Genomic DNA, 60,948 nt, shown 5'->3' with positions numbered 1-60,948 from the left:
ACACACCCCGACCCAACAGAGCATTTTGAAGGATGTAAATCACGGTGATTCAATACTGCATTTATTAATCATTGATGGAAACTAGAATTTGCTATTATGCCAATCAATAAGTTGTAATGAAGACCAAGCAAATTATGTGCTGATGAGTTGAACCATGGCCTACAAACTTAACTATACTACTACAAAGTACATAAACTAAATTGAATGAATTATGGAATATTATCAAAGGCATCCCATATGGGTTTGGTGGCAACCAATTCAAGAACTACAAAAAAGCACAAAAATATACAAAAGATATATGGTCCCCATTATTATTGGTGCCATACATATGATCCCAAAGATTGTTCTAAACCACTGCAACAGATTGATTACCCTCCCTTTTGTCCTCTTTGGCACAAAGCAATACATATAAGTTGAAGGGAATAAAGCAGCAAATGAAAGAGATAAAGCCTAAAGAACAACCAACCAAAGAAAGAAAAAATAATTAAAGAGGGGAAAAGTGAAAAGAAAAGAAAATTAAAGGGGGTTGGTTGATAATGCTATGCTCCTCATAAGAGACAACCAATAAGTGGAATTCTCAGTCCTCTGCCAAACCCTTACCTTACCCACATAATTCTGTCTACCTCCTACTTCACTCCCTCATCTTTTTTTTTTTTTTTTTTTTTTTCCTTTCAAATATGGCATTTAATTTACACCAAAAAAAAAAAAAACCTAAAAAAATAAAATATTAAAAAGAATAAAAGGGTAAAGGGCAGCAAAGTACTAGTGAGAGAAAAACCAGTCTTTTCCATTCTTCTCACTATTACAATTTTGTTATGACGTGTTTGGCGTCGACTTTGTGAGATAACGTGAGGCGCACGTGAGCGTGGGGGTGGAAGTATTAAGTATATGCTTTTGTTGACGACAACGTGCGTTGGTTTGCCTTTGTTCCCAATGATGTAATGGAATCTCCGTGACGGTCACGCGCCACGCTGCGCGTGGGGATCGTAGTGGGTTCATAACACCTCCGCCGCTGTCGGATGTATGTCTTTAAGCAAGCCCAACACTTGTTGCATCGTGGGCCTTTTGTCGGCCGCCTCCGCCGTACACAAATACCCGACTCGGAGGCACTCCACCATCTCACCCACTGAGTCGTCCGCGAGTTGCAGCCTCGAGTCGATGGCGTCGCCGCCGTGGCCCTCCTTGACGAGCCGCCTGACCCACTTCACAGTCTCCGCCGTCCCGGGTTGACCTGTCAACAACTCCACCAACACAACACCGAAGTTATACACGTCCGACTCGGCGGACGACCCGTCAACTCGACTGGCACTCAGTCCGAAATCCGCAATACGCGGCTCGAAGTCCTCCGCCAAGAGAATGTTGGAAGGCACCAAGTGGCCGTGCACCGCCGGCTTGGACTGGCCGTGGTGGAGGTAGGCGAGGCCGCGAGCTATCCCCACCGCGATGCGGTGGCGCGTGTGCCACTCTATCTTCTCCGGCGACGTAATAATGGACCCACCGCCAGTCTGCAGCTCCCACGTGTCGGTGCTCCAATCCTCCACGTTCCGGGGACCGGCCGGCAGCTCATGCAGCCACCGGTGCAGGTCGCCGTTGGCCATGAATTCGTACAACACCAGCTTCTCCTTACCTGCATGAAATGCAACGACGCAATTATTGACAAAAGGCTTTCCATATCAAATCCCTCATTGAATTTCATGTCTCTTATGTCGTCACTTTCACCCCAATTTTCACAAATTCAATGCTTCATTAAATTCGAAACTTAACTCAACTGTGCTCCTACGTGGTCCATCCATGATTCAAAAACATTAACATCATCTATTAATTCACGCCACGTTATGATTCCATGACAGATAACCAGACAAATTACCATAGAAATCAAAACATAAAACATATTCGTTTGGAATGACTTTATTGCGGGCACTAAAGACCTAGGTGCCAGTTAAAACACATCTTACAATTTACCTTTTTCATCCGGTCTAGACAAAAACTTAAGATTGAAATGCAACCCACTCGCCCTAAACAACATTAAAAAACACTCATTTTAGGAAATTGTGCCTAAACACATTATAGACGATCTGATTATTAAAACTTTCCTAACAATTTAAAATATGAAAAAGTTATTAAGTGACCCTATAAAGAAGTTCGTAATCAATATATGAGGGTGTACGCTATATAAACACTGCTTCTTCTCTGACCCTAGTTAACAAAGTAGTACTATAAGTTTTGGTTATTACTAGCCTCGCTATTGTTTGAAATTACTTTTTTGAGAAATTTAAGGCCAAATATTTGAAAAAAATGGGAGTTTGAATCTAGTATTTGTACTAGTGTAGCAGAGTACTAGCAGGCTAGGGAGGTAATTGAGAACATATTAATTGCTAGATGTGTTGGATTTGTTGTCTTCATTGATGTTTCAGAGTGTCACTATATCTAACACGTGAACCCATTCATTACGCCCAGGTCAACAATTCAAACACAAACATAGAAACAACAGTAAAAACAAAACATGATTCAGAGTCACACTTGCGTGTTTTCTTATATGGGACGAACGTAATTAATTGCAGTACAAAAAAATCTTTAAATCTTTTCATGTTAAGACTTTCCTCAAATTAACAACAAGATTCCAAGTTCAATTTCGTAGTGAAACCAATCTATTGAACTAATAATCTGATTTATTTAGTCTGATTGCAGATACTCGGCCCCATCTCAACTAAAAGTCTAAAACTAATAGTTAGATTGCACATTAATGGCTATATATGCTGATACTAAATTGAAGCATGTGTTCCATCTCAACTAAAAGCCTAAATTGATAGTTGGATTACACATTAATGGCTATATGCTAATATGCTCTAAGGCTCAGTGGACTGAGCAAAATACCATATTTGCCCACTTTAGGCATATTTCCAATTGTCGAATTTCGAATCTTGATTTCTTTTCTTAAATATTGTCTACTGAATTAGTTAGTTAAGTCACGGATACAGTACACACTCTTTAATAATGATTGCGGTTTTGGGATAGTGAAAAGCATACCTGCAATGCAGAAGCCAGAAATGGGCAAGAGGTTAGGGTGTTTGAATCTCGACAAGTCTTCAAACATGGCTATGGCGCCTTCATGGGTGAGGTGTCTGGCATTCTCGAGGACCTTGATTGCCACGTGGAGCTCACCTGGCAGTACGGCTCTGTAAACGGGCCCACATCTCCCTTCCGCCAGGAGGGATTCCTTCCCGAAGTGTGACGTGGCGGCTATGAGGTCTTTGAAGCTCAGGTTCAGCAATGGCTTCTCGAACATCACGACCGGCGCCGAGGTTGGTTCCTTGATGTCGGCCACCCATGACGCCCCGGACTCTGTCTCGAACGCGAACGGCCCAGATTTTTCCAGCTTAAAGGGTACCTGAATCGGCATCGAAATCAGCCATTTGTTCTTCTTCCTGCTCTGTTTTCTCCTCCGGTACACGCAAATCGAGGCCGCCATTACAGCCATGATGACCAGAAACGCTGATAAGGCTCCCGCTGTGGCTATGATCGCAACCTTGTGTTTGGATTTGGGCGCCTCTTTCTTGATTGGATGATTTTTTGGGAAAGGAATTGATTTCAATGATTTGTGGGAGTTGAAATGGCCGGCGTGAATGAACGCAGAGTGGCTAAACTTGTGCAGATTTTCCTTATCTAAATGCCCCGTGAAGTTATTGAACGAGATGTTCAAGAACTTTAGGCCGGAAAGAGGGGGAAAATCGGCGGGGAAATCGCCGTTCAAACGGTTACCAGAAACGTCCAAAGACCTCAAAGACTTGATTTTGGAAATGGGTTTCAGATTCCCAGAAATATTGCAGCCGGAAATGCTCAAAGACTCGAGCTTGGTCAGGTTGGCGAACCAAAACGGAAGAGTATTAATCTTGAGATCATTGTGGGAAAGATCAAGGCTGGTGAGATTCTGGAGATTAGAGAGAATCCCCAGATTCTTAAACCTGTTGAAAGAAACATTAATCCTCCGAACAGCCGCCGGCGTTTGGTGAACTGCAAACACTGGTTTTAGTTTTAGGACTCCAATGGCGCCGCCGAGCTTATTCCGGGAGAGATTAATTTCAAGCAGGGTGGAATTAGACCAAACCCACGCCGGAACATAGCCCTTCAAGGAATTGTTGGAGAGATCTAAGGTGCGAAGACGAGTCAAATTCCTCAAAAACTTCCACGAAATAGCGCCGGTGAGATTTCTCGAAGACATCCTAATCTCAGAAACCGAGCAGTTTGGGTTTGGCTCCGAGGCTATAAACTCAGAGAGATTAAACCCCACGACGGAGCTGAAGGCCTTGGCGACAAGAACATGGTCGGAGGAGTTGCCGCAGGCGGATTCTGCCGGCGAAAAAACGGAGATTACAAGCACGAAAATGGAGAGAAATTTCATTATCATTGTTTTGAGTTGATGATTTTGTTCAACTCTTGGAGATTGAAGCTCTTCTTCTTCTCATAAGGGTGGAAAGAGAGAGAGAGAGAGAGAGAGAGAGAGAGAGAGAGAGAGAGGGAAATCTTGGGGGTTAAGGAACCATGGGCGAGTTATAAGGTGCTGGGAAATGGCGGAGGAGAAACCAGAGAAGGCTATATAGCCGCCAGAGAGAGCGGGGAACAAGAAAACCTTTGGGAGTTTGGATTGCAATTTTCGTTAATTAATAAATCATTGAGAATTAATGCTCTATTTACTATTTAGGACTTTAGGTACAACTAATAAAGAAAAATTAGAAACTCACAAAATGTGTATGAAATAATGACGCGTTTATCTCAATTTATTAACCTTCGCATGTAGCTCAATTAGTGGCCGCGCAGATTTAACTCATTAGTTCAGTAGACAGTATTTGAGAAAAAAGATTAATGTTTGAATCTCGGCAGCAGTAATGTAGTGGGAAGATTCCTTGTGCGCACCAACATTTAACCATGTCTGTTAAGTCATTGAATCATCGTGATTTACGTCCTCCTAAATGCTCTGTTAGGTTAGGGTTGGGGATTCAACCTTTTGGGAGAAAAAGGTATTGTCCCCAAATGTGCAGTATCAAATCTTGGCAGCTGTAGTATGAGGGTTCATCCCCTTGTGGGGTGACTCTTTGTAGACATTAAACACTAATCATCCCATCTAAGAAGGCGTTGAGTCACCATAATTGAATTCCTTAATAATCTTTATAAGGCTAAGGTGTGAGTAGTGGGAGTAAGGAATTTCGCTGATTGTACTCAAAGTTAAGAAGAAATTCCGAATCTTAGTGGACTGATGGAAGAATTATGTGATTAGACAAGTAAATAAAAATTAATATAAATTTAAACACCTAAATTTATTTTATTTTATATGAATTTAGACATGTGTTATTGTTTTTCTTATTTATCAACTATAGGAATTGGTCAATTTATATGAGTTCATAAGTTGTTTTGTAGATACCAATTTTAAGAATAGGTGGATATATCCTTTTCTTCCTTTTCCCTTTGGAAAGCAAATAGCTTTTGAACTTTTTTAATTTTTATTATAATGGCCGTTCTCAAAAGGTTGAGTCCTCAATTTCAAGGATCTTTTACGTTTCCGTCTGACAAAGCATCTGGTTTGTACAAATTTTATAAAATATAATTTTATTTTTGATTGTTATATAGATTTTTATCAATTACGAGTAAATAATGAAAATAACAATGTTTTTATTATCGTGAGAGGGTGAAATTAGAGAAATCTTTTAGTAGATATAAATAATTAGAAAAAAAAAAAACAAAAACAAAATTAAGTAGCTAGGCAACATATTGGGGCAAAATTAAAGTGTAAGTAAGTCTTTTTTGTTTTTAAAAGATGGATGAGGTATACAATTTGATGTTACACAATATTATGTTTACATAATAAAAGATATGTGATATTCAAATTTAAACTTATTATTCACAAAAGCGAAATGGCTATAACTTAGGACGGAGTAATAATATACCAAATTTTATTATAAAAAATTAAGTACAAATAACATTAATACAGAGTAATGTTTATAAATTAGAATACTTTATATAATTATTGATTAGAGAAGCTAATAAATGTATTGATTGTATGGTAATACATGGAGGACTTATATTTGGAACTACCTATTATGAACAATCTTTATAGTTTTCACCCTTTGTTATCAGTAGGCGTTATTGGTGTCGTGAATCTTTGATTTATGTGATTTTTTTTACTACTATTGATTCTATTAAAAGTTTTTTTTTTTTTTTTTTTTTTTTTGGTATATGTTCTTTGATTTATGTGATTATTATTATTATTATTATTATTATTATTATTATTATTATTATTACTACTACTACTACTACTACTATTATTATTATTATTATTATTATTATTATTATTATGGTTCTTTGTGAACAACAACAACAACAATAATAATAATAATAAAAGATAAAGCAATACGTTCTCGATTGAGCCCGTCATTCATAGTTTTTTTAGTGCAGTTCACATTTCCCGTGTGATTTGCATGATATTATAAAAGAGTAAGATTTATTTAGTACACACTCTCAAATAATGGTAGTTGGTTTTGCTCTTAATTTTTTTTATTTGATTTTAAAAGTATTTTATTTGGAAAAGACCTCTGCATTCTGCAATATGAAAGAGTAAGAGTTAAAGCCGTGTGTTTGGATCAACGAAGGGTAGTTTGACTAGTTTGTGGCCCATCTTAACCCCCTTGCTATGGCCCACCCAACAGTGAATTTGCTTCTAACAGAATCTCTTCAACTTTATATTTTTAAAATAATAATAATAATAATAATAATTTTTTATTACAAGGGAAATAGTTTATTAATCTCAATCATATGTTGTTACATTATTGCAATATTGAAGAGAAGATCATATAAGAGTTTATTGGAATAAGAGTTAAATAGGTCATATAATTGCACAACATAATGTAATTAGGCCACTGAATCTAAAAAAACAATAGTTAGGTTCCTAAACTAACCAAATTCATGCAATTCCTCTAATTTATAGGTTTCCAATAGGTCACTTCAAATTAAATTATTTTTAAAAAATAAGTTTTTAAAAATAATTATTTAAAATTAAAATAAAATAAAATAAAAATCAAACTTCCAGCCGGAGACGAAGAAATCGTGTCCGGCCGGTTTCTTCGTCTCCGGCCATGGAGACGTCTCCGTTCAGACGAAGCTTCGTCTCCATGGACGGAGATGGAGACAAAGAAACTGCAAATTGGAGGAATTGCATGAATTTGGTTAGTTTAGGGACCTCATTGTTGATTTTTTAGGTTCAGTGACCTAATTGCATTATCGTGTGCAGTTGAATGACCTATTTGACCCTTATTACGAGTTTATTTATAGCTATCATTATGCCCCGTAGAAACAATATTCTATCATTTTAACATTTTAGAATGCGTTTGAAAAAGTAATGAAATCAATGCAAAAATAGTGAGATTGAAGACAATGAGATAAAGAAATTAAATGACAATTTAGGTTATCTATGGCTTCCGTCTGATAGCGTAATCGGATTTAAGTTTATAAATACTCTAATGCGATATGCAAAATATATGGTAAGTAGAGTGTTTTTAGTAGGGAAGTATGCAGTGTATTTTACTGAGAAATCAATAAGTAGAAATACAAGCAACACAGTTTACAACTTTGTGATCGTTTGATTGAGAGTTTGAGAGGCTCTAACCTAGTTAGTGATAATACTAGAAAAATGGAAATTGAAATCCCTAAAAAGATGGTTAAAGCCTCTATTTATACGAGTGAAGCAGTGAACAACATGTCAGAAATTTGTTAACTGGCCTCCAATATTATTATAAAATGATGGAGTATTTAAATCGTGGCTCGCCAATGATCTTGTGGTCTAATGACATGAAATAACTCTTTTAAATGGAAAATTATTGATTTGAGTCCTAGTGGGGTTATTGTAACATAGTCAATAGTACTAAAAAAAATAGCGGTTCACCAGGGCCGGTCCTGGCCATGTCTGACCGCTAGGGCGGCTGCACAGGGCCCCAATTTAAAAAAAAAAAAACATTTTAGATATAATATATTATTTTTTATAAATAAAAAAAAATCTATTATTTTTTATATTTGATATAATTATTATTTTTTAAATTCATAGATTTGGTCTTAATTGTATTGAAAATACAAGCAACACAATTTACAACTTTGTGATCGTTAGATTGAGAGTTTGAGAGGCTCTAACCTAGTTAGTGATAATACAAGAAAAATGGAAATTGAAATCCCTAAACAGGGCGTTTGGTTGGAGGGATTTTAAATTTTCTTCCCACTTAATTTCCACCTAATTCCAAAGGTCATTAAATTCCGTAGTTTGGTTGGAGGGAATTGCAATTCCCCCATTTTCATGGAATTAAAATCCCATGTCCCCTGATATTTTAATTCCTGGGAAAAAAAGATAGTGATGAGTTAAAATTATCCCTTCCTTTTTTAACCTAAAATTAATGTCTAACAACAATAATGGACATTTTTGACTTTATACTACTTATTCCCTTTCAATTCCCATGTATACCAAACATTGGAATTGAAATTCCCAGTAATTTTATTCCTGTCAACCAAACACTGGAATTTAAATTACCACTTTATTCCCAGTAATTCAACTCCCATGGAATTACAATTCCTTTTCCACATAATTCCTCCCTCCAACCAAACGCCCGGTAAAAAGATGGTTTAAGCCTCTATTTATACTAGTGAAGCAGTGAACAACATGTCAGAAATTTGTTAACAGGCCTCCAATATTATTATAAAATGATGGAATATTTAAATAGTGGCTCGTCAATGATCTTGTGGTCTAGTGGCATGAAATAGCTCTCACAAATGAGAAATCACTGGTTTGAATCCTAGCGGGGCGATTGTAACATAGTCAATAGTACTAAAAAAAAAATAGCGGCTCACCAGGGCCGGTCTTGGCCATGTCTGACCAGAGCGGCTGCACAGGGCCCTAATTTTTTTTAAAAAAATATTTTAGTTATAATATATTATTTTTTATAAATAAAAAAATATTATTTTTTATATTTGATAATTATTATTTTTTGAATTCATAGAATATTGGTCCTAATTGTATTATTGAAAATAAAATTTTATAAGTAATTAACATTGAAATTTAAATATTTAAATATTCTCACTCTCCTTATGTTCTTGTCTGTCTATTATTATTTTTGTCTTTTACAGCTTACTCTATTATATTTAGTTTGTATTTCGGAACAAAAACAATAAAGGTCCATATTAAACTATGTGATGAAGAAAATCTAGTTGCGAATACATCCACTAATTAATATATGAAACATATAACATTATGATCTGATTTGATCTTTCCAGCCTCGGCAATGTTCCATACAATAGCAAATGTCAAAATCAACAACATATGTTGTCCAAGAGTGGTTAGTATGTACTTGTGTTATCACAACACTGCCCATCTGATCTGTTACTTACTAGAAGACCATAAGAAATGTCAAAGAAACATGGCAATATATATAGGATTCCGACACTGTGTTTAATTTGAATTGTCCGATGATATGATATTGCCGTATATATATGTACACCATTATTGCAAAAAATTAAATGAGAATGAACAAAACATTTATTTGCACTGTAATTTTGGTAATTTTATTCTCTAGAGCGATATAAATCAATGAAAATTAAGTGTTTTTTCAACTAATATAATTAAGTGAAGTGTACTTCATTCTCTTATTATTCGTACTTGTTTGTACATTTACATGACTTGTAAGCTCCAAAGCAATACAATTCGTGTGGATAGGTTCGAGATAGATGAGAGTGAATGGTTATAAGAGTGTGGATGGTAGGTATCTTATTCGTTAGTTTATGACTCTTTCCTAATTATATTCTTTTTTCTACTGATTGACCGACCGAGTGACTAAGCATTCCTCTGTACCTATTCATCAACCCTACCAAGCATTCTTGATTGACCGGACATAAGAAGTAGTATTATCTCCATCAAATTTCAACAATTCAAATTAAACTATATAAATTATTAATTAATTAATTAATTAATTAATTATTTATTTATTTCATGAACGATAAATAAAATCTAAATGTAACTGATCAGAAACCCATAGATTAAAGGTTCAAATCCTAATTAATTTATGTTTTTGACACTCGATATATATCATAATTAAAACTTGAATAGTATTCAAATCAATAATATAATGGATGGGATGGATGAGAGAAGAATACATTTGGATCTGATCTTCTGCAGACTTTGAAGGTGTATATATTGATTGACTAGTATAGTAAGTGAATTGAAGGCTCATTTCATGGAAGAAGAGATGAGAGTGAATAATATGGACAAGAAAAAATACTAAAAGAAAAGAGTCAAGCAAAACATGACAAAAATTCCCTCAATAATCTTTGAGAAGACCTTGACTATACTGATGACTGAAGTCTTCCAAGTCACTCCCCTCCCACGGGTCTTATATTCTGCGTGTTTCAAGATAATAAGATTTATCTTCTTTTTTTTTTTTTTTTTTTTATAAAAAAATATTAGATCATGAATAAAAAATATTGAGGCCATAATGCCCATAAAAGAGAAATTAAGGGGAAAAAAAGAGGGAATTGATCGGACATCTAAATCTAGTTATCTAGTATATATACGATATTGTTTCCGATTCTCTGATATATATAATATTGTGTTTTTGAAAGAAAACAAATACTATACTTGATTTAATTAAAAATATTTAACCGATGAGCTAGTTAATAATTTACATATATGTTTATTGTAATGTTTTTATTTTATTTTATTACATGTATACAAATTTTCTTGGCGTACATATAATGATATAAAGAAAAAGAAAATATTGTATTTGAGAAAGGTCATGGATCTTTGTTCATGTACTGTTTGACCCATAAAAAATAGGGCATAAAAAAGAATCAATGGGGGCAAAAAGGGCATGAGGAACACGCACGTAGAAAAATAAGTGTGGAGGAGAAATAGCCAAGCTCATTCCCTTTGCATCTTCGGTTAAAAGCAATATTTCCTAGCCAAATCAAGGATTTGGGTAGGGGTAAGTTGAAGCCTCCGAGCCAACACTAAATCGCCCCGTAGTGAGGCGGCTTTGGCCCGCACAGGTTGGCGAGCTACGCGGGTTAGCATCGCGGGCTTCTCAAAAAAAAAAAAGTATATATATATATATATATATATATATATATATATATATATATATATATATAGTGTAAGGTCCCTATGCGGTTGAATGCTTCCCGTGCGGTTGATTAATGTGCGTGAGGTTTGTACTCAATGTACGTGAGTATTGTGCTTAATATGTCTGAGATTTATACTTAATGTGCGTGGGTGTGTAATGTTAATGTGCATGAGTTTTGTACTCAAGGTGTGTGAGTCTTGTGCCTAAGATGCGTAAGTTGTGTGCTTAATGTGCGTGAGTGTGTTCTTCATCCACTGTTGTGAAAATTATGCGCATCCACTGCTGCATTTTCTTCTTGTTTTTTGTGTTCGAAGTGGTGGAGGAATGGATTTTCACTACAAGAAAAATCGCGATTCGCGACGGAAAAATTCCGTCGCAAAAACGTGAAATTCCGTTGCAAATCGCATTTTGCGACAGAATTTTACATTTTTGCGACATAATTCATTTCGTAGCCTCTAGGCTTGTCGTATTTCATTTCGCGACGGAAATAATCCGTCGCGAGCGGTGGCGACGGAAAATGGCAACGGAATTTTCTGTTGCGAAGTAGGCAAAGGAAATCATTCTGTCGCGAGTCCGTTGCGGTTTTGGCAACGGAAATGTTTCTTTCCGTCGCCATTGCCTGAAAAAATATTCCGTCGCAGAACTCATATTATGTCGCATATTTCCATTGTGAAATATAACGACAGAAATAATTGTCGTCGTGATTCCGTCGCTAACTTTTTTTCAAATTTCATCTTCCGTCACAAATTCTGTCGTGTTCTGGGTGACAGAAATCTTTCTGTCACCAATTTCATCAAAATAATAATAATAATAATAATAATAATAATAATAATAATAATAATAATAATAATAATAAAATAATAATAACAACAACAAATATTTCACCAGAAAAAATCACATTTTGTCGCGATTTTGCTAAATAATTATTTTTAAAATGTTTTGGTAATTATTTTTATTTTGTTAAAATTGTAATGTTAGTATTTAAAGTGTTAATATGAAATTGAAATGTTTATATAAAATATATTTATTTCATTTAACAAACAGCTAACAGCTTGAAAAACAAGAAAGTGTGTGTTTTATACTTTTATATACATCTACTTTACAAGGCTTTGGCATCCTTCGAGTGAAATCTGATGTCTTGGTATTTCTATCTTCGTAGAAGCCTTGCGAAGAGGAAAACTTGGCCGGCCATATTGCAATATCAACGACAGATGAATCAATAAAGAATGATGCTGCTACGTGCTTAGTTTACAACAGTGAGGCAGACAGCATAGCAACAACTGATAAGAGCACTGGAACAATTTGATATAGAGGTGCTCGAGTATAAAACTGAGCCTTATATTCTGGGAGCATCTCTCTTCGATCAGATAGTAGCACAACTATCATTAGATCCTATGCCTTCCCCATAAGTTTCTGCCAACTTTTCCATGCCATTATCCTTCCTGGTTTGATAATTGGTAATTAACATTCTTGAAATTAAACATATTTTTGGTTCCAAATTACAATCAGAGTGGAATAGCAGTCCTGCAAAAATGAAAAAATCAGGGGAGATTGCAGAATCACAGGGGTTAGAGGCAGGGTCTTCTTTGTTGTAGATTCTAAAGTCATTCCATTTCATTATACTTTATCATAATATTCATGGAAAATAGACGTCAACACACATCTCATAAGAAAAAACCTCTTTTTGTATTGTAAAATAAAAATATCGCAATTACAATTTACAAATAGGGAAAGGAGAAATACCATCCTAATGTTATCAGCAAAAGGCTTGTTTTGGTTATATGCAACAGAGATGAGATGGCGGTGCATGTTCTGAAATCATCACTGAAACCAGCCCTACCCATTTGGATCTAGAGTTCACAAATAATTACTGAATATTAAAAAAATAAATAAATAATTATTACACTTGTATCAAGTTTGATGCAAAATTTGAATAACACCATAAGTAATGCTTTGCATAAACTCTTAACCATTTATGCACACAAACACCAAGCAAAAGTAAAGAAATTAATTACTATTATATCCAGCAATGAAACACTTGTCTGAGATCTAATAATCCTATTTCAACAAGACCCCAAAGCACATAAGTTTTCACCAAAAAATGACCTAATTTCAGCCAATTGAGGTCTATCATGAGAAAATTTTCCAACAAGCATGATATTTTCAATTTTATTCAATTGTTGAACCTCATTATCTTCAAAAGTAATACATGCCTCACCCCTATGAGTTTCAACAATTTTTTCAGAAATTGATAGGACTAGCAATTGACACATTATGACAACCCGGGTGGGTTAGAAGCCGTAAATAACTGAGCAAATGAACGAACCTGAGTGGTAGTAGTTTGGTTATTTTGAATTGGAACTTGATGCCTAGTCTTTGGATTTGCAGAAGCAGTGGTGTGCCCTGTGTGGTTGCTGTTTGGAATATTTCAAGGAGGAATGCCGGCAGAAGACACCGCGCCACCTCCCTACTGTGCGTTGGAGACCACCATAGGACCACGACCATGTTGATTAATCCGTGTTTTTGAAGCTGTATGAAGTCCAGTCGCGCCTCAAGTTGGATTCATCGGCGCAACTAGCCCACTGAAGCCATTAACGCCACACGAACCTCCACCCACCACGACTGGGGTTCCATCCTTGGCAGTAGAAGAAGGACCAGCCGCCGACGGCATTGCCGGAGCCGTCCCAACCACATTCGCGCCGGAGAGGGCCGATTTTGATCGTGACCAGCGAGTGTTGCCCTTTCCAAAGGGAGATCGAAGGGACCATCCCCGCCCAAAAAGCTCTGCCGGAGAGGGCCGCGAACGGAAGGAATAGCCAAATCGACAAAGTCTAGGGTTCCAGATAGACGACAGAGGGATTTGGGTTTAAGTTTGGAGGGAAATTATAAAATATTCTAACTGTATGCCTAGAATTGGAGAGTTTTGAATTTAAATTTGGAGGGAATTTTTTATTTTTTAATGATTGACGTTATAAGATTAGTTCTAATAATAAAATTATGGAGTTAATACCTCCAATGGTCCTCTGAGTATTAGCGATTTACCAACTGTGGTCATTCGAATTTTAAATGACCTTCAATGGTCCTTCATGTTTTAAAAAATAACCATCCATGGTCCTAATTCTTAAAAAAACGCGAGTTTAAAATGACCACGAGACGTCCTAAAAGGACCACGGGTGATTATTTTTTAAAACATGGAAGACCATTGAAGGTCATTCAAAACTCGGATGACCACAGCTGGTAAATCGCTAATACTTGGGGAACCATTAGAAGTATTACCTCTAAAATTATGTTATTCAATATATAAGATTTCAGTTTTTTTTTTTTTTTTTTGAATCGACGTAATATACCATATAAAATTTTAAACTAAAATACGATATATATATATATATATATATATATATATATATATATATATATATATATATATAATATATATATATATAACGTCGTTTCTTTCTAAAGACTAACGTTATATATTTTATTAAAATTTAAAAAAACTACATATATAAATAATTTTTTAATATTTTTCTAAAAAACTTATATCTACCTTATAATAATCTTTTTTTTTAAAAAAAAAAAACACATATGTATAAAAAAAAAATCTATTTTATCTGAACCCTACAACGTCGATTTCCTTTCATTATTTTATTTTTAAAAAAAAAATTAAACTTAAGACATCGGTTCATTGTGGAACTGATGTCGTAGGTTTATTTTAAATTTTTAATAATAATAATAATAATAATAATAATAATACATCGTGCTACAAAACTCGACGTATTATACGCGTGTGTGTGTGTGTGTGTGTGTGTATATATATATATATATATATATATATATATATATATATATATTTATTTATTTAAAAATCTACGATGTCGGTTCTCTTTCTGTGATTATATACATAGTTATAATGAGTACATTGCGCCTTTAAATTAATGTCCCACACGCAAGTTAAAATAGGTAAATGTTTAGTATAATTTTTAATTATTAAATAATTAATATAAAATAAAAGTGATTATTTTTTATATAATCAAAATGAGTATTTTATACTTACAGTAAAAATAGTAATAAAGATCAATATTATTTTACGTAGTTATGATCGATATAAAAATGATGTCTTAGCAATTTTTTATATAAAATATATTAAATCTTCTTAATGCAATACTGATTACACAGTAAAACTTTACTTAATTTTTGTTAAAAGTGAAATTATTATAATAAGTTTATTGATAATTGTGAAAAACTCCATATGTCCCTAATTCCTTGTCACATTTGCATTTAGTATGCAACAAAACAAATGTGTCTAACATTATAGTTTTTCCCCTCAAAAGTAGGATTTATTTGTACAAAGTAAAATTGTATATGTCACATTAAGCATAAAGGAAAAGTGGGGAAATGTGAAATGAGGTGATTACATATTTTAGGTGTAAATTAAAATAGAATTTATGTTTTTAAATTACTATATATATATATATATATATATATATATATATATATATATATATATATATAAAATAAAAATTATGTCGTTTTGGATTAATAAATATGTTTTGAATTAATGAATACAATAAATATACTTCTTAAATAATTAAGAAAATTAATTATTTAATTATTTTTTATATTTGTGTATGATCAAAATCTTCTTATATTAAATATTCACATAAATTTTAATAATTATCTTTAGAAGTCTGTATAATTCTGTGAAAATTTGTTAAGTAAATGAACCAAAAACTCAGTTAATAAATTTTTAAAATAAATATTTCAGTTCGGTCAATGGTTAAGGATTTTACATATGCAATTTCAATTTTGCATTAAATTTTGAATATTTCTCACTTGTAATACCAAACCTAATGCAAAATTTGACTATTAAAAAGTTATAAATTTTACTTGAAAAATTAAAAACTCTCACGACGGAAAGAACAATCATCGCAAGTTCCATCGCCAAACTCGAATGTGAAAAATCTATCTTTGTGCTAAACATCACAACACAATTAATTTGCGTTGTCGATTCCATTGCTATAGCGCGCCAGACAAATAAGGTGTCGCATTTTTGTCGTCAATGTGTCAACATATTGACAATGGAATTGATTATGTCGTCGCATTCTGTAGCGAAAATAAACTTTACTTAAAAAATTAAATAATTTAGCGACAGAAACAACGATTGTCGAAAGTTCCGTCGCCAAACTCAAATGTGAAATCTATTTTTGCGCCAAACATCGCAACAGAATTTATTTCTGTTGCCGATTCCATCGCCATAGCGCGACAAACATATACGGTGCCGCATTTTCTGTTGCCAACGTGTCAGCATATTGGCAATGGAATTGATCTCGTAGTCCCATTTTGTAGCAAAAATAAACTTTACTTCAAAATTGATATATTTTCGCGACGGAAAAAATTCTCGTCGCAAATTCCATCGTCAGCCGCCGTCGTCAATCCCTTAGTGCAAAGATTGTGTGGGAATACTTTCCACTTTGCGCCAAATATCACAACAGAATTTATTATCGTCGCTGATTCTGTAGCAAAATCGCGACGGAACCATCGATCGTTGCCATTTCCGTCGCTATTATGGTGACAGAACTTAATTCTGTCGCAAAATCTGTCACCAAAATGTGGGCGCCAAGTTTTCCCGGGTTTTTTTCTAACTTTACGCCAAAAATCGCTACGGAATTGCATTTTGTCACCATTTCCGACGCAAAATCACGACGGAACACGTTTCGTCACAAAAACCGTCACGAATCGACAACGGATTACGTTTCGTCGCGATGTTTCCGTCGCGATTGGTGATTTTTCTTGTAGTGTTTGTCTTGTTTTTAACATAAAATCAGAACAGCCATATGTGCGTTTACATATATCCATCCATTCACACACAATCAGAAAAGCTTCACCCACCTTCTCTTTCTGTTCTGCTTTCTTCTGAGCTCGTAATTCTAAACTCAAGTCACGCACATTAAGCACAATACTCAGGCACATTAAGTACAAAAGTCACGCACATTAACATTACACACTCACGCACATTAAGTACAAATCTCAGGCACATTAAGCACGCAACTCATGCACATTAAGTATATAACTCACGCACATTAATCTACTGAACAACCGCACGGGAAGCCACAAATGCACTTGATCCCTTCCCTATATATATATATATATATATATATATATATATATATGAATTAGGTTCAAATGCGGTTGGTGCACCCAGGTGCGCGGTTGTGCGGTTAAATCTAAGTCATTGATCTTGATTAAATCACGTTCATGATTACCAAAATTAAAAAAAAAAAATACGATGGCAATTTGGTAATTTGTGCATCTATTTCAAATTTAAGGTGCGTGGTTTTCCAGCTTAAGGTGCGTGGGTTGTGTGCTTAATGTGAGTATTTGTTGAAACTTAAGGTGCGTGATTTTCTTTCTTAAGGTGCATGGGTTTTGTGCTTAATGTGAGTAGTTGTTGTAACTTAAGGTGCGTGATTTGTATGCTTAAGGTGCGTCAGTTGTGTGAAACTTAAGGTGAGCCATTTGTGTTCTTAAGGTGCGGATTATACCCACACCTGAGCCCTTCCCATATATATTGACTCTGTTACAATGCCAATTGTTATATCATGGACCGCGGTGCATAATCGATAATGCACCGCGCATCAAAACGGCGCGTTGTTAGTGTTAACGGAGTGATACTACAATGTATCTAAACCGACACTGCCTCACATATTATTTTTATATTATCAAATGAAACTGTAGTTATATCAAAATGATACTGTAGTTGTTGTGAAATGAAACTTCCGTATATATAAAATGAAACTGAATAACATTTCACATATTTGACTGTATATTGTACAATGAAGCTGTAATTATATCGAAATGATCATGTAGTTGTGTTTTAATGAAACTATAGTGTATATAAAATAAAATTAAATAACATTTTCACATATTTGAGTGTATAAATATTGAATGAAATTGTAGTTATATCGAAATGAAACTGTAGTTGTGTTGAACTAAAACTGCAGTGTATACAAAATGAAACTGAAGAATAGAGTTATTTTCTTTTTATTAAATAAAACAACGTCGTTATATAATTTGCCTTCCAATGCAGTATCTGTTCATAACTATTTTCTTGAACCCACAACTTTTCATATGGGAGTGCAATACAACCTCCCATATGGCCCAGTACAACCTCCCATATGGGAGTGCAACTTAAAAACATAAACAATTAAACTATTTTAATTTATAAACACTGGAGAATCTAATATTATTTAGGTTAAATTATTAGAATCTAAACTATAATAAAGTTATATGGTTTGGGAAGTAATTAATGTTACTTCCCAAACCATATGGTTAAGATTAAATATAAAATAGCCACAACATCTTTTACTATATAAAAAAAAAAAAGCACAACATTTGAAAAATAAAATAGCTCTTTTTTTCTTGCCCATAACAAATGATTACATTTATTGAATTAATGGAGTTAACGATGCAATATTAATTAAATCTCTAGATTTACAATGAAAGTCTATTTGATATGCTTTTGTTATTTATGGTGCTTCTTAGAATTACAATATTAATTAAATTTTCGATGAAAGCCTATTCGATATCTGAAACAATGCAATTAATGCAAGCCTCTACATATAATTTTTCTCCCTCTCAAATGCTTCAAAGAAATGGCAGAAGCGAGAAGGGATGAAGAAAGCAAATGTTGCGGGCCGTGGGTCAATTATTAGACTTCTGAATAATAAAAAAATCATTTCAGCCATAAATAAAAATTTAAATATATATAAATGTATATATCGTATGGGACTTTAATGTTTTTCTGGATTTCTAAACTTAGGACTTTTAAAAGAAAAAAAAATGCATTTGAATTATCCCCACAAAAAGTGGTCTTGGGCTTATAGAATGACATTTGGGTTTATGGAATGACATGTGCATAAAGAATATATTATATAATCATATAAAAAATGTGTTCAATTAGAGTTTAAATTTACTCATACAAAATTTGAAATTTGCTTTCTAAATGTAATTATCTTAGTTATTATTCGTATTGTGAAAATTATAATATAGATGAAATACAATTAAGAATAAATCAATGTAATTATGTAAATTCTCTCTATATGTTTATTTGAATATCTACATAATTAGAAATTATATTAACCATACAAAATTTTAAGTTTAATTTTAATTGTAATTTTGTATTCTATAAAAATAATAAATACTTGACCAAGGGAAGCTCAAAAATATTATTATATTAAATAATTTAAAATATTTTTATTTTTTCTATTTTTTATTTATTATTTATAATAACATAATTTTTTCCCCATACATCGCGCGGGTGAATTACTAATTATGAATAATATATTATGATTAATATTATGACTTGTCTCGAACATTTTAAAGATGTATAGTTGGTAATAAGTAGACGGCTAATACAATTATAAAGTCAAAATTTTAGACTAGACTTTCTTTTGAATAAGATTAGAGTTAAACTCTAAATTAATCTTAACGTGGTGAGAATATGAAAAGATGTAAGTAAAAATAAATTAACCATATATTTCATTATATTATAAATAACTCTATCAATTTTAAATGTGTGCTAGCTTGACATGTCCTTTCAATCTAATTTCAATTGGATAAAATCATTTTTAGGGAAGAAAGACAATGGAATTGAAGTAATTTAATGTGTATAGTTGCTTCATTTAAATTGAAAGTAGTCTAATTTGATACTTAGATTCTCTTTATATATGCAACTTGATTACTTTTTGAATTGAAGGACTCATTGTTCCTAGACGGTTGAATTCCAACTCCAAAGGCCTTCACGTCCCGGCCCGATAGAGCATCTGATAACTGAGCTGAACACAGAGACTGGACCTTTATTTACTGCGCACAATGAGTCTTCCTCACTTTGAGAGGTTACTCCCACACTGTCGATGGTGAGACTCAATCCTTGGTCATTGTTCCTAAACTTCACCCCTGTGACCAACTGAACTGCCCATGAGAGTTGAATTGAAGGACTCATATTCTCACATTTGCAAGCTAATTATTCTTTGATGAGCTCCAAACAATATGTAGATCGTAGTCTTTTTCTTTTTCATTTTATTTTTATCATGTGATGCAGAGATTTGAATATGCATAGAATTAGCTCTAATAATAAATTGAAGGATGTATTACGTCATAATTAAAAATCTATACTAACATTATACCATACATTAATGTTTATATATGACATGCTCATCATATAGGAATTACAAATTAAATGTAAAACTTTGGAAAGTGGGGTTTAGAATTTGGGTGCAAGAAAGCAACTTTATTAGCTCAATTAATTATATTAAAACACAGAGCAGGTAATTAACATCATTCTCTTATATTTGTATATTATGAACGTAAACTAATCAACTTTATCTAAATATATAAAATAATATTTTTGTGTCGTAAATATATAAATAATACAATAAAATTTAGAAGAATAAGTTAATGATGGCAAATGACTCCACCTAACCACGTGTGAAGACAAACCACAAAATTCCAAAAAGGAATGACAAGTAAGACTAGAATTGCCACCAATATTTGTAATAATAATATAATATAAAAAGGTATGATGCAGTATAAAAATGTTGAATTGGCTACCTTAAAGTAGATTCCACAGTTATTAGTGTACAAAACAAAACTGTTTTATATATGGGATAGTGCCTAGACATGTTGCAATATTAGAATTTGAGTGGCTGCATGCTATCTTCTTGTCTTTTCCAATATAATTATTCTACCATGCACCAGAGTTGATATTACATTGTGAGCCTTGATACAAAAATTTTGTACCTTTAGTTAACATATTCTGTACTTATAGTTAACAATTTTTGTACATGTAAACAAATATTGCATTGTGAATCATGATACAAAAATTATGTACCTTCAGTTAACACATTTTGTACCTACAATTAACATCATTGCTGGAAATTATGGAATTTCCGACCACCTGAAAGTGATTTTAAATCAAGTCGAAAGCAAAAAGTGGCCGGAAATAGCAACAAAGGTTTTTCCGAATACCAAAAGTGGTCGGAATAAGGCTTTCGACTTGATTTAAGATCACTTTCAGGTGGTCGGAAATTCCATATTTTCCAGCAGTGACAGTTCCTGTACATATAAAAAATAATTTGATAATTGTTGAAACATAATATGATAGCTACAGGTACAAAAACTATCAACTGCGAGTACAGAATGTGTCAACAATAGATACAAAATCTGAATATTATTTTTGGATTAGGGTATACAATACAAGATAGACCATGGTCCATGGTATAATTTGCCTGTCTTTGCTCAGTCTACCTTAGCTTGGATCTAGCTACAACATCATATATGCATGTTCATTCTATTCCATCTACATTATGTTTTAAATAAAATGGTTATTATTGGTTAGACTAAAACCCTAATAATTTAATGATGAATTTATGATTTTAGCAAGAGGTTACAAGTTTATCTTCATTTCAGTATATTTTTTGACATGTATTATTTCTTTATTCATATAAAAAAAATTGGGTACAAGTAGTATTAATTTTTGTTTTTTTAAAGAAAAATAAGAGGTAATAAAGAGTCTAAGGATTTAATTTGGTTCACATTAGAATTGAAGTTTGCTTGTTTGGTAATAAATAAGAATTGAAATCTAATTAATTAATTAAAATAAATAAATACAGAGTATATTAAAATATATAATACTCACACACATATCTGTGCAGTGTGTGAGAAAGAGAACATGATCCAAGTTAAAAGTGAGGATTAATCTGATCTATCCATCTAGGTAGATCAACAATTGATGGTTACTATAAAATAAGAGAAACAATGTATGTTTTAAAAAAAAAAAAAAATTAAAACTTAAAAGTTTGTAATAATTTAAAAGTAATCCCGTGCTTTTTATTACTAAAGTCATGCATCGATCAACTATTGATGAATCCTAATAAACAAATTCATCTTCACTTTTTACCGGAGGGTTATACTTTCATTTGATCATGTCCCTATATGTTTGTATTTATAAATACTTATTCTTTAAATTAAATAGGCATAAATATTAATTTTTTTACTGTTTTCATTTTTTTAAAAAAAATATTTTTAAAAAAAAAATAGGAAAACAACTTTGAAATGTTTTATGAAGTTTTTGTAAATTTGTGGAAAATATTTTCGTAACTAACAAAAGTTTAGCCTAAAGAGGCAACTCATTGAAAGAAATAAAACAAGTAGGAGATTCTAAAATAAAAGCATAACTAGTTAAAGAGTAACAAAATTTTATTGGGCAAACAAGAGAAAGATGTATTCGAAGTTAATAGACCATAGGCTAAAAAAAAAGTTGTTGTAAATAACAAGTTAATTATATTTGTTGATTCATAACTTGCATTTTTTTTTTGTCAAAACATTGGTATATATAATAATGTTGGTCGGCAGCTTGAAAAGTCGAGTTCAACATTCTATCATGAAATGTGGCAATGATTGTTATATATGCAATTAAAAGAAAATAAAGTTGCGTTTTCACTTTTAGTTATAATTTTTGGATATAGTGGTGTGTGTTTCTATAAATTCATTGTTGTCATCAAGCTTTACAAGTTCATCATTAAAGACTGGTCGAACTCAAACTGTCAAACATGTCAACCTTAGATTAATAACACACTAGTGTTGATTACACTATTGGTAAAATGTAATTAAGGAACCACATTATTATATTTTCGAGTAAAAATTTGTCTAAGGCTCTGTTTGGTAACATAATTAGCTTATCAGTTAATTTTGACTTATTTGATCACTATTATTAGTTGTTTGACTTGGTTAAACAATCAATATGAATGTTTAATTAATTAGTTTTTTGTAACAATTTATTGTTCTAAAATACTAAAATTCAAAAAGCTGCTCAAAGTAGCTTTTTCGATCAGCTTTTTGAGCATGTAATCAGCTACCAGCAAACAATTAATTTACCCAACACTTTTCTACAATCGGCTAATGTTGCCAACTAGTCAGACCTACTAAGTACTAACACAATTAGCTAATAGCTATTTACCAAACATTCCCTAACACTACTGGAAATTATGGAACTTTCGACCACCTGAAAGTGATCTTAAATCAAATCTAAAGTAAAAAGTGGTCGGAAATAACTATAAAGGTTTTTCCGGACATCAAAAGTGGTCGGAAAAAGGCTTTTGACTTGATTTAACATCATTTTCAGGTGGTCGGAAATTTTATAATTTTCAGCAGTGTAAATGTAGAAAGGTGTATGAAGGAGAGCCAAATATGAACATAAATTATGCTTTCCACATTTTCAAGTCTATAGGCAGACATCTATTCTACTCCATTTTCTGATTATAAATCTTTTGCATTTTATATGTTTGTGGACTTTTGGATGGTATATATGAGATTTGACTTCACACAATAATGTAGTTGTTGGATTGTTTGACCTGGGGACTGGGGAGGCAGTTGAACTACGTTTGTGTCTTAGGTTTTTGCCATTTTAGGTTGGGATCGGAGAGGATATATATGATGCATCTATCTGTTCCACGCATTTTTGGAACCAACCACCCACTTAAAATGAATGATGAACAGACACACTACATAAACATTGTGCTCCCTTATCCCCATGAGCAAATACACATTATAACACGTAAATGTTCCGTATATTAATTTAACGAAGAGTATACAAAGTTAATAAATTTATTAGCATGTAATAGGTGTTGAAAAAACGTAGATTGATTATTTAAAAAGTGTTATGAATAAAGTTTGAATAACATTAATGGATGTTGGGTTTCACATGGCTTTTTGAACTATATTGCCAATGCAATTTACCCTCAACAATGAACACACAAATTTAGTCAATGATGCCTTTTTTTTTCTTTTATTTTTTATGTTCACTAGAATCACTAAATAGTTGACATTTTAAAGTTGTAGTGACATTATTTATTTGATCTAAACTTAAAACTTAAAACTTAAAAGTTAATGGCTTAGTTGGAGGGGTAACAATGTTACTGCTAGGAATCAAATCCTGGTATGTTAGCAAAGGGAGGAGACTCAGGCTAATGGACCGGGTTTGGTGCGTGAGCCAAGGGATGCCTTTTAAAGGGAGGAAATTGTGCCTATTTATATTGTTGAAAGACTCAGGGATGGTTAACAAATGGACAGCATTGGGCAACCTTCATTCTTGGCCACACACGTGTCCCTCCACTACTTTGCTTCTAGTGCACTCCCATGCATAAGTGTATCTTCCTTCACTTTAATTTATTAGTATACAAGATCTTAAGTGGTTTGGTGGTTTAGAACTTGTATTGTTATGCTTGAGGTTATGGGTTTGATACCCCTAGTAATACTTCTTATAATATTTTGCTCCGAACTTCCTACTTTCCTTAGCCCAATAGATTTTATTATTCTTATTGGGCCAACACCTCACTATAAAGATGGACACTCCACTTGGGCAATTGGACCGAACTTTTTTTTTTTTTTTAAAGGAGCCAAGGTGGCATTTATTCAAAATATGGTGAAATCATAGACGGGTGGGATTGAATCCCAATACATAGCAGTAGGATGACTAATAGCTGATGTAGCTAGAGTATGAGCTAAATAGTTCTTGGATTTAGGAATAAATTTAACTAAGCAAGAATGAAAAGTAGATATATAATTCCTGCAACTGTCTATTGCGTAGCCAATATACGTGCGATCAGGGCGAGCCGTAGTAGTTAGATATTGTTGAACCGTTAAACAATCCGTGTGTAGCTCTATAGAGTGTTCTCCACGATCCTTTAGCCATGACAAAACTTCTTTACATACAACCGCCTCTGCCATAAGAGAAGAGAAACAATTCGGGAGAGAGGAAGCGTAGGCAGAGATGTAACCTCCACTTCCATCCAACAAAACTGCTCCAACCGTGGCCGTGCTTGTCGAGTGATGGTAGCTGGCGTCTACATAGCAGCGGCGAGGAGACAACCCCGACAGTGCTGTACCAAGGTAGCCGGCAGCGGCGTGTGGTGATTAGGCCAATGCAGAGGTGGCATGCTGTTCGGCCGAGTGGTGTACGGTGCGCCACGCTTGCAATGCGGAAACGGCCGTCATCAAAACTTTCTTCGGCCTTGGCAGGTAGGCATCCCAAACTGCATTGTTCTTTGCCCTACAAATGTGGTAGAGGATTGCAGCTGCATACATCAGACCATCAGTGTCTAGAATATCCAAGATCGCATTAAACCACTCATGAAAAATATTTGTTTGAATAATAGGGATTGGGAGGTTGCAGATTGTCCCTGTTGGAAATCCGTTGGTAGAAAACAAATAATAATAAAAAAATAGGATTATTATTTTCTGGAAAAACAAGGGAAGGAAAGATGGAGAAATTTGGCTAGTGTTTGGTGTTGGGTTTTTGCAAGAGTCAAGTGAGCACTCTTTCCTTAAAACCTTATTTGCCACCTCCCAAAGATGCTAGGAGCGTTGTGGCCTAGGCTTCCCAGGATAAAACTTGCTAGTGATTCAATGTTTGAGCACTCAAACAAGGAATCCGGCAAGCAAGACACAGTTATGAACACAGTAGGGTAAAGAAGGAGTAGAAGCAGAGAGGTTTTCAGGCTAAAAGATGAACTTTCATGTTCTTTATTTTCTGTGTAAAAACTCTACTGCCCAACTCCTCCTTATATAGGGGTGGAGGATTTAAATAGCTTTTATTAGGCACTTAAGGGCACCCCTCCACCTTCCTGTAACAGCAGCCTTAAACATGGGTTTCAATTTGAAAATTAAAAAATTGGAATTAACTCAAACAATTAATTCCATAACAGTAGAATTGAACACCCCAAGAAGCCGAGACCACAGTTTAAGGCGAAACGAGTAGTTCGCAGTTTTGGCCCAAGTGGCCGAAACAGGCAGTTCCAGTTCCAGTTTCGGCCACAAGGTCGAAACTTCCAGTGGCATGTTGGAAAAACCGTTTGGCATAACTTAGCCCGCAAGGCCAGCCAATTTTCGGACGACATTCGTGCCCGCAGGCGCACACGAGCTCGGGCTTGAATCAAGCCTTTTTCAATCTCGTCTAGTTGGAATTTGATTTGCACCCCCTCGCGCGAGAGAGCCTCTATGCTATACAATTCTACTAGCTTTAAAAGAGCTCTTGTATATAAGGGGGACAAATCCTCTTTCCAAACCAATGTGGGACAAAAGCTCACTTTTTCCCTTCATTTTCCAACTCAAATGGGTCTACTTTGAGAATCAATATCTCATTCACCCATTATCCGTTTTGAGCGTACAATATATCAATCTCTTAGTCTCACTACGAAGAACCCGAATCCACTTTGACCCTACCCAAATCGGAAGTAGACCCCACTGATAATTGTACCACAAAATAGCCACTTAACATGCCATTTTAAGCTATTTTTTCCAACAATCCTCCACATGAATGAAAAATTGATTTTCGGGGTATTTTGAAATCGGAAACAACTGTGTTCAAACGGTCGATCCCTGCATATGATAGGTAGGGAGTCACTATACCCTTTGAACCTTCCCTCGTGAAGACATGTTTACTCTACTGGATGTATGGTAGAACGCAATGTCTTTGAACCGACTGTCGTTTGTGTAGACGATGACATATCTCACATAGGAATCTCCCAACCGTGCTCTTGCTCTCACGAGTGTGCCCGTTTTGGTCGTGGGTCACCGTTCCTGGTTCGGCGAGAGTTTCTAAAGAATTGTGCCTAACAATTCTCCTTTGAAGCGACCCTCACTTCTCTCTAACATAGGTGATTCTTTCTCGAGTATCCCGCATACTCAAGAATCATTAAAGCATTAACATGCTAGCCTCTTGCGGGAGTCACTGTTTTAACGAGGAGTGGTAGGGAGTCCGAGACCCCCACAGTGACGCGCTCCGTTCCATAATTTAGTTGTCCCATTGAACCTAGGTGCCAGCTAGGTTGGGTATCCACTATAGAACTTTTTAGTCCAAGGGCATTAGACCCATTCCTCGTGTCAACTTCTCCACAACTTCTTTGCCTAACCCTTTGGTCAGCGGATCCGCTATATTGTCTTTTGACTTTACGTAGTCAATAGAGACAACACCAGTTGTGACTAGTTGTCTAATGGTATTATGTGTACGACGCACGTGTCTAGACTTACCATTATACATATGACTCTGTACTCTCCCAATTGTGGCTTGACTATCGCAATGCACACATATTGGAGGTATCGGTCTTTCCCAATTAGGAATATCCTCTATAAAATGGCGTAGCTATTCAGCCTCTTCACAACCTTTGTCCAAGGCTATCAACTCAGATTCCATCGTGGATCTGGCTATCACAGTTTGCTTAGAGGATTTCCATGCAACGGCTACACCTGCTAGTGTAAACACGTAGCCACTCGTGGACTTAGAGTCCTTAATATCAGATATCCAGTTCGCGTCGCTATACCCTTCAAGTACAGCGTGATATCTCCCGTAGTGCAATCCAAGATCACGAGTATACCTCAAGTATCTCATAACCTTTACTATTGCCTTCCAGTGCATGGCACCGGGGTTACTCGTATATCTATTGAGTTTACTAACCGCATAGGCAATATCCGGCCTAGTACAGCTCATAAGATACATCAAACTACCAATAACCTGAGCATATTCCATTTGTGAAATACCTTCTCAGTGGTTCTTGGTTAGATGAATATTTGTATCAAATGGTGTCCTAGTCGCTTGACTATCATCCTTGTTAAATTTCTCAAGGATTTTGTCAATATAATGTGATTGGCTCAACACGAGACCATCAGGTCTTCTAATGATTCTAATCCCGAGGATTAAATCAGCCAAACCCATATCCTTCATGTCAAATCTCGCATTTAACATGTTCTTGGAAGACTTGATCATCCGATCATTACTGCCAACGATGAGAATATCATCGACATATAAACAAAGAATGACGTAGTCGTCTATCGTTTCCTTAACGTAGACACATTTGTCACTTTCGTTTATTTTAAACCCGTTAGTTAACATCGCATGGTCAAACTTCTCGTGCCACTGGGCACTTGTTTTAACCCATAGAGCGATTTAACCAACTTACACACTTTCCTTTCTTGGCGCGGAACCACGAACCCTTCGGGTTGTTCCATATAGATTTCCTCATCTAATTCGCCATTTAGGAAAGCGGTTTTCACATCCATTTGATGAACTTCCAAGTTCCGCAACGTGGCTATGGCAAGTATCATCCTAACGGGAGAATACGTGTCGAACTAATCGAGGCCCTCGCGTTGCCTGTAACCCTTGATTACAAGCCTAGCCTTATACTTCTCGATGGAACCGTCCGGTTTCATCTTCCTTTTAAAGACCCACTTGGATCCTAAGGGTTTACTACGCGGAGGAAGATCAACCAGTTCCCAAGTGTAATTCTGTAGAATAGAATCCACTTCACTTTTTATAGCCTCTTGATGGATAATTTTAATAATATCCTCGCAAGTGCACGAGTCAGTCGTAGTTATAGTGTGCAATAGCAAGGGTCGATCCCACAGGGAATTGTACGATGCAATTCAATAACTTAAAAGAAATAATTGAATTAATTGACTTGATAATGTAAAGTACTGAATCAAATGCTAAAGATAACTTCAAATGCAACGTAATACGAATGAAAGTAAACGGATAGATCACCAAAAACAATAATATCAAATTAACAATCATAATGGATTAAACTAAATGAAAAAACAGGTAACAAGACCGAACTTAAAATTAAAAGGCATGGTAGTGTATATTCTATAACTCCCTCAAGTGGACTTAATAAGAATTAAATTGGCCAAATTGAACTCAATTAATCTGGACACAAAGCTGTAAGATAAATCATAATTAAATTGATATAAATCGTAATAAATTAAATTGATAACATTAAAACTCTTGTATCATTTCTTAGCAAAAGGAAACTAGCAACACATTCTAAAGAAAAGCTTCACAATTAGAGTTCTTGTACTGTCATAAAACACAAGGCAAATTAAATATTGAAAAGCTAGATAGTAACCTAGAATGTAGAAACACGAAGCAAATTGAAATCTTATGCCAAATTGCTTGATTAAGTACGCAATAATCCAAACTTTAGGTACTAAACATAGTCATTAGCAATTAAAGCTAGGGAATTAAAGAAATAAATAGAGCTTATGCCACTGCTGCTACGAAAGAACAAAGAAGTTGATGCTGCTGCCGCCGGAAATTAACGCAAGAAGATTTGCAGCTGCCACAAAGAATCTCGCTCCCCAAACCAAAATTCTACCCTCCAGAATTGCTCCGGGGTGAAATTGATGATTTCTTCTTCGAATTGGCCTCAATTTATACTGCTCTCTCCCCCAAATTCTTCCGCAATTTTGCCATAAATTGCTATGTGTTTCTTGGTTCAATTACGCAGAAGAACTCGAGCCACACACCATCATGCCTGCTGTTCAATCGGATCGCTTGAAGCTTTGCTCTGTGTTTCGTCCGCCTCTCTCTCGTTGATCGGCTTCTGTTGAATCAGCACCGCACAAAGAGCTTTGACTGAAGAATTATTATTTTTTACTTAAATAAAATAAATTAGAACTCAATAAAATTCTACAATTATTAGAACTCCATATTGACCAAGTATAACTAAACTACTATTACTGCTACTACTACTACTACTATTATTATTATTATTATTATTATTATTATTATTATTATTATTATTATTATTATTATTATTATTATTATTATTATTATGGAATTATTAGATTGTCAGAATTCAAATAATAGGACAACTTTAATAATTAAAACAACCTAAAAATGAATAACATTACTAAAAACTAATTATAGCAATAATAAATAAAAATAGATAATAATTAATTAGTTATTTGCAACTTAACTATAAAAAGATTATCTAAAATAACAACAAAAATAATGTTTATCACCTCTTTCCACATTGGTCCTTCCGTAGAAGTCACGGCTTCTACATACGTTCGAGGCTCGTTCTCTATCAAACAAGATAGAAAATCGGGTTCATTTTCTAATAAACAAGTTAGAGTACCCGAATCATACTCTAACAAGTAAGTAAGAAAATCAGGACCGAATGATTTTCCAACTCTCGCCCGCTTACTGCGTCTCGGCTCGAGCTCAAGTTCTCTCTCAGATTCCCCACTATCATTATCCATAGTTTCGTCAAACGTTCGTTTTGACGTACTTGGTCCCTCGTTGGACCTACAAGGAAATATATTTTCGAAGAAATATGCATTCCTTGATTCTATTATCGTGTTCTCGTGTACGTCTGGATTATGGGACTCGTGTACTAAGAACCGATAAGCACTACTATTATGTGCATAGCCAATAAAGATACAGTCCACCGTCTTAGGACCTATCTTTACTTTCTTAGGTGTTGGCACCAATACTTTGGCAAGACACCCCCACACTTTCAGGTACTGGTAGGAAGGTTTCCTACCGTTCCACAGCTCATAAGGAGTCTTATCGAGCTTCTTGCAGGGTACCTTATTCAAAAGGTAATTACTTGTCAAAATCGCCTCACCCCAAGCATCTTGAGGTAGGCCCGAACTTATAAGCATCGCATTCATCATATCTTTCAATGTACGATTCTTTCGTTCGGCAACACTGTTCGATTGAGGTGAGTAAGGTTCAGTACGCTCGTGTATTATACCTACACTCGCACAGAAGTCACCAATAAGTGCTTCGTACTCACCACATTTATCGCTTCTAACCTTCTTAACTCTCCGATTAAGTTGGTTTTTCACTTCATTCTTCTAAAGAACGAATTTATTAACGGCTCATCTTTGCTTTTAAGAAAATACACATAGCAGTATCGTGTGCTATCGTCGATAAATGTGATAAAATACTTATTACCACCTCTCGTTTGTATCAATCTAAAATCGCACAAATCACTATGGATTAATTCAAGTGGTTCAGTTTCCCTTTCAACCGATTTGAAAGGTACTTTAGTTAGTTTTGCCTCAACACAAATTTCACGTTTGTTATTTGTGTCAATTTGAAAGTTAGGAATATGGTCCATGCTAATTAATCTACGCATAGAATTAAAATTAACATGACCTAGTCTACAATGCCATAAATTAGAACACTCAAGCAAGTAAACAGAATTAACTTTGCTTTTATTGATAACAGGAATTACACTGAGTTTAAAAAGCCCATCAGTTACATATCCTTTACCAACAAACATCCCTAACTTGGACAAAACTACCTTGTCTGACTCGAACACCATGCGAAAGCCTTGCTTGTTCAACAGAGAGCCAGACACAAGATTCTTCCTCAACTCAGGAACATACAACACATTGTTCAACGTCAGTTCCTTCCCGGAAGTCATCTTCAGAACCACCTTGCCCATGCCTTCCACAGCAGACTGAGCAAAGTTTCCCATCCACACCTTTTCACCCTCAATGGTCTCAAAGGTGTTGAACATCTCTCGGTTGCAACACAAGTGCCTGGTTGCACCGGTATCAATGAACCATTCACGAGGTTCACCTCGGTCACCATAGCCGAAAGGCTAATCTCGACCTCCTTCTGATTGCTATCTCCAACAACATTGGCTTCAGAACTCTTGTTCTTCTTCCTTGGAGCCTTGCATTCAGATGCTCTGTGGCCATGCTTGCCACAATTGTAGCATTCACCAGGAAACTTATTCTTGGTAACGCCACCTTTCGGACCTATCTTTCGCTTGTCCTTCTTGTTCCTCTTGGAGCTTTTGCCGTGCTCCACAATGTTGGCCTTAACGCCAACAATGATAGGAACTTTCCTATCATTCGTCATATTCCCCTCATCAATCCTGAGTCGCTGGATCAGGTCCTCTAGATTCATTTCCTTTTGCTTATGCTTAAGGTAGTTCTTGAAGTCCTTCCAACCTCGAGGTAACAAATGGATCACAGATCCTACTTGGAAGGCTTCACTTAGCACCATGCCCTCGTCACGAATCTCATCGAAGATTAATTGCAAATCTTCTACCTGACTTAGCATGGTCTTTGAATCAACCATTTTGAAGTCGAGGAATCGGCCAACCACAAATTTCTTTGAGCCGGCATCCTCACTTCGGTATTTATGATCCAAAGCTTCCCACAACGCTTTTGATGTGCTTATCTTTCGATATACATCGTATAGCGTGTCACACAATCCATTCAGGATGTAGTTTCGGCAAAGGAAGTCCGAATCCTTCCAATAGCCAACTGCCATCACGGATTGTGCATCTTGTTCCTTCAACGCAGGAACACTCTCGGACAAGAACCTTGCCAAGTCGAGAGTAGCTAGGTAGAACAACATCTTTTGTTGCCACCTCTTGAAGTTCGACCCAGCACCGGTGAACTTCTCTAGCTTTTCAGCTGAACCACTCGGTACCGAAGGTACCCGAGACATGGGAATATATCCCTCAGTGCTCCCACCATCTTGTGAACCAACGTTCACTGGTGTAGCTTGGGAATTAGCAACATTGTTGCCGTTTCTTCCATTGTTGTTCTCAACAACATTTTCTTCCCCATTGTTCACGATAGGCAACTCGGGGTTCTCCATTTCTTGAAGGAAATTAGAGAAAACAACCAACGAGAAAACAAGGAATAAGGTTTTAAGACTGTTGGAAATCCGTTGGTAGAAAACAAATAATAATAAAAAAAAAAAAGGATTATTATTTTCTGGAAAAACAAGGGAAGGAAAGATGGAGAAATTTGGCTAGTGTTTGGTGTTGGGTTTTTGCAAGAGTCAAATGAGCACTCTTTCCTTAAAACCTTATTTGCCACCTCCCAAAGATGCTAGGAGCGTTGTGGCCTAGGCTTCCCAGGATAAAACTTGCTAGTGATTCAATGTTTGAGCACTCAAACAAGGAATCCGGCGAGCAAGATACGGTTATGAACACTATAGGCTAAAGAAGGAGTAGAAGCAGAGAGGTTTTCAGGCTAAAAGATGAACTTTCGTGTTCTTTATTTTCTGTGTAAAAACTCTACTGCCCAACTCCTCCTTATATAGGGGTGGAGGATTTAAATAGCTTTTATTAGGAACTTAAGGGCACCCCTCCACCTTCCTGTAACAGCAGCCTTAAACCTGGGTTTCAATTCGAAAATTAAAAAATTAGAATTAACTCAAACAATTAATTCCATAACAGTAGAATTGAACACCCAATGGTCACAAAACTGCACAGGTTCGTGTAGGCCGAAACTTCCAGTTTCGACCCTGCCGAAACTGGAAGTTTCGGCCATGGGTCCCAGTGTCGGCCAGGAGGCCAAGACCACAGTTTCGGCCATCTTCCAGTGGCATGTTGGAAAAATCGGTCCGTTTGGCATAACTTAGCTCGCACGGCCAGCCAATTTTCGGACGACATTCGTGCCCGCATGTGCCGCACACGAGCTCGGGCTTGAATCAAGTCTTTTTGAATCTCGTCTAGTTGGAATTTGATTTGCACCCCCCCCCCCCCCCCCCCGCGCGCGAGAGAGCCTCTATGCTATACAATTCTACAAGCTTCAAAAGAGCTCTTGTATATAAGGGGGGCAAATCCTCTTTCCAAACCAATGTGGGACAAAAGCTCACTTTTTCCCTTCATTTTCCAACTCAAATGGGTCTACTTTGAGAATCAATATCTCATTCACCCATTATCCGTTTTGAGCGTACAATATATCAATCTCTTCGTCTCACTACGAAGAACCTGAATCCACTTTGACCCGACCCAAATCGGAAGTGGACCCCATTGATAATTGTACCACAAAATAGCCATTTAACATGCCATTTTAAGCTATTTTTTCCAACAGTCCCCATATGGTTTTTGTAAAATCACATAAAACTAATGCATGCACAGTATCCTCATGCACAATCCCACATATCCCACATGTCGCAGGGTTAGTTATAAACTTAAGGAAGAAAATTGTTTTCTCTTTATATATCTAAAAAGTGGGAAGTTAAGTATTTAAAGACTTGACGAATAAGTGTTCAAGTATCAGCGCCCAGTTACTTAATTAGGTATTTTCTTTGTTATCTTGTTTTTCATTTTTGTTTTTTTATTTTTATTTTTATTTTTTTTTATTTTCCTATTCTCTATTTTTCTATTTAGAAAACTTGTTTATTACTAATACTCATATTTTCAAAATAAATTTTCTTAAGACCATAACGTTATAATAAAATTAACACAAATATAATTTTGAGTTTTGGATATGTTGGATTTTAACGGTACAAATATATTTTTTTACTTTCGAGTCTAATTAAGATATGTGAGACTTTAACATTAGATATCCAAACTAAATTTACATCCAGATATTACAACTAAAAAATCCAAATCAATAACTTATCGAGCTCACCTAAAATTTAAAAATCAGTTTAAATTTAGGGTTTTAGTTTAGATAATATGAATAGTTTTTTGAACTAATTTTTTAAATAAAATTTTAATATCCTATATCTGGATTGTTAACAGTCTACATTGATAAAATAAGAGATAACATATGAGTTTATAAGGTTATAGGTTATACTAGCTAATTGATTAGATTCAATCTTTTAGTGTGGTTTGACCTATGTGCATTATAGCCCAATTGTGTGACCATGACTCAATCATCTTATATTATAATATGGAACTTATTCAATTTTAAGTGGTTAATCAGTTAGATCAAAATGACTTAGGCTCCGTTTGTAAATCAGGAAAATGACTTCTGGAAAATGAGTCATTTTTCAGAAAATTTTTGGTGTTTGGCTACGCAACGGAAAACTGTCTTTGTGTGTTTGGTTCATTTTCCAGAAAATGAGTAGGAAAATGAAAAGAATTGAATACTTCAAAATTTTAATTATTTGATACTTTTTATAAAATCCTTTTGTAAATAGCACTCTTTATATATATATATATATATATATATATATATATATATATATATATATATATATATATATATATATATATATATATATATATATATATATATATATATATGAGTTTATAAGGTTATAGGTTATATTAGCTAATTGATTAGATTCAATCTTTTAGTGTGGTTTGACCTATGTGCATTATAGCCCTATTGTGTGACCATGACTCAATCATCTTATATTATAATATGGAACTTATTCAATTTTAAGTGGTTAATCAGTTAGATCAAAATGACTTAGGCTCCGTTTGTAAATCAGGAAAATGACTTCTGGAAAATGAGTCATTTTTCAGAAAACATTTTTCTTTTTGGTGTTTGGCTACGCAACGGAAAACTGTCTTTGTGTGTTTGGTTCATTTTCCAGAAAATGAGTAGGAAAATGAAAAGAATTGAATACTTCAAAATTTTAATTATTTGATACTTTTTATAAAATCCTTTTGTAAATAGCACTCTTTATATATATATATATATATATATATATATATATATATATATATATATATATATATATATATATATATATATATATATATATATATATATATAAAGTTCAAATGCGGCGGGGTCTTCCCGTGCGGCGGTGCGGCGGAATTCCAGAATACACCAAAAGTGTTAACAATATGCACCAACAGTGTAAGAAAAACACACAACAATGAAATGCAATAAAACATCACAAAATACACAACAGACCCAAAAAAATACACCATATAACTCACCACCCCCAATGGTGCATTTCCAAACACTGTATGTAACTTTTTTCTTCAAAAAAATGTAACTTTTTTTAATTTTTATATTAAAAAAAATTAATATTATTTGTAGTTTTTTTTTGAACTTTGAACGAAAAAAAAAAAAAAAAAAGTCCGCGGACCAGCTCGCGGAGCCCACCTACCCGCATGGGGCGGGCTTTGGTTGCATGAACTCTAGGCTGCGGGTTTGGTGGGCCGACTCGCAAAAGCCCGCAAAAAATTAGGCACGAAAATTTTTACATGTGCATTCCTTGGAAAATGACTTCCCTAAAAAAAAGGGAAGTCATTTTTCCCCAAAACATACATATTTTCCTTTGACTAATGCATCATTTTCCATTGACCTCATTTTCCTCCCTCTTGCCAAACATTGAAAACTTAGAAAACATTTTCCAGAAGTCATTTTTCGGGTTTCCAAACGCACCCTTAGTTGTCAGGTCCAGTTGTTCACTTGAGGGGAGTGTTAAGAGTCCACATTGATAAAGACTAGCTTTGGCACAATCTTAGAATGTAACATGGACCAAACTTATGTTAGGATATATATAACATAACGAACTAAAAATATGGAGTGTTAAGAGTCAACATTGATAAAGACTAGTTTTGGCACAATCTTCGATTATAACATGGACCAAACTTATGTTACAATATAACATAACGAACTAAAAATATGGAGTTTTAAAAGTCTATATTGATAAATTAAAGACTTGCTTTGGCACAATCTTAGATTATAACATGGACCAATTTTATGTTAGGATATATAACATAACGAACTAAAAATATTCAAACGAATAATCTAGTTTAGATTAGAGTTTTAATTCATATAGTGTGAATAATATCTAACCTTAAGCGTAATTAAATAAGTTCTATGGGAATTTATTTCGGTAACCTAATTCTCTCTCTAGGCTAAGCTAGGGTTTCAGTTTCCCTTCCTTGGATTGCCGAGGGTTTCTTCGACTTTATTTGGTTCTTCTCTACGACGAAGGTCGGCGAGACTAACAGTACGAGTATGGAGGCAGCAACGGAAGCAGGTGTTGTGGAGCGTTTGTCCGAGCGGTGGGCGGACATGGCCTTAGCGGAGGAAGAGGAGGTGTTCGCACCGACGGGGCAGGATGACGCAGAGGAGACGGTGGAGGCAAGGGCGACGTGGAGGTTGGTAGGCCGATTCTTGACAACGAAGATAATCAAAGTTGAGTTCATGAGCCAAGTTCGGCGGTAATGCCGCGGGGTCAGGTTCTGGCCGGCAGGGGCTCGAGCAGATTCTTGTGGCGGCTACGAAGAGGAGGCGGGAAGGGGATGGTGGTAATGGGTTGGAGGGTGATGATAATGGGGATGTTGCAATGACAGAGGTTTCAAAAATCTTGTTCATGGCGGGTTCTGGTTCCCTGGCCCGCCCATCATCATGAGTACTCTAAGCTGGAACTGTCGTGACTTGGGCAATCCACGAACAGTTCGCGAAGTGATAGACATTGTGTCACGTAAGAAGCCAGATTTTGTTTTTCTCATGGAGACTAAGGTGGGACGCATACATGCTGAGCGTATACGTGTCCAACTTGGTTTCGATGGCCTTTTTTATGTTGATAGTAGTGGTAGAAACGGTCTAAGCGGCGGACTAGCTTTGTTGTGGCGAAAGAATAATACAGCAATGCTCTTTAGCTTTCTGAAAAATCATATTGATGTGGAGGTGAGTATTACGGGTTTTCCGAACTGGAGAATGACATGCTATTACGGTTTTCCAGAGCGGCATAGGCGGTATGAGGCTTGGGATCTGATTAAATCGCTAGCACCACGATCTGACCTTCCATGGATTATGGTGAGCAATTTTAATGATCTCTTATATCAGTATGAGAAGCGAGGAGGGAATCCACACCCTGATAATCTTCTTCGTGGATTTGGGGAGGTTATTGAGCAGTGTGGGTTATCACAGTTGACAACAAATGGGTATCAGTTTACATGGGAAAAAGGAAAGGGCATGGAGGACTGGATTGAGGAGAAATTAGACAAGGTGTTGGTGACGGATGGTTGGCGTGGTGTGGTTCCTGGGGCCAGTGTCACGAATATATTGACAAGGAAATCAGACCACTCAGCCATATTTTTAGGGATACATGGTTATAATGAGCAAGGAAGCATGAGACGGAGGGGTTTCCGTTTTGAGATGGCATGGCTATATGGCGAGGGGTGCAGGGAGGTGGTGGAGAGATCATGGGGTGATGGGAGGAGTATGGGTTTGCAGGATTGTATCTCGCACTGTGGAAATTGTTTGTCAAAATGGGGAGGAGATCGATATCATAAGTTTGGGGAGAAGATCATGGAGCTGCGCAGGGAATAGTCGCGTCTCAGAGGCCGCACTGACATGGCTACTTTGGCTGAGTTCCAACATCTGGAGGAAACCCTGAATAATATGGAGGCTCAGGATGATGCTTACTGGAGGCAGAGAGCTAAACATCACTGGCTTAAAAATGCTAATGCCAGTGCAAAGTTCTATCACAGGTATGCCTCTCATCGTAGAAAAAAGAATATTTTGTCTAAGCTTATGAATGATGATGGGGAGTGGGTAGAAGGGAGTGCCATGCAGAATGTTGTTCTTGACTATTTTGGTAAAATATTTTGTTCTAGTAGCCTGGTAAATGGGGAGCCATTTTTTCAAAAAGTAGCGCCATGGGTTACCCAGGCTCAGAATGAAATGTTGCTACGACCTTTTGAGATAGCTGAGGTAAAAGATGCACTTTTCGCAATGTTTTTTGATAAGGCCCTAGGCCCGGATGGAATGAATCCAGGTTTTTATCAGCATTTCTGGGATGTGGTAGGGGGGATTTTTCAGATTTTATATTGAATTGTTTGAATACGTGCTCTTCGCCCCTGATTTGAATAATATGGATGTCGTGTTGATCCCTAAGAAAACTACACCTGAGCTGGTCACATATCTAAGGCCTATAGCATTAAGTAATGTGGTATACAGGGTGATGGCTAAGATGATACCCACAGAATGAAGCCCATGATGGGGGATATTATCTCAGACTCGCAGAGTGCTTTTATACCAGATAGGCTTATCACTGATAATATTTTGATAGCTGCAAAAGTGGGACACTATTTGAATAGGAAACAATGTGGAGCTGTTGGTTGGGGAGCTCTCAAACTAGACATGGCTAAAGCCTATGACCGTATGGAGTGGTCATTCTTGCAAGGGATGCTTGTAGCTCTGGGTTTTGATGAGAAGTGGATTAAACTTATTATGATGTGTGTTTCTACAGTATCGTACAATTTTCTAATTAATGGGTCTCATACAGAGTCGATCACGCCCACGAGGGGATTAAGACAGGGTGATCCCCTATCTCCCTATCTTTTTATTATCTGTGCTGAAGGACTCTCTTTATTGCTACAGCAGGCACAGGACACTGGTCTGATTCATGGATGCAGGGTTGCTAGAGGTGCCCCCCAATCTCCCACTTATTTTTTGCAGATGATATCCTTTTATTTTTCAAAGCTAATATGCAGGAGGCCACTGGGGTTAAAAACTGTTTGTCCCAATATGAGGCACTATCTGGGCAAGTGGTTAATTACCATAAGTCCAGTATATGTTACTGTAAGAATACGAATGAGGAGGATAGGGAAGTGGTAGCACAGGTGTTAGGAGTAACCCAGGCTCCTAATTTTGGAAAGTATTTAGGCGTACCCTCGTTTGTTCGGAGAAATAAGAAAGCAGTTTTTGCTTATAATGAGGATAAAATCAGGCAAAGGATTAGGTCGTGGAATAAAAGATTTCTCTCGTAGGTAGGAAAGGAAATCTTGTTGAAAAGTGTGGCTCAAGCTATGCCTACCTTTTCAATGGGAGTATTTTTACTGCCAATATCTATGTGCGCGGCGATAGAAAGAACAATGAACCGTTATTGGTGGGGGTCAGGTACTGAAGGGGGTATCCATTGGAAGGCATGGGATAAACTATGTATCCCAAAGAAGTATGGGGGTCTGGGCTTCAAAGAGTTGTGAGCTTTTAATCTGGCAATGTTGGGTAAGCAGGCATGGCGAATGCTTACCAATGCTGGCTCGTTAGTATCCCGTGTGTATCAAGCAAGGTATTACCCTAAACAGACCTTTTTTTGAGGCATGTATAGGAAATAACCCCAGTTACTGTTGGCGCAGTATTATGGCAGCTAAAGGACTAGTTTGTGGTGGTGTGAGACGGCGTATTGGGAAAGGGACTAGTACTTTGATCTGGGAACACCCGTGGCTCCAGGATGAGCTAGATCCTATGATCCATATAGAGATGCCCCCACAGATGGCAGGAGCTAAAGTGGTTGGACTAATAGACCCAGATACGGGGACTTGGGATCACCATATACTGACAGATATTTTCCAACCAGATGATGTGCCTAGGATTCTGAGGATACCAGTCTCCCCAGATTATGATTATATGTGGTATTGGTATGGGGACCCAAAGGGTTGTTATTCTGTTAAGGATGGCTACAGGCGCATTGTTGGGAATTATACAATTACTAATGATGGAGCTTTTGATAAATGGCTCACCCTATGGAAACTAAAAATCCCCCCAAAATGGAAGACTTTTCTGTGGAGAGCTATAAGTAATATTCTACTCACCATTGATAACTTTCTTATAAAGAGGGTAGATGTTGATCCAAGTTGTGCCATGTGTGGAGTAATGCAAGAGGACATTATGCACTCATTAGTATTGTGTGGTTATGCTAGTTCTATATGGACACAATCCAACCATCCACTCCCCAATATTGTGACAAATGTTTTCCATGAGTGGTTTAGTGCAATCTTGAATGTTCTAGACACTAATGGAATTGTGTATGCAGCTGCGATTTTATATCATATCTGGAGAGCACGGAATGGAGCGGTATGGGATGCCTACCTACTTCTACCCAGGAAGGTGGTCACCGCGGCAACCGCCACCATGCATGCATGGCAGCGTGTACACGGTACGGTGACCGACCGGGACGCTGCCGGCAGCTCTGCCACAGCAGAACAGCCCCCTACTCCACTGCCGGTTCCCGCTGTTACGGCCAGTGTGCTGGCTGCCATTATCCAACCACGAAGATGTTTTGTCGATGCCAGGTACTACCACGACGGGAACTCTGCTGTGATGGGTGTTGTATTGTTAGATGCCGATGGAAGATATGTTACGGCATACAGTGCCCTGTTACCAAATTGTTTCTCCCCACTCATGACCGAGGCGTTTGCGTGCAAAGAGGCCTTATCGTGGCTCCGGGGACGCGGCGAACAGGATGTCCAAATTTACACAGATTGCCCGACGTTATAGACCTATCTGTCATCATCATCGGGAACACCACCCAGATCATATGTTGGCTATGCTATTAATGCCTGCAAAGCTAGCATATCAACCTTTAATTTCTGCGCTATTTCTTTTATTCCTAGAACACAGAATTTACTAGCTCATACTTTAGCTTCTACGGTTTTGGATAATTCCATGACTATGTACTCGGACTCTGTCCCTTCTGACTCTATTTTGGCTTACTTCTAACTATAACCACATTGGTTGCTTTCAAAAAAAATAATAATAAGTTCTATGGATGTAAATAAATGAAAATAGAAAGGATAAAAGATAGGGATAAATAAGAGAATATAATAATAAATGTAGTTATAGTAATTGACAAATATGTAACTAGATAAGGTGATGATGTAGTAAAGATGTGGTGGTGGTAAATATCTAGTCAAGTAAGTGATAAATATTCTGTTTTTCATTTGTAGAATAATTTTTCTAATTTGCAGGCATTTTAAGTGGGTGTATCAGTGTTTGGTGTTCACAGGAGTCATCTCATTGAGTGCAATCTAGCACCAGAGTATCCACTGAGCTACTCATGCAAGCATGTTTTGTATTTTCTATTATTTTTTTTTTGAATGCTACTGGCTCTATTACATTGTAGTATCTGTTCATATACTTTCTCAACCTACTGAAACACAAAGAACCAATAACGCCTCCACTGAGGCTCGAACTCACAACCTTTCAAATGGAAGTCCAACCCGAGTATTTTCTATTATTTAGTTTTCTAATTTTTCAAAAAATTTTAAAAGTTCTCCATTTTTTTTGAAAGAAAAGTTCTCCAATTAATAAAACATACATATTTTTCATTCTCTATTTTTTAAATTAGAAAGACATACAAGTAAATATTGTTTTTTTTTTTTTCATTTCTCCAAGAAAAAAAAAATTCCTCAATTAGTAAACACACCACGTCATCCCTTATTTAAAGTTGTATGCTAATACTAAAGGGCGCTGTTTGGGTGACATTTAACTGCAAAATTTGTAAGACAAAATATGAAGACGCTCTTGTTAAGGTAGCGGTTACGCGGCGCTGTGCTTGGATCGAGTTTGATGGACCTCCGGAGTTTGTTCTGGAGAGCCTCGAGTTTGATAGACGATATGTTAAGTGTTTCAATCCTAGTATAGGGGCTGGGTTCTAGCCTGGTCCCGGTGCCCCCCACCCCCTCTTTGTTCAAAAAAATAAATAAATAAAAATTCACTTTCGATCGAGCACGTCGCATAAGATTTTTTCTAATATAATTTACTTTTTTATGTGGTTTGCAGGTTATTACGTAGGAGTGGATTTACCAAATGTAAATTCACGAATAGTAACTTCTGGTTTCTTCCGTCACTTTAGGAAAAAAAAAAAAAAAAAACAAATGAGCACCCTTGATTACCTGATCTCTACAAATCAAGGGTTTAAGTTTCACCGAGAGTACTTAACACCATATTTTAGTATTTGGTTAGGACATGAGCAATGGAAACTCTAAAGTGCAATCTGTTTTTAAAGCCCACCTGAAAAAATTGTTGGGCTATCTTTGTCGGATCGGCCCACATAAAGAGACCCCAATAGTCATGCTGTGGAACGGTGTTTATCATGCGCATGGTGAACAGAGATAGATCCATAATTTTTAAGCTGTAGATTCATAATTATTATGAATCTACAGCATAGAAATTATGGAGATGTAGATTCATAATTTCTATACCGTACTGTAGATTCATAATTTCTATATTGTAGATTCATAATTTCTACAGCATAGAAATTATGGATCTACCCCTGTGTTCACCATGCGCATGGTGAACACGTTTTCACAGCATAATTTGCGAAGAGACCCATTAAAACAATTTGATTGGACTGATCTTAGTTGGCAAATTATATCGTGCACCGCGGTGCATAATCGCTTATGCACCGAGCTTCAAAACGACGTTGTTTTATTTAATGAAAAGAAACGGCACTCGTTTCGCACCATTCCGCAAAAAGTAACTTTGTTATTTAGTTTCATTTTGTATACACTGCAGTTTCAGTTCAACACAACTACAGTTTCATTTCGATATAACTATAGTTTCATTCGATATTTATACACTCAAATATGTGAAAATGTTATTTAATTTTATTTTATATACACTATAGTTTCATTAAAACACAACTACATGATCATTTCGATATAACTGCAGCTTCATTGCACAATATACACTCAAATATGTGAAATGTTATTCAGTTTCATTTTATATACATTGCAATTTCATTTCACCACAACTATAGTATCACTTTGATATAACTGCAGTTTCATTTGATAATATATAAAATAATACATGAAGCAGTGTCGGTTTAGATACACTATAGTGACAGTTTAGATACATTGTAGTTTCAGTTGGTAATTAACACACCAAAAAATGCGCGCTCCGTTAACAGTAACAGAGCCGTTTTGACCGCGGTACGCGTGATATAACGACTGATCGGACCATTATGGTGTGCAACTGTGTACACCATGCAAGGTGCACACGGTTCCAATTCATAATTTCTATACTATAGATTCATAATTTATATACTATAGATTCATAATTTATATACTATAGATTCATAAAATCTATACTGTAAATTCATAATTTCTAAACCGTAAATTCATAATTTAAATACAGTAGATTCATAATTTTTATACTATAGATTCATAATTCCTATACTGTAGATTCATAAAATCTATGCTGTAGATTCATAATTTCTAAACCGTAGATTCATAAGTTAAATACAGTAAATTCATAATTTTTATACTATAGATTCATAATTTAAATACAGTAGATTTATAATTTCTATATAGTAGATTCAAATTATGAACATATAGTTCTGTGATTTGTGAATACAGAGTTCAACAATTGGGTATATGGACATCGAAAATTATTAACATAGAGTTCTGTAATTGCGAATATAGAGTTCAATAATTATGAATATGAAGTTCAAAAATTATGAATATATAGATTTATAATTATGAACATCTAGTTCAGTAATCGAACATGGTGCACACAATTACATAGCATAATTTGCTCGATTGATCAACAAATTATATTGTGCACCAGGGTGCACAATGCATTGTTCGCCCTGGCCCAAAACGGGACGTCGTTTTGTACCTTTTCGCATGTCTGCTGTTAACTCTTTAAAAAAAAAAATCATGTTTCGAATGTACAGAATTGTATATTATACATAGAATTTTATACCTGAAAACACAGAATTTTATAACTGAAAATTCACATGTTTCAAATGTACAAAATTATATAATAGAATACACAGAATTTTATACCTAAAAATATAAAACTTACCAAAATAATATCATTTTGTGAGGCGCGGGACGCACATTGCTATGTGCGCTCTGGTGCACGGTATGACGATTGCGACTGATCTTACTAGGCCTAATCTTTCTTTAATGGGCTGGATTGCAGGATCCATTCAAAGCCCATCTGAACCCTCTGAGAATCTGAGATGCCCACCCAGGCACCCAGAAAGAATATTCCTTTTGTTATCAAATTGTCTACCACTGAGTTAGTTTTTTTTTTTTTTTTTTTTTTTTTTTTTTTTTTTTTTTTAATAAAGAATTGCACTTATTACTTTTTTTTTTTTTTTAGAAAAAGAAAAGACTTCATTAATTCAAATCGGGATACATATTGTTGACAATAAAAAAAATAAAAAATAAAAAATAAAAAAAGGGAAAGAGATCCATTCCTGACATATAGACATAGAACATGCTGCCCTATTTAGATTATGGGCTACTCTATTCGCAGTACGACTAATATAAGAGATAGCTATATGCATAAGTGAGCATAGCATATCTTTAATATCTAAAAGCACTAAATCAAATGAGGAAGCCTCCCCAAGCTGATTAAGACCCTGAATGATCTTCAGATTCAACTTGGACAAAGTTATAATTGTGACTCTTCAGCCACAATTACATTTATTACTTATACATTCAATTTAGTATATTAGTTAGCATAAATTAGGCTTTGACAGGTGTCCGTGTAGGTGAACTAACAATGATATTGGTAGGCTAAAAGCAATGACAAAGACTTCACCTGGACCACTACGACCACCCACTTATTTTATAATAATTAAATTATTCATTTTGTTTCAAAATATAAAAAATAATTGTTATTTAATGATACTAAGAGACTCTACCGGTAGATATATCATCAACTAGTAGCCTTGTATCAAGTGATTTATAGTCCACTGGTATCCGATTGTCTCTTTATATGAGAAGTCTAAGATTTAAACTTTGGTGTAGGTATAGATAATATATGTAGGTATTTTTTACAATGAATTAATTTATCAAAAACAGCGGATATGTACAAATTTTATCGAATAATTCGTTTTGTTCGGGTTGAATAAAATAATTCAAAAAATAATAAATTTAGTAAAATACTAAACTGTAAACTTTCAAGTTACAACCTACAACTTCAACTTTAAATTCTTAAAGGCAATTAACTTACAAAAACATACAAATACTTTTTCCAAATCTAACTTAATAATAATATAAAAATTTATAAAATACATTTTAGAATTTACACATTTCCAAGACAAAATACAAATATCAACTTGACAACTTCATACCAAGGACCTTGTAGTCCAATGGTATCATGTTGCTCCCTTATGTGGGAGGTGATAGGTTTGAGTTTCAGTGGGAGGCATTCACTGCTGGAAATTATGAAATTTCCGATCACCTGAAAGTGATTTTAAATTAAATCGAAAGTCTTGTTCCGACCACTTTTAGTATCCGGAAAAACCTTTGTTGCTATTTCCGACCATTTTTTTACTTTTGACTTGATTTAAGATCACTTTCAGGTAGTCGAAAATTCCATAATTTCCAGTAGTGATTTGATGTAAATGGATATCTCCCTTCCACTAAATATTAATTAAATATATAAAAAAAATTGACAACTTCATGCATCCAACCCTACTTCCTACTCTTCTTCCTGTTAAATACATAAATATTTAACAGGTTAACAGGTGTGCCAAAAAAAAAAAACAAAAAACAAAACTTGACAACTTCATGCATCCAACCCTACATCCTACTCTTCTTCCTGTTCAATAGCAAGTTAAAACATAAATATTTAACAGGTTTACAGGTGTGCTAAAAAAAATATACAATACATAAATATTTAAGAGGTTTACAGGTGTGCTAAAAAAAATATTTAACAAGTTTACAGGTGTGCTAAAAAAAAAAAAAAAAAAAAAAAAAGTTCAGGACTTTTCTATATCAAGATTATAATTGGGAGTAAATTGCTACTTGAGTTTTATAACTAAACTCAAAACTCATAAGCAACATACCAATCCAAAGTCTAGAAGCAGTATCATAGCCAACATAAACTGATTGAAGTTAGTAAAGTAGTAAACAATTAAGAAGTAGTTAGTAAAGTAGTAAACAATTAAGAAGTGAATGAGAATAAGGGAGAGTGATAAACACTTTCTAAGGTCTCTATCGCTTGTACTGAATACACTTTCAAAGACAACTGTTGATGTGTGAACTGCTAGCACATCCCTTGTCATTTTTTAGAAAATATGAAATCTCTCACTATTCACACACCATCTAGATAGGTCAAAGTCACTACTTTCCTCCAGTGATCCTCTTTATGCTTTCAAATGCTCAATTTAATGTCTAAAAGTGTATGTGTGTCTTACTATTGTGTAAAAAAATAAAAAAAAATTAAATTAAATTAAAAAAAAAAAAACCTTAGCATTCAAGTGAACCACTTTGTCTTCAAGTACACAGTTTTATGCCTTCAAGTGCATGTTTCTTTGACTTCAAGTGCACAACTTCTACGTAGTATTTGTTATAAATTGTGCATTCTTTTCAATAACATATAACTAAGTTTCTAATGAAATTTGTGAGATTTACAAACGATTAGTATGAGTAATTGGTTTAATAACACTTAAGTTGCATAACCTCATTTTTTGGCACTATAAATTGCATCAATTGCACATCTATTTGCCTTCGAATGCAACTTTTTAGCCTTTAAGTGCACATTTTTTTTACCTTCAAGTGCACTTGATCCTAAACATATATATATATATATATATATATATATATATATATATATATATATATATATATATATATATATATATATATAATTTAGTTCAAGTGAGGTTGGGGTGTGTCCTGTAGCGTTTCTACGGTTAAATCCGAGACATTGATCTTACTTAAATCAACATCCAGGATTAACAATGATTAAAAAAATGCGATGGTAATTTGGTCTTTTTGCATCTAGGTCAAATTTAAAATGCGTGGTTTTCCTTCTTAAGGTGCGTTCTTTTCCTTCTTAAGGTGCGTCAGTTGTTAAAACTTAAGGTGCGTCATTCTAAAACTTTAGGTGTGTAGTTTGTGTTCTTAAGGTGCTTTGTTTGTGTGCTTAAGGTGCGTATTTTCTGTACTTAAGATGCGTCATTTTAACGCTTAAGGTTAGGTGCGTCAATTCTACACTTAAGGTGCGTCTTTTTGTGTTAACTGCACGGAAAGTTATATTTGCACCTGATCCACTCCATATATATATATATATATAGGGAAGGGTTCAGGTGCGGGTGATGCTTCCATGAGGTTGTGGTTGGACGCACCTTAAGCATTAACATGGCGCACCTTAAGCACACAAACAAAGCATCTTAAGAACACAAACTACTCACTTTAAGTACACAAACCACGCACCATAAGCACACAACAAAGCACCTTAAGAACACAAACCACGCACCTAAGGTTTTAAAATGTCTTACCTTAAGTTTCACAAAATTGACGCACCTTAAGCATACAAATCACGCACCATAAGAAGGTAAACAAACGCACCTTAAGAAGAAAAATCACGCACATTAAGTTTCAACAACTACTCACATTAAGCACAGAACCCACGCACCTTAAGCACATAACCCACGCACCTTAAGCACTAAACTCATGCATTAAGCACAAAACCCACGCACCTTAAGTTTTAACAACTACTCACATTAAACACATAATCCACGCACCTTAAGTACAAAACCCACGCACCTTAAGCATAAAATCCACGCACCTTATGCACAAAATCCACGCATCTTAAATTTGACCTCGATTCAAAAATTACAAACTTGTCACCGCCTTTTTTTTTTTTTTTAATTTTGGTAATCTTGGACGTTGATTTAAGCAAGATCAATGGCTCAAATTTAACCTCACAAGCGCACCTGGGCGCACCAACCGCACCAGAACCTAATTTTTTAATATATATATATATATATATATATATATATATATATATATATATATATATAGTCAGGTTCCTGTGAGAACAGGTCTTCCCGTGCGGTTAGTGCGGCATACATCATTAGGTATGCATAAATGCACCACACGGTGTTTGAAAATACACCATTATGTGTGGTGTATTTTTTTTGTGTGGTGCATTTTTTGGCATTTCATTCTGGTGTATTCTCGAACACTGTATGGTGCATTTATGCATACCTAATGGTGTATGCCGCACTGACCGCACGAGAAGACCTATTCTCATATGCGGCGGGGTCTTACGGTGCGGCGGTGCGGTCAAATTCCAGAATACACCAACAGTGTTAACAATATGCACCAACAGTGTAATAAAAACACACCCCAATGAAATGTAATAAAACATCACAAAATACACCACAAACTCAAAAAAAAACACACCATATAACTCACCACCCCCAATGGTGTATTTCCGAACAGTGTATGGTGTTTTTACTAACACCTAATGGTGTGTGTTTGGTGATGCAGGGCTCTGTTTACTCTGTTTTGTGTGGTGTATTTCCTAACGTTGATGGTGCATATTTGGTGAACTATTGGTGTTGCCGCACCGTAAGAAATAACCGCAACGTAAGACACTGCCGCACCTGAACCCGCCTCTATATATATATATATATATATATATATATATATATATATATATATATATATATATATATATATATATATATATATATATATATATATATATATATATATATATATATATATATATATATATATATATATATATATAGGGAAGGTTTCAAGTGTAGGGTTAGCTTCCCGTGCGGTTGATGCAACTTAAGCATTAAAATGGAACACCTTAAGGGGGCGTTTGGTTCACGGAATCTTGGATTACCCCAGGTAATAGGATTACCTTCAGGAAGGTAATGTGAGATTTTGGGAATGTAAGATTACCTGATGTGTTTGGTTTGGATTGTATAATATAATATTACCTTGTTTGGTTAAGAGTTATATTTTAGGTTATATGGATCAATTTACTATAATGTCCTTATATATATATATGTGTGTGTGTGTGTGTGTGTGTGTGTGTATGTGTGTGTGTGTGTGTGTGTATGTGTGTGTGTGTGTATTTATTCAAAAAGTTATGAACTTTTGTAGACTTTTTAATTTTATGACTTTTGTAGACTTTTCCTTCTCAAATATAAATAGTTGAAATCTAACCATCAACCTCAAGATTTCAAAATTTTCTTTCTAACAACTTTGAATGTTCTCTCTCTATTTAAACTCTATTTTTTCTCCCTATTTAAAGTTTATAAACCTATCTAAATTCAATAAAATTATTTTTTTTCTTCATTATCCTATATTTTCGTCATACCTAAACTCTACTAATTTTTCTCTCTCTAAACTTTACACTCTTCATCTAAATATTCGAAATAATATTATTTTTACTTCATTATTGCTTGTTTATATTGATTTTCATTTTTTCTATGAATTTTTTATCTATAACTTTCTCTAATTCTCACTAAATACATGAACAAAGCAAATTTTTAATCGTCAAATTTTAGTATATGTTTCATAATATTCATATAAATACTTATATATTTTTATTTTTATTCTTTTTATGTTTATATTCGTAATATATATTTTTCCTTTTTTTAACAACAGGTTATTACGATTAGCGAACTATTGTTCGCAAAAACAATTTAGGGTTGCAAACAGTAGCACCTTGTTGTTGTTCGTAGTCTCAAATTGCTATTGCAAATAATAGTACTTTGTGAGAATGCCTAGCAATATATCAAGTATAATTTTTTATATATATTATTAATATTAGATTTTTATTTTTTTATTTTATGTAACTTGTAATTACATTTTTAAATATTTTATTTGATCAATTCTTTTATTATAAATTTTATTGTTCAATATTGTTATGAATTTCTAATGAAATAGTTTTTTTTTGTTGATGTTTATTAATAATATATATAAGTAATTAGCATTTTTTTTCGAAGAATAAGTAATTAGCATATAAGTCTAAGCATACTATGGATAAAAATAATAATATTGAGAATGTTGATGTGGGTGAAGAACTATATAATAAGAAGAATTTTATGATATATTATAAATGTTTTGTAAGAAAATTATAAATGATAAGAATCAAAATCATTGAAAGTTTGTAAGGATGTATTCAGTTTAGAATTTCAATGACTTTTGTAGACTTTTTAAAATAAAAAGTTGATAAAAGTCTATAAATGTTTTTTATATAGACTTTATAGACTCTTATAAAGTTTTAAAAAGTTTTGAACGACTCTATGAAAGTCAATCAAAGTTTATTAAAATCTATAATTTTAAAACTCTTTAAAACTCTACAAAAGTCATAATTGAATACACCCCCCTAAGATGACCCGAACCAAACGCCCCCTAAATACACAAACCACGGTATCTCCTATCACCAGTGAATATGATGAGGCTGAATTAGAACTCTTTTCGGTCTGAATGCCCTTAATTGTGGGCGGTGGTCTCATTGAGCTTCTCAAAGGTTGCCGGCGGTATTTATGAGCATGGGAAACCCACAAAAATTTATTGCACGTGTTTTAACTTTTATTTGTTGAATTAAACCTATGATGGCGTTATTTGAAAAAAAGAAAGATAAAAATAAAGCACCTTAATAAGGAAAAGCATGTACTTAAAGGTTTAAGCCAACGCACCTTAAGTATACAAATCACGCACCGTAAGAAGGAAAACCACGCACCTTAAACTTCAGGTTGACGCATCTTAAGTTTCAACAACTACTCACATTAAACACACAAACCACGCAGCTTAAGCACAAAAACCACGCACCTTAAGCACAAAAACCACGCACTTAAATTTTCAACTACTCACCTTAAGCACAAAAATCACGCACATTAAGCACAAAAACCACGCACCTTAAATTTGACCCAGATACAAAAAATTACCAAATTGCCACCGCATTTTTTTTTTATTTTGTTAATCTTGGACGTTGATTTTGGCAAGATCAATGGCTCTCCTCTCACAGCACAGTTACACCTGGGTGCACCAACCGCATTTGAACCTAATTATATATATATATATATATATATATATATATATATATATATATATATATATATATAGAGAGAGAGAGAGAGGGCGGAGGTACGTGGGGGCTGTGGGGGGCCTTGGCCCCCTACGTGGGCATCCCACCCTAACTTAAAAATTTTAATAAATATTTAAATATATATTATTATATTATGAATAAAAAATTCTCTTTTGACCTCCTTTATATTTTCTTTTACAAAATTTTACTATGTACTTATTAAATATAAGACTAAAACATATATTGAAGTTCAAATTCACCAAATAAAAAGAAATAAATCAAACAATTAATTAGTTAGTTATTATGTATTTTTATTATTTATTTACACTTTTAAGATGTATATTTGCTAATTCAGTATAGTTTTGAAATTGGAAAAACTAATGTTAATATTGATTTTTTAATTCGTGATTTTGAGTTTCGTCCTCATTTTTCAAATTTTGGTAAATAGTAAAATGAATATCAATTAATTAATTATGTAAAAAAAATGTTGCCAACAAAATAATTGAAAACTTTTATTTGATAAAAGAGTGGCAAGCAACATTGTTATCATATATATATTTTGTGTTATGTGCAAAATTATAAATTATCAATTAACATCAATGTCAATCCTTTCAAAAAATCTCAATGTCAATCATTTCATAAAGTATCATTATAAATTATAATATATAGTACAATTATGCATGGTATATATAATGATATCATGTATGACCGGTACTATTGTTAATTTTGTGTGTGTGTGTGTGTGTGGACCACACTTAAAGTTTGAACACTCAAACTATAAGCGCAACGAACTAGAACAAAGATCGTGCACTTCGTACAATTTACAGAAGTGTTGGAAAAATATCTTTAAAGAAAATAATATTTCAAGATGGACGAGAGAAGTCCAAAGGATTTTGATGCTTCAAAAAACTAGCAACTCATCTGCCAACAACAAGGTTTTTATAGGAGATGTAGAATTTAATAGTACTAATCAGTTACATTAAACGTCTGAATTAAATTAGATTTGTAACCCCCATAACTGAAAACTTTAATATGAAGATTAATTCTAAAAATTAAAATTGGAATTAATTTAAAATAATTCCTATAGATTAGAATTAATGTTTCTAGAAATGTAAAAACTTATTCGCTACCTCATGATGGTGATAGGAGCGTTGTAGTGTCAGTCTCACGGGATAAAATAGACCATAGCTTAAAGTTTGAGCACTCAAACTATAAGCTCGGCGAACTAGAACAAAGATCGAGCACTTCGTATAATTTACGTAAGTGTTGGCAGAATATTTTTCAAGAAAAGAATATTTTAAGATGGAAGAGAGAAAATCAAAGGATTTTGATGCTTCAAAAAACCAGCAAACCATCTGCCAACAACAAGGCTTTTATAGGAGATGTATAATTTAATAGTATTAATCAATGGCGTTAAACATTTGAATTAAATCAGATTTGTAACCCCATAATTGACAACTTTAATCTGGAGATTAATCTAAAAATTTAAATTTAAATTAATTCCTACATATCAGAATTAATGTTTCCAAAAAGGTACTCTAAGAAGTTACCCAAAAAGTTGTCTGCGAGAAATACCTACAAAGAGTTCTTCGAGCAGTACTCATGAAGAGTACTCGGAGTAGTACTCACGAAGAGTACCCGAATGGTTATCTACAAGCAGTCAACTGCTTGTCTAGTCCCAAAAATCAAAAAGTTCTAAGAGTAGCATAACTACTTGGATTTGTCTGGAGATTCGTGTTCGCAAGTGCCGATGTACACGAGTCAAACCTTTTTAGGCTGATTTTGGATTTAATTTGCACCCCTTGCACACGAGAGAAAACTTCTATGCTTTATAATTTATATACCTCTGAAAGGGTCTTGTAAATATAATGGTACGGTGCAAATCCACTTCCTAAATCAATGTGAGACAAGTGTTTTCTTGAAAGCCTTTCGATCTTCATTTCCAACTTAAATGAGTCTATTTTAAGAATCAATTTATCATTCACCATTATCCATTTTAAACGTACAATATATCAATTTCTTCTTCTCACTATGAAGAGTGCAAATCTACTTTGATCTGACCAAATCGGAAGTAGACGCCTACATATATTTGTACTACAAAATAGCTACTTAAATGTCATTTATGCTAAAATTTCAACATTACCGGATACCTAATACCTAATACCTAATTTAAATTAGGTTATGAATTTTGTAATTATAGTTATAGGGATAATGAAATCTCATACCTGTGTTTTAAAAAGTTATCAACCAAATAAGTTGTATGATTTTCATTCTCATTCTATGTTTAACCCATGAACTAAACACACTCTTACGGGGTGTTTGGTTGGGAGGAATGAATTAGGAAGGAAAGGAATTGTAATTCGGTGGAAAAAGAATAAGGTAGGAATAATATAGGAATTCAAATTACATTGTTTGGTATGGAAGAATAGAATTATGGGAGATGAGAATGATAAAGTTGTATAAAGACTAAAATGTCCTTGTATAATAATAATAATAACAATCAACAAGTGTATTTTTGTTAATTATTACACTTTTTCATTTCCCAACAACGTTGAATTGCAATTCATGAGGTTACCCCATGAATTGCAATTCAACAAAAGGAGCGAATTACAATTTCATGGAATTGCAATTCCCTCCAACCAAACACTGTAATTGAAGCCTTCATTAAATTACAATTCAATTACAACTAAATTACATCCAACACTTTCATATTTAGTATTTAAACTTTAGTATGAACTGTGAACATGGAAAAAAAAAAAAGTATCATCCAACATTTAAGACATGCCACAAAAGGCTATCGTCCGAGAATTTCCACATAAAATAAGAAAGAGGATGGTGAGCATCCCAAGTATCTTGGAAGTCTAAACAAAAGTGAAATTTAGCCGTAAAAAGCATATAATATTAAAACAATATGATATTTGAAATAAAATTTTAATATAAACATTACTTATCCATCAACAAATATGGAACCTATCTAATAATAATTATATTTGAATCAACTTTTTTAAAATTAAATAGAAAATAAAAATGTAATAACAAATTTAGTCAAAATATAATAATGTATAAATATTCAACAAAGACAAATAAAATATAAAATTTAATTTAAAAGTCTTACAAATTGTATATACTCATGGTAGATAACAAGGAGAGGAAGAGAGGAAGAATGAAGTAAATGTGAAAAAGGAAAGAACTTTCCTGATTTTAAAATTACAGAAAAGAGATGGAGAAGATGTTTATATAGGAAGAATCTATTAGAGAATTGAATAATATTTATAAACTTACTCTAATATTGTTTTCTAGTCTTGTGTAGTGATTTCTATAATTTCTCTTTGCCTAGCTATTTTATACTTTTGTGATATAATTGTGTATATATACTTGTTCCTTATTAATGAAATATACAAGTTATTTATATCTCATAACATGGTATCAAGAGCTTGATCCTATTGGGTAATTTTTTTTTATCTTCTTCATGGCTTTGGAAAACCCATCTCCCCCCCCCCCCCCCCCCCCCCTCCCAACTACAACTACAGATGATCCTCCTACTATCATTCCTACTACACAAGATCCTCAAAATCCTCTTCTTATAATTAATTTCTCAAATATAACCAAGTTAACAGACACAAACTACCTCACTTGGAGTCTTCAGATCACATCCCTTCTTGAAGGATATGATCTTCATCACCACCTTGATGACACTCATATTTCCCCTACAGCCACCATCACCACTGACGGTGTTACATCACCAAATCCTACTTATACAAAATGGAAACGTCAAGATCATCTCATTTTTAGTGCTCTTCTTGGTGCTATATCCACTCCTTTACAACCACTAATTGCCCGTGCCACCACCTCTCTCACAGCATGGCAACTTCTTGCTAGTACCTTTGCAAAATCCTCTCGTGGTCACATAAGACAATTAAAGGAGCAATTGAAACGGCTAACAAAGGGCACAACATAATCTAGCAGATAACCGCTCTCAACAAACTTATTGCTTAGCTGGCATTTTTCTAACATTCACTATGACCCTGTTTGGTAAAATAGTTAGTCTATACGTCAATTTTGGCTTATTTGACCACTATTAGCTTTTTAATTTGGTTTAAAAAACAATATAAGTGTTTGGTTAATTAGTTTTTTGTAACTTCAAAATGCTAAAATTCAAAAAGCAGCTCAAAGAAACTTTTTCAATTAGCTTTTTGAAAAAGGAAATTATACCAAACAACTATCAGCTAACAGCTAGTATACCAAACACCTTCCTACAATCTGCTAATGTTATCAACTAGTTATACCCTCAAATTAACCCAATCAACTAACAGCTAACAGTCATTTACCAAATAGGGCCAATATCTTCCGTTAAAAAGTGATTTTTTTTTTTTACATATTGAAATACAAAATTATACATAAAAGTTTGGATGTCAATTTCTCTTAAAATTCAATTTTGTATTACAATTAAAATTAAATCAATCTATCTATGGATTCTAAAAATATAATTATCAAATAGAAAGATAATGAATTATATATATATATATATATATATATATATATATATATATATATATATATATATAATTAGAAACCTTGTATTGTGACTCTAGTTGTACATGGTCTCGACATGCTCTATATAAATATAGTATTTGAAATAAAAATTTAATATAAATACTTCATTTGTCTCATTTATGTGTTTTGTTTAATTAACCATATTTATAAATTATTTTTATCTTATTTTACTTTACAAGCTATGTAATATATGAGTTTTTTTTTTTTGAAAGTTACTAGCTCTATTACATTGTAGTATCTGTTCATATACTTTCTCAACCTATCCAACCCGGATACCATTAGACCACATAGTCCTGGTATATAATAATATAATATATGAGTATAAACACAAGTGAATTTTAAAGTTATAAAACAATTAATTTAATTATTAAATTGTAAATATTAATTATAAAATCGAAAATAAATATTACATTTTTCATTTAATTAGCATACGAAATAAATTAAAGACAAAGCATAAATATAAAGCAGCTCACGTCACGAGACATAAAAGAAGTACCGTACCGGGTTCCGTTATCACGTGGATTTGATGTACGTGGAAACCTCCCATTGGCTATCAGCAACGCTGGTTTGTTGAGACTTGAGAATTGAGATCGTGCGATTGCCAGCTAAGGGGAGAAGCTGACGTTAGATCCGTTTGAAGGAAAACCGCGTGGATGCGATAGATTTCTTGTGCTGACGTGTGATCGTGACCCCACATGATTATGAACTGTCCTTTTATGACAAGGAAAATAGTGCTCATAGTCTTAAATTCTACTCTTAACTTTTACTCAATCTCATAAAATTTTAATGTCAACATATACATTGGATTCCATAGGATGAAGATAACTAAAGCTATCGTTATCCCTGCAATACTATCTCACTTTTAAAAGTAGGACTCACTTATACATCACGCAATTTGTAATTCATTTATTATTCACACTACTTCCCAGCAAATCTAATTAACTTTTAAAAGTGAGCTCCAATATAATATTAATTTAAAACATTAACTCAAAAAAAAAAAAAGTGCTACACAGAAACTTTTGCTGCCATTTTACAGCAAAGGCTGTCATTAACAAGTTTGCTAAAACAGTAAACTTGCTATCCTATGTGGCAAACTAAGTAATAAAAAAAATGACTACTCACCTAGCAAGTGAACCACTTGTTAAGTTGAAGTCAGCTTAATCACAAATTATTATATAAGGAAGTAAAAGTGAAGAAATAGATATAGAGAATACATATAGTAGAAGTCTTGTGACAATTATAGAAAGGAAAGTCGGAAACTTGGAATAAAGGGTAATACTTTACATTGTATTCCATAATATTTTTATTTGATATAATTAAATAATATAATATATACTTTTGTCAATTTTATTCATACTTAATAAGTTACTTATATTATATCAAAATGAAAAAATAAAATAAATATATGTAAGATTTAGGTAATGGGGCCATGTAGCAGGTGGCGAGAGAAGTATTCTATCCCACCCTGCATCCCCATCCCCATATGCATGTATATATATGTAGTAGTTTTTCACGCGCATTGTGCGAATGGATAATCTCAATATTTATTTCTAAATAAGTACTTCAATGCAATATTATATAGGAGATGTTTATGCATAAGTAATTGAATGTTGAATAATAATAATAATAATAATAATAATAATAATAATAATAATAATAATAATAATCTACTATCTATCTACTATATATATATATACTAATAAGAGCCCAAGAGAGTTAGGCCTATAATGGGTAGAAAAAATGGCGGTCACAGATTTTAATCAAATAAATGGCTCAAATTGATTAAAAGATTGATAAGATTTAAATTTTACACTAAAATTTTCTAAAATACCCACACACCGTTACTAATTTCGTTAAAATTTTAAGAATTTCCGTTAGTTCACCGTTAATTTACTCATTGATTTCAATAATAAAAAAAAAAAGGTCTTAGGTTCGAACCTCATTCCAATCAAAGTTGGCATAATTAGTACTCTACTTTACTCTTATTAAATTATATAAATAATAATTTAGTAGCTACAACAAAAAAAATTATAGATATGCATTTCTTTAATTTAGAATTATGAGTCCACAATGCCTTTATTAAAAAAAAAATTATTCATTATCAATAAATTAAATAAGAGAAATAATTGTATTAGTTATATTGTCTTTATTTTTCTACAATATAAAAATTTTTTATATTCAAATTTATTAATTGATTATATTCGCTACATTGTCCTTACAATGTCTTAATTCAGTGAAAAAAATTATTCATTATCAATAAATTAATTAAGAGAAATATTTTCATTAGTTATATTGTATTTATTTTTCTCAAATGTAAAAATTTTTACATTCAAATTCATCAATTGATTATATTCACTACATTGTCTATTATATTTTTTGTGCACTATTTTTCTAATTAAATATCAAAGTTATAACACAAAATAATGTTATATATTTGTTTACCAAGTATTTTATTAATACCATGAAAAAGCACTATTTTTCTAATTAAATATCAAAGTTATAACACAAAATAATGCTATATATTTGTTTACCAAGTATTTTATTAATACCATGAAAAAATTAAAAAAATATAATTAATAAAGCCAATCATATTAACTACTTGAGAGATTTTGTGACAAAGAGAGTATTCAAATCACACAACAAATTGAAGTGAGAACTACCTTGCAATGTCCTTGTTTGACAATCAGCAGTTAGCGGATTATATTAGTGGATTTGACCAACGAATTTATTTAATTATTAACATTGGGTAGAAAAAATGACCACCAAATTATTAAATCAAATGAATGGTTCAAATTGTTCAGGTTTTATTTTTTTTAAAGTTTTTTTAATTTATCCTTAATTATATGATTATCCATTTAACTTTTCCGTTAAATACCGTTAATTCACCGTTAGTCTAATTCTAATATTAACGTCTAATATAGAATTATAATTACACCATTAATCTAATTCTAATATTAAAGTCTTAATAGAACTTAACCACAAATCCTAATGTCGAAATCTCTTCAAACAATATTAGTATATATTTAATATTTTATGCCCTGATTTTTATTTGTTCTCCCTTTTGTCCAGTATTTGGTTTCAATCGTACCTATACAATTATTTTATTGACAATTATAATCAATCTTGACTATATTATCTTGCATTTGTAAACTTAGAATTACCTATTTAACCCGCACGGGCTTAGCTCAATGGTTTAGTGGGTAGTATTTGAGAGAAGAGACCAAGGTTTGAACCTCGGCGGCGGCAGTGCGGGAATTATGTCCAAAGTGGGAAGATTCCTTGTTCGCACTGGCATTTGGTCCTGTCTGCTGAACCATTGAGTCACCGTGATTTACAACTTCCCACAATGCTCTGTCGGGTCGGAGTGTGGGGGCCCTTAGGGTTGGGGACTCAACCTTTGGAACCTTCAATTACCTATGCATGAACAATTTCAATATAATCTTGCCTTAATATACTTTAAAGTACTTATTTAAAAAAAAAAAAAAAAAAAAAAAAAAAAAAAAAAAAACAATGGGCATTATTCCAATCGCGCAATGCGCGTAAAAAACTAGTAATAATAATAATGAGAAACTTTTTTTTATTAATTACTTACAGTTTCATCCTCGAGGACAATGAACATATACTTTTCTTCCAGGCATTGCAATAGCGTTCTTTGATTTGTTTTTCTTAATGAAACGAACTTTACAATTCCATCCCATAGTTTATGTGTCAATATAATATCAATTAAGTTTAGTGTATTTGTCATGACTAATATCCTTGTGCCATTGAAAATATGTTCATAAAAAAATGTTATAAAATAATATAATGGGAACCACAACATAAATTCAAAAACCATAGATTATGGAGAAAGATTATGGAATAAGGTCCAAATTGGCCCCTGAACGAAACGTGAAAGTGCAATTTGGTCCCTGAACGTAAAAGAAGTGCAATTACCCCCCTCAACATCTCAAATATGTGCAATTTGACCTGATAGCAGGTTAACATTCCATCCAACCGGTTATATGATGATGTGTATGCTGACTTGGCATTTTTTTTATTTCCTTTTATTTCCTTTTCTTCCATTCACCGTGTATTAAGGCAAAGCTTCAATAGAAATTCCCAAACCACGCATCAAAATTCCCAAACCTGCATCAGAAATTCCATTCATCGTGTACCTGCATCAGAAATTCCATTCACCGTGTACCTGCAGGCTGCATCAGAAATTCCCAAACCACGCTCGTGAAAGCTATTAACTTGTTCGTTGTTAATATAACTATGTAAAATTGAATATTTTTTCATGAAATTTATCCTGCTTGTAAATTTGAGAGAAGATATCAATGCTGGAATATTACAACTGCTAGAGTTAGTTGTTTTGTAAAGAAGAAGACAAAAGAAGGAAATAAAAAAAAAAATGCCAAGTCATCTTTCCAAAAAAAATGTCAAGTCATCATCCACGTCACACATGCAACCTGCTAGATGGGATGCTAACCTGCTATCAGGTCAAATTGCACATATTTGAGGTGTTGAGGGGGATAATTGCACTTTTTTTTTTACGTTCAGGGACCTAATTGCACTTTCACGTTTCGTTCAGGGGCCAATTTGGACCTTATTCCAGAAAGATATCATTTGGTTGTGCCTTTGGAACATACTAAAGCTATTCTCATTAGTATAAAGAATCTAGGATCCTTTTTTAAGAGAATTGAAATGGATATATTTACCTAACGATATTGAAGTTATATTAAATAATGACTATACGATGATTAAATTTTTTTAAGAAATGGCTCTAAGCATTTTGATTACAAATAATATTTTAAAATAATCATGATAAGAGATTTACAATCATACTAGAATGTCTCGTCAATGGTGTACGTGTTGTAGAATAAGTTAGCTTTTGTTTTTGTTGAATACCAGTAAGCAGTGGTTAATATACGGTTGTTTTGGGTATTAGAATAATGGTTTAGTTAAGACTCTATAAAGATTTGTATTATAGAATCCTATTAAGACTTTAATATTCTAATTATAAATTAGAATTCTATAGAGATTTGTATTCTAGAATCTTAAGACTTCAATATTCTAATTATAAGTTAGAATTCTATAGAGATTTGTATTTAGAATTTTTTTAAGACTTTAATATTCTAAATATAAGTTAGAATTCTAT

The 60,948-nt window shown here is 34.0% G+C and overlaps 3 protein-coding genes across 3 annotated transcripts; 2 read left to right on the top strand and 1 right to left on the bottom strand.

The window, feature by feature from the left end:
• Window positions 1–200: 200 nt before the first annotated feature.
• On the bottom strand, window positions 201–4,666 carry LOC109162495 (probable LRR receptor-like serine/threonine-protein kinase At2g24230). Its single transcript, XM_019311203.1, has 2 exons — window positions 3,028–4,666; window positions 201–1,627 (listed from the first exon to the last, which is right to left on the bottom strand). Exons 1-2 carry the CDS (start codon window positions 4,403–4,405, stop codon window positions 996–998), a joined length of 2,010 nt encoding a protein of 669 aa, XP_019166748.1. The 5' UTR covers window positions 4,406–4,666; the 3' UTR covers window positions 201–995.
• A 33,352-nt stretch (window positions 4,667–38,018) lies between these two features.
• On the top strand, window positions 38,019–38,655 carry LOC109162408. Its single transcript, XM_019311111.1, has 2 exons — window positions 38,019–38,378; window positions 38,473–38,655. Exons 1-2 carry the CDS (start codon window positions 38,019–38,021, stop codon window positions 38,653–38,655), a joined length of 543 nt encoding a protein of 180 aa, XP_019166656.1.
• A 1,154-nt stretch (window positions 38,656–39,809) lies between these two features.
• Window positions 39,810–40,946, top strand: LOC109162407. The gene has a single exon (XM_019311110.1). It carries the CDS (start codon window positions 39,810–39,812, stop codon window positions 40,944–40,946), a length of 1,137 nt encoding a protein of 378 aa, XP_019166655.1.
• Window positions 40,947–60,948: the final 20,002 nt, after the last annotated feature.

This window comes from Ipomoea nil, unplaced genomic scaffold (genome assembly GCF_001879475.1).
Source record: "Ipomoea nil cultivar Tokyo-kokei standard unplaced genomic scaffold, Asagao_1.1 scaffold2942, whole genome shotgun sequence".
NCBI classification, from domain to species: Eukaryota; Viridiplantae; Streptophyta; class Magnoliopsida; order Solanales; family Convolvulaceae; genus Ipomoea; species Ipomoea nil.
This window is presented reverse-complemented; position numbering and strand designations above follow the sequence as displayed.

Excerpts from the sequence above, each read along its gene's own strand:
- LOC109162495 (XM_019311203.1), bottom strand. The coding sequence starts at position 4,405 with ATGATAATGAAATTTCTCTCCATTTTCGTGCTTGTAATCTCCGTTTTT. Across the intron at positions 1,628-3,027 it reads TTCTGGCTTCTGCATTGCAG|GTAAGGAGAAGCTGGTGTTG; the intron begins GTATGCTTTTCA and ends CATTTCATGCAG.
- LOC109162408 (XM_019311111.1), top strand. The coding sequence starts at position 38,019 with ATGGCTACTTTGGCTGAGTTCCAACATCTGGAGGAAACCCTGAATAAT. Across the intron at positions 38,379-38,472 it reads GACCTTTTGAGATAGCTGAG|GGGGGATTTTTCAGATTTTA; the intron begins GTAAAAGATGCA and ends GGGATGTGGTAG.
- LOC109162407 (XM_019311110.1), top strand. The coding sequence starts at position 39,810 with ATGGCAGCTAAAGGACTAGTTTGTGGTGGTGTGAGACGGCGTATTGGG.